Below are 72,089 nucleotides of genomic sequence, written 5' to 3'. Positions count from 1 at the left end.
TTTCTGATTAATCGAATCGCGGCAACTGCAAGGACTGAAACAGAGCAACGGTTACAACCGGAAATCAACACAGCTTCAAATGAATCGGCAAAATCAAATCAGAATCTCGGATCGGAACTCAACAACAACTCCCAACGGTTCAAGAACCCATTTCAAATCCACTCCAGTTTGGAAACCAAAACCAAAGAACAATTTAGTTTTCAGTAGGCATCTCGAGTTTGAGATAAAAACGAAGCGAAGATCAACTCAAAATCAGAAATATAAAGTCAGAATCGGACGACAAAACTACCACTTTTCTTCGATCAATTTTCTGCCCAGATTTTCTCTTTTTTTCTTTTCGTCTGTTCTTGTGTGTGTGCTTCTGTTTCCAGCGTGAGGGAGGTGGAGTGAGGTCTAGTGACTGTTGTTGTTGAAGCGGGCGAGTCGATGGGGTGGGGGTCGTCTATTGTGTCAAAGGCGGGTCTAAAGTCTTAAGCTCCTAGGGGTCTCTCATGGTTGAAGCTCAAGGTCAAATGGTTATTGGCGTGTTGAGAAGATGAAATCAGGGGGGTCGGGTTCGAAGCAGATGATCCGGGGGGAGGGGGGGTCCTCTTTTGAGAAGCTGCGCAGCTCCTCTGTCTTTCAGCCAAAAGCTGCGCTTAATCCTTTTCAGTGTATCAGCGTTGCCCTCCAAATTTTTTGGGCGTATGTATTTTTTGCCTCCCCTATCAGTGTATATATCCCCTCTTTTTATAATGTGTATTTAGGGTATAAAGACGGGAAGGGCTAATGGGTCAAAGGTCTGGGCTGGTAGGTATAGGGTAATTGGGCCATTGTATTTGTTCTTTGGGGTGGCCCAATACACCAAGACTAAGTCAATTTCTTTTCCCATTTTTCTTTTCTTTTATTTAATTAATTAAAAACCTAAATTAAACCCTAAATTAATTCAAATTGTAAAATTAAACTAATTATTTAACTATAAAGTTTATAAAAATTAATTGATCCTAAATTTAAAGAGAAAAATTAATAATCCAAAATTTTAAAGCTAAGAATGTAAAAATGGGCCATTTTTGTGATTTTAATTTTTTAATAAAGCAACTACTAATAAATTAATCCTAAAATGTGAACAAATTCTGAATGCAATGCATGGTATTTTTTGGAATTTTTGTTTTTTGATTTTTTAATGGAAATTAAATATGCACAATAATGCAAATAATTAACAAAATTCTACGAAAATTCCTATAAATTGCAAAAAAAATTGGAAAAATTATTTTCTGATATTTTATGGGAGTAATTCATATAGGGCAAAAATCACGTGCTCACAGCTGCCCCTCTTTGCTCGGTAACACGAAGAGCTTTCGAGCAAAGATAAAGTGAGCAGATACGAGCGATTTTTGCCCATTTGAATACTCCGTGGGAAGCATTTTTGAAAGATTTGACCGCACCCTGCTTCCGAGGTTGCCTACATATCCTTGGCTATAAAGGAATCAGGTCAGTGTAGTTCAGAAATGAGTGAGATGATGGAGTACGCCGAGGTGAAGATCCGGTCGAGGTGGCGTTCCGCCGAGGTTCCGGTCCGCGGTCCTGTTATTAAAATCAAACATGAAAAGACTAGCTAAGNGTGTCCCGCGTAACATTGGCCCATCCCGTTGAATTTTTAGCGGGACGGGACGGGACGGAACGGGACCGGGACGGGTCGCGGGACGGGACGGGCCGGCCCGTCCCGTTGGACAGCCATAGGGGTGGCCAATACACCAAGACTAAGTTAATTTCTTTTCCCATTTTCCTTCTCTTTAATTTAATTAACTAAAAAAAGAAACCTAAATTAAACCCTAAATTAATTCGAATTGTAAAATTAAACTAATTATTTAACTATAAAGTTTATAAAAACTAATTGATCCTAAATTTAAAGAGAAAAATTAATAATCCAAAATTTTAAAGCTAAGAATGTAAAAATGGGCCATTTTTGTGATTTTTATTTTTTAATAAAGCAACTACTAATAAATTAATCCTAAAATGTGAACAAATTCTAAATGCAATTCATGGTATTTTTTGGTTTTTTTTTAATTTTTAATGGAAATTAAATATGCACAATAATGCAAATAATTAACAAAATTCTACGAAAATTCCTATAAATTGCAAAAAAAATTGGAAAAATTATTTTCTGATATTTTATGGGAGTAATTCATATAGGGCAAAAATCACGTGCTCACAATTGCTTCGCGGTGGTTATGATGATTATTTTGGTTTTAGACATCATATTGCGCATGGTTGTCGATTTTGGAGCATAGGGACTTGATGTGTTTTATGTGGACTAGCGTTTGTATGAGGTCGCGCATTGGAGCGAAGTTATGCGGATGTATGATCCTGCGAGTTAGATTCGTGTGTTTTATTTCTATGATGGGAGACGGGTTCTCAGTCTTGTGATGTGATGGTACTGGTGAGCTTGAGATACAACTCTTTCATTGGAGTCATTTTCATGATTTGAGTATGTTCGGACTGTTGCTTATTGGTACGCGTTTTGCGCAAGTTGTGGCTTAGGCCTGTATTGATGTGTCATGTCACCAGAGTAGCGTGTTGGGTTAGAGGAGATCGTTGGGATCATTAATGAATACGAACGGATTCGATTTCAGCATGTTGGAAGGATAATATCGAGCTTTGGCTTAGAAATTTGCTTTGGTATTTGCCAAAAGAGAAGTAGCTTCATGAATGGTTGATCTGGGAAATGGTTATGGCTTATTGCGTGTTTCATTATCATTGGCAGTATATGAAAGTGTTGGAATGAGACTTTACTTGATAAGAGGTTTTCTACCGGTATTCGGTTGTTGCGTACAACTGTTGTGAATGGAAGTTATCGCTACATTTGTTTGATTTATGTGGTATGTCATATAATTGCACCTGAGGTTGCAAGTATGAGTTAATACAGCTTGTTCGGAATTATTCAAAGTATAGATGTGAGATTCTGATCTTATAGATGATTTCAGAAGTGGAAATGTGGTTCTAAGGTTTAGGTGCTAGGTTGGATTGTGAAAGTTCAGTTACATTGTGTTATCGGACCTATATGAGATAGGGTGACGTGGGATCACCCCCGGGTATATGCATGGTAAGGTTATTCAGCGATTGGTTGGCTTTGGAACAACTCTGGGCACGTTCGAGGACGAACGTATGTTTAAGTGGGGGAGGATGTAACGAGCCGACCGGTCGTTTTGAGCTTTTGCACTTTGATCGCCAGTTCTCGGGCATGATTTGCCCTGTGTGGTGTATTATGACTTATGCAAATCGTTGGTTTTGGTTTCAGGATTAATCAAAATGAATTTGGAAGAACAATTCTTAGTTTAAAGCTTAAAATTTGAAAGGTTTGACCAAGATTTGACTTGTTTGTATATGATCTCGGATCGAAATTTTTATGATTTGGTTAGCTCCGTTAGGTGATTTGGGACTTAGGAGTGTGATCGGAATGCATTTTGGAAGTCCGTGGAAGGTTTAGGCTTGAATTAGCGAAATTGAGATTTCGGNCCATAAATAAGGATTATGAAGCTTTATGTCCACCAAGTGTTTGATAAAATGTCTAAGTGACCAAAACATGAGTATTATTGCTAATATGGAATCCGTTTGACTTGTATTTCTATAAATTAAAGTTGAAAGGGTTGGAGAATGTTGTATTACACTCAAGAGCAGGACGTTAAGGTATGTGAGGCTAACTCTCTATGTTTCGGAATGTTAATGATTCTCCTTACACTATATTTCTTTTACAACGTTACTAATTGCCTCAGAAATATAGTTAAGCTCAGTTCCTTGAATAGTTGCAGAACTTCAGTTCTCTAGTTTCATAACTCGTTCATGAATTTCATTCTGAACGTTGTGAGCTCAGTGTGTAATCATTATAGACTTGGGTTTGATGCCCATGAATCTCAATCTAGATTACACAGCATGTCATAAACAGTTGAAGTTTCAGTTTTAATAATCAGTTCATGGATACATGTCTCAATCTAGTCTGATTCAGTATTCTAGTATCATGTAACTTAGTATGATTCAGTATTTCAGCATCACACATTGCAGTATGATTCTCAGTTCCAGAATTTAAATCCCTAAATGTTGAACACCTGTATTTGGGCCGGTGAGCTTGAGGTACATCTCTTTCATTGGAGTCATTTTCATGATTTGAGTATGTTCGGACTGTTGCTTATTGGTGCGCGTTTTGCGCAAGTTGTGGCTTAGGCCTGTATTGATGTGTCATGTCACCAGAGTACCGTGTTGGATTAGAGGAGATCGTTGGGAACATTAATGAATACGAACGGATTATATTTCAGCATGTTGGAAGGATAATATCGAGCTTTGGCTCAGAAATTTGCTTTGGTATTTGCCAAAAGAGAAGTGGCTTCATGAATGGTTGATCTGGGAAATGGTTATGGCTTATTACGTGTTTCATTATCATTGGCAGTATATGAAAGTGTTGGAATGAGACTTTAGTTGATAAGAGGTTTTCTACCGGTATTCGGTTGTTGCGTACAACTGCTGTGAATGGAAGTTATCGCTACATGTGTTTGAGTTATGTGGTATATCATATAATTGCACCTGAGGTTGTAGGTATGGGTTAATACAGCTCGTTCGGACTTATTCAAAGTATAGATGTGAGATTCTGGTCTTATAGATGATTTCAGAAGTGGAAATGTGGTTCTAAGGTTTATGTGCTAGGTTGGATTGTGAAAGTTCAGTTACATTGTATTATCGGACCTATATGAGATAGAGTGACGTGGGATCACCCCCGGGTATATGCATGGTAAGGTTATTCAGCGATTGGTTGGCTTTTGGAATAACTCTGGGCACGTTCGAGGACGAACATATATTTAAGTGGGGGAGGATGTAACGACCCGATCGGTCGTTTTGAGTTTTTGCACTTTGATCGCCAGTTCCCGGGCATGATTTGCCCCGTGTGGTGTATTATGACTTATGTAAATCGTTGGTTTTGGTTTCAGGATTAATCAAAATGAATTTGGAAGAACAATTCTTAGTTTAAAGCTTAAAATTTGAAAGGTTTGACCAAGATTTGACTTGTTTGTATATGATCTCGGATCGAAATTTTTATGATTTGGTTAGCTCCGTTAGGTGATTTGGGACTTAGGAGCGTGATCGGAATGCATTTTGGAAGTCCGTGGAAGGTTTAGGCTTGAATTAGCGAAATTGAGATTTCGGCGTTCTCCGGTTGATAGGCGAGATTTTGATATAGGGGTCGGAATAGAATTCAGGAAGTTTCAGTAGCTTCGTTGTATCATTTATGACGTGTGTACAAAATTTCAGGTCATTCGGACGTGGTTTGGTTGGGTTTTTTTTTATCAAAAACGGAATTTGGAAGTTCTTGAAATTCTTAGGCTTGAATCCGATGCAAATTTGGTGTTTTAATGTTGTTTTGAGCGTTCCGAAGGTTGGAACAAGTTTGAATAATGTTATGGGATATGTTGGCGTGTTTGGTTGAGGTCTCGAGGGCCTCGGGTGTGTTTCGCGGTGGTTTCGGATCATTTCGGGCTGTTTTGCAATAGCTGAAGCTGGTATCTGGTATTGTTCTTCGCGTCCGCGAGGGTATCCTCGCGTTCGCGAAGAAGGATTTGGCTTTTGGGATTTTGTTCTTCGCGTTCGCCAAGAGAGCCTCGCGTTCGCGAAGAAGAAGAAATTCTGTTGCGCAGGTCTTACTTTGGAGGCTTGTATCTATCAATCTACAATGAATTTTGAGATGATTCAAAAACGAAAGTTGTAGCTCTTTGAATCTAGTTTCCAGAAACATATTATAATAGTTATTTGGACATCTGCAGCAAAAGTTATGGCCATTATACTAGATGCTGTCCGAGAAGAGTTTGAAAAATGATTTTTGGAAATTTTGTTCTACGCGAACGCGAGAGAAGGACCGCGAATGCGAAAAACAAATCCCTGGGCAGCAGAATAAAGTCCAAACTCGTCTCACTCTTCCATTTTTGGACCAAGGGAGCTCGGGTGAGGCGATTTTTTTTCGAGAGATTTTCAAGAAAAACATCGGGGTAAGTGTTCTTAGCTCAATTTTGGTTAGATTACCCGAATCCATTGTTATTTTTAACATGTAATTGGTGATTTTAAGTTGGAAAAGTTTGAAAACCCTCTTGGATATATTTGAGGATTTGAGGGTCGAAATGTTATCGGAAATTAGTAATTTTGGTATGATTAGACTCGTGGTTGAATGGATTGTCGGATTTTGTGAGTTTCGTCGGATTTCGAGACGTGGGCCCCACGGGAAATTTTGAGTTAAATTTCGGATTTTGTTGGAAAATTAGTATTTTCATATGGAATTAATTCCAATAATTAGTATTGACTGAATTGAATTAACTGTGACTAGATTCGGGTCGATTGGAGGCCGATTCAAGGGGCAATGACATTTCAGAGTAGGATTTTGCTCGGATTGAGGTAAGTAATGATTGTAAATACTGTCCTGAGGGTTTGAAACCCCGGATTACACATCGTTGTGCTATGTTGAGGTGACTTACACGCTAGATGACGAGCGTGGGTAGAGCACCGCTGGGGATTGTGACTTAGTCCATCCCGAATGATTATTTTAAAGCGTATTTGATAGCTAATTGTTGGATATTATTATATTTTGGGTTGTATGCCATGTTTGGGGCCTTGTGCCGACTTGTTGAGACCCTTAGGAGCATTTTTACTATTTTTCCTCACTCTATTTGTTTGAAAGCATATCCTCAGTCATGTTTTACCTGTTATTGCTTAAATCTGGCCTTATCACTATATTCTTAAAAAAAATGTGAAAACTGTTTGGGTTGAGTTCCCTGTTTTACTGATGGTCCGAGTGATCGTGAGTTGATGACGGAGATAGACCGAGGGTCTAATTGTGAGATTGATAACTGAGATAGACTGAGAGCCTGATGGTGAGGGTAATGACTGAGAGAGGCCGAGGGCCTGACTGTGAGGATTATATATATCTATGGATCAGGCTGCACGCTGCAGCAATATATATGTATATATATGTATATGGATCGGGTTGCACGCCGCAGCGATACTTATATGGATCGGGCTGCACGCCGCAGCGATATGTTGGATCGGGCTGCACGCCGCAGCGATATAGCGCTTGGGCTGTAGGAGCCCCTCCGGAGTCTGCACACCCCCAGTGAGCGCCATCGACGAGATATATGGATCGGGCTGCACGCCGCAGCGATATATGGATCGGGCTGCACGCCGCAGCGGTTACTATATGGTACCTATTGAGCGTGACTGCTGAGTGTGAGCGCTGATTGGTAGGAGTTGAGTCATGAGGGACGGAGAGACTAGCCCGAGGGGCGATAGATACATACATGTACATGAGTGATGTTTGCCTGAGGGGCCTGATTATGAACTTATTGATTTTCACTTCTCTTTAGAGCGAGTTTCTACTGAATGTGTTGATTTAATGACTGTTTTTACTCATATTTATACTGAGCCTCTGTCGAAAATATTAGATAAATGTTTTAAAACAATTTTCACTCAAACTAGGGTTTATGAGATGTTCAAAATTTAATCACTGATTTGGCATTGGTTATTTTCCGCTGAGATTTTCAAGTTATGAAGTGTTTATGAATATTGTTTTGGCCGAGGGGCTATTTTACGGAATATGTTTTGCCCGAGGGGCCGATTATGGTTTTCATCTCTTTTATTACAAATGGTATTTAACCCCTACTGAAATTGCTGGAAGGTATTTTAAATGATTTTTACCAAAAAGCTAAATTTTAAATGAGACGATTGACTCGTATTCTGAATTGAAAGCCTGTTGTGCTTATTAAGTTTATCATAAATGTGGATTCATTGTTTCCTACTGCTCAGTCTTTATTTACTCTTATTACTTACTGGGTTGGAGTACTCACATTACTCCCTGCACCTCGTGTGCAGATTCAGGTATTTCGGAACCCGGTAGCGGGTGTTGATTGCTCAGACGCGGAGTCATCAGAGTTAGCAAGGTGGCTGCACGACGTTCGCAGCACCGTTTCCTTCCTTTCATTTCTATTACTGTATTTAGTACATATTTAGATTTTGTTGTACTCAGATCTTGATAGATGCTCATGACTAGTGACACCCCGATGTCAGGCTTGTATATTAATTTCGCATTGTTCTTTCAGACTTATATTATGAAATATTATTTAATTAAAGGCTTAAAAATAACTCTTAGTGATTAAAAGGTTAATGTGAGTGTTGTGTCGGCTGGCCTTGTCTTCACGAGAGGCGCCATCACGACTGGGCCGGTTTGGGGTCGTGACAGGCAAATAACCATAAATGACGCTTCAAGACAAACGATGTTCAGGTTCTGAAACGACCAAAACGGTTCGAGGGTATCAAAAAGACGCCGTCATATTGCTAGAATCTAAAGACCATACCAAAAGGGTAGGTGATCAGATTTCTCTTAGATATGTGACGACCATAAATCCGCCTACCAGGCCCGACAAGAGGCGACCCCGGTAGATGGAGGGACTAACTGTATTGGTCAAAATCTGATTGCTGCAGTCGGCTTGACCAAGATCCCATCTAAGCAACAAGATGGTGAAGGACGACACGGTTTGCTCCGTAACCCCATACTTACAATGCCCGCCGTGACAGAGAACGACGCTCAGGGAACGACGAATGCGGACGTCGTGCGAGTTTGTATTGACCTATAGTGAGAATTTCATAACTATATATAGGGGAGGAGTCTCTCAAGAAAGGGGGGCTTTTTTCTCTCTCTGGTCTCTCCTCTGTAATTTTCTTAGAAAAGAGGGGCTTTCCCATAGAAGATAAGAATGAATGATCTTCATCGATTAATGAATGAGGAAATATGAAATATCAATGAGAATGACCTGGAGGTTATTAGCCTTGACTAAGATTTGCTCCTTCATCTTCTTTGATTGATTTGTTCAAAAAGGTTTTAATATCTTTTGAGTCAAACAGAAAGTTTGATACTAACAGAGTAACAGTAAATAAATTAAGTACCAAGAGCCCTTGTCCAGTATAAAGCAAGCTGGTTATACATTCAATGAAAGCATAGATTTTTGAGGCCTGATCCACGGAATGTTGAATGAAAAAAAAACCTTTTTATAGTGGGTGTTAACGCTAGGTTGGAGTGTGGCGACAGACGCTGGAGTCCAAATGTTTCAAGTTGAGTAGGTCAAAAACTGAATACTTGGAGACCAAGTTCAGTGTCGAGAGGCATGAAGAAGAAGTGGAATTAAAGATTGATACTCAAGTCATCTTTTTGGGATAGTTTCAAGTATCTTGAGTCTATAATCCAAGGCGACGGGGAGATTGACGAGGAGGTTACTCATCGTAGTGGAGCGGGTTGGATGATATGGAGGCTAGATTCGGGAGTTTTATGCGACAAGAATGTGCCGCCTAGACTTGAGGGCAAATTCTATAGGGTAGTGGTTAGACCGGCTATGTTATATAGGGCTGAGTGTTGGCCCGTCAAGAAGTTACATGTCCAGAAGATGAGCGTAGTTGATATGAGGATGTTGAGATGGATGTGTGGACATACCAGGAAAGACAATATTAGGAATTAAGTTATTACGGACAAGGTGGGAGTGGCATTCGTGGAGGACAAGTTGTGGGAATCAAGACTGCGATGGTTTGGGCATGTGAGGAGGAGAGACATAGATGCCCCGGTCAGGAGGTGTGAGAGGTTGAACATGGCGGGCCTGAGGAAAGCCAGGGGTAGGCCAAAAAAAATATTGGGGAGAGGTGATTAAGCAGGACATATTGGTGCTTCACCTAACTGAGGACATGACTAGCGATAGGAAGGTATGGAGGTCGAGGATTAAGGTGGTGGGTTGACAGGTAGATGTGACTTTCTCCTAGGTTTACCAGTAGTACTAGTAGTATTCTCGTGGTTGGTTGAGAGATACTTTCTTTTAGATTGTTTACTTAGCTACCACGTCCATTGTTGTTTTTGTTTAAAAAACTGCTACTGGAAATTGTTGCTCCTCGACTGTTACTATTTTATGCTACATTTTGTTCCTTTTTTCCTTCCCTTTTTCCTTATTGTCCCCTCTTTCTTCTTCTCCATCCCTTTTTTTCCTTGCCACATTTTCTCGAGCCGAGGGTCTATTGGAAACAACCTCTCTACCTCTTCAGGTAGGGATAAGGTTTGCGTACACACTACCCTCCCCAGACCCCACATGTGAGATTATACTGGATTTGTTGTGGTTGTTGTTGTATCTTTGTAATGATTTTTTTTTCTTTTTTTTTTTTTTTTTTTTTTTGCTTTTTTTGCTTATTGAGAACATTGCTTTGTTTTTGTGTTACTTTACTTTTCTTCACAAGGCATCTCTAAATTTTGCACTAATTTCTATTTTGACAGTTTATCGTATTGAATAACATGTTTTGGTTTCCGATCACTATAATTAATTGGTGTAAATTTAACGGATCGTAGCATATTATTTACTACTAGTGCCCTCTTTTTTATGTTACTAACTTACCTGCTTTTGTTTCTTAATGAACCTATCAATATACTACGGAGTACTAGTTTTCTTCCATGGTAAGCATATAAAAATTAGGTTCACATTTTTGTGGTATTAGTTTGAGTAAATTTCTTGGATAGTCACCCAACTTATAAGAATATTTTATCAAAGTTATTTTTGTTTCTTTTAAGATCAGACAATAAAGTCACTTAACTATTTTATTTTGACTCACAAAATAAATATCATACATTTGGCATGTCATGTCACATTAAAATTTCATTTTCTAATAATAAACCTATTTAACCTATGATCCCATTTTGTAATAATTTTATGTAATGACTTCTTTCTGTAAATCTATATATGACTACTTCATATATCGCAGGCAAGTCAAAGTATGTAACAGTAACCAATTAGTAATAATATTTCCTTTATTTACAACAAAGAAAATTATCATATGCTAAAATATTTTATTTTGAACACTCTTTCAATATATTTTATTCTATGAAGATAATATTGATTTGAGCGCTAGACTTTGACGTCTCAATGTACTAGAATTATCACGTCAGTATCCGTCTTCCATTGTATGATTGTATCTGTTTGTGTGAGGAGGACGTTCTGCAACACTAGCGTTTGGCCATAGATTCCCGAATATGTTTTGAAAAATTTGATTTGAATGAAATCTGGTTTGAAGATGATTGGATATCAGTTTTCAAACATATTTACTTTTTTATTTTTTTGAAAAACGTGAAACAGGACTTATACCTACAAGTTCTAAAAACTATCACAAATACCCAACAATACCTTCATCAATAAAATTCATTATCATATCACAAAACATAATCCTGAACATAAATAAATTTGGTACAAATTATCGTTTTTATAATGAACTATATAATACACTATCAGATGACCGAGAAGACGAAGCATCATTGTTAAATAATAAATAGTGGTTTTTTTTTTTTATAAAATACAGAAGTTTGGGGCAATTTTTAAAAATGTAATAGTAATATTTTGGGCCAAAACTAGTTTGGCTTTTGGGAATTTTCCAAAATATTAATAAAATTTATGAACAAAAATGCATTTGCCAAAAAAAAAATTTGACAAAATCTATGCCCAGATGGGTCCTTAGTTTTCTGGTTCGACCCGTTAAAGAGTTTATGTCGTTCGGTAGGGAATAGTCCAATCTCAGCAGTGGTGCAATATGAAAGAGTCAGTATAAAGTTGTCTTTAATAAGGAGCGCTTTATCATTATATGGAACTTTCCGGGGAGAATTCGGATTTAATCGGAGCTCAATAGTGACGAGACTCAAATATGTGTAGCTTTTTTGAGTCAAAATTCAATAGTTAAGTGATTTTATTATTTCAAATAAATAAAAATGATTCTGATAGAATATTCCTATAAGATAGGTGGCTATATGGAAAATTTTACTTTGTGTCTCATACAACTGACACTAGTTGTATGAAGTAACCTTTTTGTCTCACAGTTTTATCAACTCAAATTTCTGTGGACCTAAAAGTGTAAATTGGGGTCCACAAATTTATAAGACAAAAATAACCTGGTACAACTCACACAAAATAAAACTTCTCGCGGCCATATAAAGAATTTACTCGTATTAGAGCGAGGAGACGATTCAAACCCTTTTGGACCCAAAATTAATATCATGGCTTCTTCCGGCGACTCCAGCCAAGATTCTTCCGGCGACTCCAGCCTAGATTCCGCCTGCGACTCCAGCCAAGATTCTTCCGGCGACTCCAGCCAAAATGACGGCTTTACAACTAGTAGTAGTAGTAATTTGATAAATCATCGATCTTTGAAGAAACAAAAGTTGAGCGTGACCAAAACCCTAGATCGTATTAGTCAGTTGCCGGACTCACTGCTAGCTCAAATTCTCTCTCTTTTGCCTACGACAAAGGATGCATTCAAAACCTGTATTCTTTCTAAAAGGTGGCGCTACCTCTGGGCTTCAGTTGATAACCTCAATTTCACTCGTACAAGTTACCGGAAAACAAGCGATTTCGTATCCTTTATTGACTATGTGATAGCTCATTTTGTTTCTTCCAAAATAAAAAGATTAAAGCTCGACTGCAGTCACCTGTCTCGGTACAAATCGCATATGAGCCAGTGGCTTAGTTTTGCTGTTGAAAAAAAAGTGGAAGATTTTGTGTACTGGTCAAATTCGAATAGAAACGGTTGCACATTGCCTGAATCTTTCTACACCTGTTCCTCGTTGGTAACATTACATTTGACATTTTATTGCTTTGATTCTGGAGCCGTCATAAAGTGGAATTCTTTAAAGAGCATAAAGTTGGAGTATTTGGTGTTATCCGATGAGGATATTGCAAACTTACTGTCAGGCTGTCCTGCTTTAGAAACGATGGAATTTGATTCAGTTGGAGGATTTCTTCGAGTGGAAATTAATTCTTTAAATTTGAAGAGACTGTATTTGAAAGGTTTTACGTTTCCTAGTGATGGACGTGATCCAACCTTGGAAATTGTTGCCCCATATCTTCATCATTTAGAGATTTCAGGAGTTCATCTCAAATGTAGGCTTGTAGATGTTTCCTCCTTGGTTACTGCTATTCTTACTTTCCATACTCACTGTATCAAAGATGGCCAAGCTCTTCTTGAAGAAGATGCTGATGACGAGGAAGACAATTGTCGTGATTCACATCAATTTTTTGGGATCCTCGTCCGAGATTATCTTCAAAAGTTGAGATGTGCATCTGAGCTAACAATAGGAAATTGGTTTATAGAGGTTTGTTTCTAACTCGGAAGTCCTTATTTTCTCTGATTGATATTTAGTAGACTTTTGCAGAATGTAGAACATTATATAATTAAGAACTTTTGCATAAACTTCACTAATGCAACATGATCAATTACAGAAACTCGTGGGCCTTTTTGCAATCTGTTTGTCAACTTTTAGAATTTTATCGTGCCTCCAAAAGATACATCTAGAAACCAGAATATTTTGTACATTGATAAAGCTTGAAGTGTTTAGATGGTTCTTTTTTTAAGCAGAGTGGTAGATAAAAGAATATTTTAGATGGTTTGATTCGTCCCAGCGTTGTGTCTCTGCGGTGGAGAACTTTCTTTTTGTTGTTGTTGCTTTCTCCAGTCTTTACTAGTTCCATTGGAATTACTGCACCAGGTTATGTGCATGTTGCAGTTCAAAGGGGTGCATATTCCTGAAGTAAAATGCAAATATCTAACATTAGAGGAGTTGCATCTGGAAAAGTTTAATTTGTTTGGAGTAGCTGGCCTTTTGCGAGCCTTTCGTCATGTGGAGACACTCAACATAGACTTTGCTACTGCTAAGGTAACTTCCTGGAATTTCCTCTCTTTATTGTATGGGTTTTGCTAACCTACTACATGAGAGTGGTAGGTAGGTACCCTCCCCATTTTTATTTTTCTATGCTGTTGCTATTTCTTCAAGCAATGAGGGAAGCGGTCCAGTGGTCAATCATAGTGCGCTGACAGGCTTGAGTTCAAATCTCGCTGGGGGCAGTCCCTTTCTGTCTTTATTCAATTAAAAAGAGGTTGGGGGGGGGGGGGGGGGTTCCCGATTCATTGGTGAAGAGTAAAGGATTGAATGGCCTGGCTTACAGAACAGGACTTATTTAGTATATAGACTTTTTTGTGGAGAAGACCAAAAAGTTCCTTAGGTAGTTAGATAATGAAGTGGCAGTAAGAACCGTAACGGTATTTTAGAGAAATAAAAAATGGGGAGGGTGTTAACCTACTACAGTAGGTCAGAACACATCTTTAATTATCAGTGAGAAGCTTCGTTTTTGTCACTGTAAAGCTACACTTTAATACGTTCGTTGTTGTTGCTTGCTTCGTGGCAAATGAGCTCCAGAACGAAAAGGATTGTTGCACTATCAGTCTTTGCTTGGGTTACCTAAGCCATAATTTTTTTATCACAGGAATAGCCATCTGAATCATTTCCCAGTACCATATTATTGGTTTGATTCAGATCTTTTTTGTACCAGACCTTTCTACTGTGAAATATTTTTTTGTCAGCTTTCTGCAATTTTATTCGGCTCGCCTGCATTTTGTGTTGATTATATTCTCTGTCTCCAGTTTAATATTGCCCGTTGCAACTTTGGGTTAAGATATTCAGCCAAAGGAGAATCTATTGATTTGCAGAGCTGGACTTCAAGCTTTGAGTTTCCCAACCTCAAGAATGTTAAGATTGTTATCTCCTTAACATACTTGAAGGATCATTTAGAATGCTGCTTTGACAAGCTTTTCAAACTTTCAGAATTTCTGTTAAAGAATGCAAAGGTTTTGGAGAAGTTGGTTATCATATCAAAGAGAAGAGAGTGGGAGAGCTGTTGGGCGTCCCAATACTTAATTCGACTGGCTGAGAAATTGTTAACTTGCCCTAGATCCTCTGCCAACTCTGTAATTATGGTTCTCCAGGAGTGAGCTTTCTGTTATTAGATTGCTACTTGCAAGTAGATTAAAAAAAGGTATACTAGAAAAGAAAGAATGCAAGTAGATTTCTGTTCAGTTTACCAGTAATGTTACCTTATATTTAGTTTTTGTAATTACTGGTGATGAAAATCTTGAACTTGTCTATGTAACTACTAACTGTTTGTTCCTGTTATCTTAACCTTATGAAGTACCTAATGTTTACGGTTGCTAAGTTTATCGTACAATAGTGATTGAGGTCATATTGTACATCTGCTTGATTCAGCTGGAAGTTTCATTTATCAGGCACAAATTTTTTGTCGGTTGAAATTTGAAATAGCTTACTCTAGGGGTCGTAAAAATTTGTGGAACGACCTTGATAAAAGAATTACTGGTATCTTTTATCCCCTTGTTTTGGTAAATTAAGTTTTGAATAATCTGTATAAGATTGAAACAATTTATTTGAAAAGATATTACATTAATAAATATGTTTATAAAGGCAGATTAGTGGTCTGATACAATAATGTATTAAAGTGTCAAAAAATTTTGTTGAGAAAATCTCACTTTATACCCATTAATTCCAAACTATTTACCCTTTAATGCCCAGACCCAAACTATTTACTACTCCTACCCATACTCCCCAAACTATTTACCCGCTAGTTATGTCTCACACCACTAGAATCTTATCGTACGTTCTGCATAGGTGAGTGTGAAGAGCGTCAGAGTCCTCTCTGTCCTTTAATTCTTTTATTATTTGTTGACAAGTCAGTTTCGATTTATCAGCTTCTCTCAATTACTATAAAGTTTCCATCACATCTTCTCTGTCTCACTAGTAACCGAGTTCCCCAAAACCAATTTCTTCTATTCATCTTTAATTTCAGGTATAAAAAGTGAAATAACTCACACCATTACTACTACTACTACGTACAAATTCTGTGCATTTTGACAAAACTACTAGGAGTTTTGCATTTATCAATCATGGGAAACAATATCTTCTCCTTCTAAATCGCCCCATCTGATAACAAGTTTATATGTTATAGTAAAGTTTTAAGGAAGAAAATAATTTTTTTGAAGATTTATTGTTTGATTCGATGTGGTGCTATAAAATATTGCTTATAGTATCTTCGAGTAAGCTTCCCAAATTTAAATTTTTGTGTATATTTGAATATCCACCATTGTTGGGCTTGAAGTTCAATTTTATTTTTGAAGATTTCTTATTTGATTCAAAGTGGGTGCCGTTAAATATTGCTTGTAGTACCTTCTGGAAGTTCATACTGAAATTTGATAGCATTTGGACCTGATTTGAGGTGATTGAGATCGAAATTTTTAGTTGAAAATCGAAGAAGAACACAGCTACAGTATACCGCTACGGTATACAATATGTTGTAGGAGTATATAGCTATACTGCAACAGTACACTATTATAGTTTACAAAACAGTATACCGCTACGGTATACTAATATACTATAGGAGTATATAGTTATACTGCAACAGTATACTATTATAGTATACAATATATTGTTATGGTATACTGTAATAATATGCAAGATACTGTAACAATATGCTGTAATAGTATACAATATACTATAATAGTATACTTATTACCCGTAAATTCACCTACCTTTTCCCTTTTAATTTGTTTTAAGATTTTACCCAGCGTGAGGGGCAAATTGAAAATGCAAAAAAAAAATTACAGTATGCTATATGATGTGACGGTATACTCTTACAATTAGATCCTTTTAGAATTTTTTAAAGTTTTTATTGACAACTGATATTATTTTAGTTTAATAATTGAATTAATTTTTTTTTAAATCATTGCGTACAATTGTATACCTTGTTGGTATAGCTATATACTATACTAGTATCATATGTTAGTTAATATTTTTTTGGTTGTATTAGCTACATTTAAATGGTACACAATTTGATTTTTCTTTAGTAATAATATAAAAAAAAGAATAATAAAATATAGTGAAAACAGTAAATGAAATTAGATTATGAAGAGAAAAAGAATATAAAAAAAAGAAGTTAAATGAAATTAGAAAAGGAAAAGAGGAAAAAATAAGAAGAAAACGAGAAAAAAGAAAAGGAGAAAAGGAAAAAAAAGAAAAAAGAAAAGAAAATAAGCATAGAAATAAAAAAGAATTGGAGAATAAAGAAAAAATTCTCCACAAAACCTACTATGGGTAGGAAATATAATTAATTTATGGGTAGAAAAGCAAATGAGTAGACAAGGATAAATAATTTTGTTTTTGTGGGTAACTGTGTCAAAACCCCAAAATTGTTGAAGCACTTAAGACTCTTCTACCACTGTGCGCATGCTTTAGAAAGTATCAAAGAACATAATGAACAAAGAAAAAGAACAACTATGACATTTAATATATAGATCTTAGACAGCACAAAGAATGGATCTTTTGGTCATTTAATGGCCTTATGTTCCCTACTAATAATCTGATTACTAATGTCACAATTCCTTTGGTGTTAAATAGATTAAGAAGTTCTGTTCATTGAATGCTTTTGGTCAAATAATAGACGGATCTCTAAGCTTAGCACTATTTTTTATTTAAACAATTTATCTTGGCGTTCAGCTTATTTAACATTTTGTATTCTACCACTATAATTATTTGCTTTTACATTTTACTAATTGTAGCATATTATTTACTGCTAGTGCCTCTTATTTATCTTGCTAATTTACCTACTTTTGTTTCTTAAGTATGTACTACTCCCTCCGTTTTAATTTATTAATTTATTTAATTAGTCACGAAGTTTAAGAAAAAAAAAGATTTTTAAACTTATGAAGTAAAATGATGCACATATATTTTGTGTGACTATAAATCAGTGCATAAAGATAAATTGTTTACAAATATAAAAAGGAATCATTATTTTTTATGCGGACCTTTAAAAAATAGGTTCACCCTTCACGTAAAGGGAAGGAGTATGGAGTAATAATTTTGTCTACACAGTAAGTAGATAAAAATTAAAACCTTATTTTGTACGTACTTCATTTCTCTTGGAATAATTCGCATCAGTCCTAATTCCAAAAATGATGTATTTCGGAAAAAGAGCTTATATTCGGGTCAGATTGTCAAATGTATTTATTTACAAAAGAAACCCTTAAAGTGTTTGCTTCAACTGACGATTCCAATTTCCCAATCCGTTTGGTACCAAAACCATGACTTCCGGCGAATCCAGCAGAGACGACGAGTTTAGAAGTAGTAATTTGACAATTACTCCACCGTCGAAGAAACAGAAAGAGACTGAAGTTGAAGAAACCCTAGACCGACTCAGTGAGTTGCCGGAGTCGCTCCTAGTTCAAATTCTCTCTCTTTTGCCGACAAAGGATGCATTCGCAACATGTATAGGTGGCGCTATCTCTCTACTTTAGTTGATAAGTTCAGTTTCAATTGTAGAGATTACCTTAAAGCAGAAAACCCGGTATCCTTTGCTGACTATGTATTAGCCCATTCCCTTTCTCCCAAAATAAAAAAAATTGGAGCTCGACTGCAGTGACACGTATGTAAACTGGTCAGATAGTAGTATCCTGGATGAACACCTGTCGCAAATCAGTCGATGTCTTAGTTTTGCTGTTGAGAAAAAAGTGGAAAATGTTGTTTTCTGGTCTGATGATGATAGCACTTGCACTTGGCCTGAATCTTTCGGTACATGTTCGTCGTTGATAAATTTAGATTTTATATTTTGTTGCTTTAGTCGTGATGCGGTCATAGCGTGGAAGTCTTTAAAGAGCCTAAAGTTGGAGTTTTTTCTGTTATCTGAGGACCATATTGTGAACTTACTGTCTGGATGTCCTTCTTTGGAAACTTTAGAATTATCTTTGGTTGCGGGTTTTAGTCGCCTAGAAATTAATTCCTTCAAATTAAAGACACTGAATTTGAAAGGTTATTGGATTGCTAATGATAGAAGTGATCATTCCTTGGAAATTATTGCTCCGTATCTTCAGCATTTGGAGATTTCAGGAGATCTTTATGATCTCAAGTGCAGGCTAGTAGATGTGTCCTCCTTGTTAAATGCCTGCCTCACTTTCAACCTTAAGTGTATCAAAGACATCAAGTTTGAACTTCTTGAACATTTTAATATAGAGGAAGACAGTTGTCGTGATTATCATCAACTTCTTAGGACCCTCGTACAAGATAATCTTCAAAAGGTGAGTTGTGCAACGGAGCTAACAATCGGGACTTGGTTCACAGAGGTTTGTTTTTAACTCAAAAGTCCTTATTTTCTCTGATTGTTTTGTACAAACCGGGATATTAGTACATTGATGTAGCATAGAGTGTTTAGACGGTTCGATTCACTCTGATGTGGACTGTGGAGTACATTCTTTTTGTTGTTATTGCTTTTTTTCATTCTTTACTACTTTGGTTGGGATTGCTGCACCAGGTCCTGTGCATGTTCCAGTTCAAAGGGTTGCTAATTCCAGTATCAAAATGCAAACATCTGACCCTAGAGTTGCATATGAAAAAGTTTAACTTGTATGGAGTAGTTGGCTTTTTGCGAGCCTCACCTTTTGTGGAGACACTCAACATAGACATGGATACTACTGATGTAACTTCTTGGAACTTTTTCTCTCCTTTTCACATCTATTCATCCTATGATGTTTTAACAACCCCCCCCCCCCTCCCCCCGCAGGAGGTTCCTGAAGGTTAATACAATTATATCCTTTCATTGAAAAGCTTCACATTATTATCGTTAGTGGTGTTGCTTTCATTGTAGCAAATGAGCTCCGAAAGGAAACCGATTCGTGTGCTCACTGTTTACTTGTTTTACATACGCCATGAATCTTTATGTTAGGAAAGCCATCATAATCATTTTCCAAGTACCATTAAGATTTGTTGATTCTGAAAATTTTCCGTACTAGACACTTCTATTGTGAAATCGTTTGTTTTTATATTTGTGCATTTTCATTAGGCTGACCTGCATTTGGTACTGATTATATTATTTGTCTCCAGTCAGATGAATCCCTCTGCAAGTATGAGTTAAAATATTTGGCCAGAGGAGATAATATTGATTTGCAGAGTTGGATTTCCAGCTTTGTGTTTCCCAACCTCAAGAAAGTTAAGATTGTCATCTCCTCCGGGGTGTGTTTGAAAAATCATTTCAACTGGGGCTTTGACAAGCTGTTTAAACTCTCAGAATTTCTGTTGAAGAGAGCAACGGTTTTGGAAAAGTTTGTTCTCATGTCAAAAAGAAGAAAGTGCAAGAGGTGTTCGATTGGCTGAGAAATTGTTAGGTTGCCCAAGATCCTCCACCAATTTCCTGGTTATCTTCCAGGAGTGAACTTTGCATAACTTGGCTGCTAGTAGTTCTCTGTCAAGATATGAGAAATGTTGTTTTATATTGAGTTTTTGATAAACTGGTCATGCAGTCATAAATCTTTAACTTGTTTATGTAACTAATTGCTATTCTAACCCTTATGGCATACCAAATGATATGGTAGCTTGTTGTGCATGTGCATTGAGATTTTCTTGCAACTCTTTTTTTTAAGGTAACAAATCCAATATAGTAATAAATCATCAGCACAAAGATTGTGCTGGAGCCAAAATTACTTCAAGAAAGGCTAAGACAAAAACCAAAAATTCCTTGTTCTTCTGAAGGAGTCTGAGACTTCTATGATTGAACCTTGGTCATCTATATATTCTGCTTTACACCAAAAACTAGAAAGAAGAATGCAGTTCAGTTTGATCTTTTGTGCTTATATCTTCAAAGAACCTTGAAGTCCTCTCCTTCCAGACTGTCCATTCTCCAAAATAGCTACTCTTTTGGAGGTTGTCATGGAAAAACTGTATCCACACCCGACATTTATATAGTATGCATTTACTTAACTATGGTTAATTAGTGTGTATATATATATATATATATATTCAGTTTTTACTTCAATTTATCACTTAACCATGGTATGCAAGTGATTTGGTGTTAACTTTTGTCGTGGGTAAATATTTTCCATGAATTATTGTCGTTAGGTTCATCACATTATCACTGATAAAAATTAGATTAACTGTGCTAGTTTTAAACTTGTCATAGTATTTCAATTTTGTCGTCAAACTATGTCACGTAAAAGTCAAGATAGAGGAGTAATACAATAATTTTTCCTTTATACGGAAGAAAAAGAAAGATATGAAAGCAGGGTTATAATTCTATTGAAGTAAGTCCAAAAATTTCAAGTCGTGTATCAAAGGGACTAACATTGCGCTAAAATTTCAACTTGAAGCCAATAGAAAAATGAGATTCCAAAAGCTTTTCGGCTGTTCTGAATTTTCTAAGCAAAAGCCTACAGCTTTGAGGTTGGGAATTTAATGTTAAACTAATCCATTTGTTATAGATGGATTATTTTAAACCACGAGCAAGATGAGAACTGATTTTTTTTTTAAAAAAAGGTAATATTAGCAGTAATGGTTTTGGTAAAAATGATACGTCGCCTAAATTTAAAATGAAAATGGAAGACCATTATTGAGGTTTATTACCTAATTGTTTGAATTTCCACAAAAGTTGATAGCTTAACTGCAGTAAAATCTATAGCACTAACCACCTTTCGTTTGAATTACTTCAAAATATTATTAAACGGAACACGCTATCGAAATATTTTACTCCAGCTTTTGTTTCTGTTAGTGTTTTTAGTCCTCGTTGAACTTTGAGATCCCTAAAAATGGAAAAGGAACCGATTTTATGAAGCACATTTGCAAAACATCTTCTCGCCTAATTGCTTTTTTAATCTATCTCGGCAATACGCAATGCCATTTCCAAACAAAATATTTACACAATACTTGTAACTTAACGCATATATTTCACCTTATGTTACTACTGTATATATATATATATATACATACTTATCTCTTGAAAAAATTGAATGAAGCCAATTCATCTAAGCAACAATATGACATTTGATTTGATAATGTTTAGCAACAATATGACATTTGATTTGATAATGTTTAGGACTTGTATCATAATACGTTTTGCATTCAATATGTAGTGGTTGCCTCATATTCTATAAAATACTCAACCTGGAAATGTTTTTTAAAACTCTGCTTCATATTTTTTATGCTTTTACACGTAATGTTAAGTTTGGATTCATCAATATGGTCAGCAGGTTAGATGAACAAATTACCAACTCACGAAGGGGTTATTATAATTACTGGACAATATATTCTGCCCTTACAAGTTACAATCTCTCCTGCTTGTAATTAAAATGGCAGCTCTTAGTAGATGTCTTTCTCTTTTCTATAAAGTGTATCCCAATTTGTTCTATTTGTGGCTTCTTCAAGTGCTAAGGTTCATGATACTGGCTATTATTGTTTTCTGGAACTCATGTAGATACGCGATCGTGAATTACAAGTATATGGAAGTTTTGAACAAGAAGAGTTGTAAATTTGTGTTTAGAAGAAAGAAGCTTGTGGGGTTCATTGGTCAAGATTGTGCAATATGCTTATCAGAATTTGAGAATGGAGACAAGGGGAGAAAGCTGGAAACTTGTAAGCATATATTCCATGAAAACTACTTGGAGAAATGGCTATCAATGCACAAGGATAGAAAAGCAACTTGTCCACTTTGTAGGACTGTGATTATATCAGAGGAAATAGTGGAAGAGTATCGAAAAGTACTAGAAGATGAAGGAAAAAGCTCTTCTCTTGCTATCTGGCTTGAACAGAGGATATTGCCATCACAAGTTCTTCCAATTTTTGGGTTTTCCTTCTGAGGTAGCTTTTACAATTGATGATGCTTAAATAACAGAGCACATGCCAAACAGATATTTCACAAACATTCATCATTAGGGTCATCACATTATCAACAACAACAACAACAACAACAAACCCAGTATGATCCCAACAGGTGGGGTCTGGGGAGGGTAGTCTGTACGCAGACCTTACCCCTACCTAATGCAGGTAGAGAGGCTGTTTCCAATAAACCCTCGGCTCAGGAAGGGCAGAAGAAAAAGAGGAAAGCAAGGAAGGAAGAAAGATGGAAGATAAAAGAAAAAGGGAGAGATAAAGGATAAGTGGTACCAAATAATAGTAACAGGGAATACAATACCTGAGGCGAACAAAACCACATAACATAATAAAAATCTAAGAATATGAAGGGACATGCATGCACTAAGACTATCGGTGAACAACTATAAACTACCTACTAACCTTCTACCTTAATCCTCGACCTCCACACCCTCCTATTAAGAAATTAGGAAATTAGATTCAATGTGATAGTTGTTTGGCCCTGCAGCCTTTGCATGTTCTTTCTCTATACACCATTTCTTTTCAGAAACGGTAAATGCCATTATGCCAAGTCCTGTGATCATTGCAGATAAGCCGCCTATCACAGTTTCCACATCTCTATTCTATACTATACTAGCAGTTCGTCTCACTATTCGCAGATTCCGATAAATTACAGTTCCATTTGTACAGAGTTTTTTTTTCCTCCAAGAAAAGAGCTAAAAGTGTCACAATCGTAGACCTTGATGCTATTGAGAAAGCAGGGTATCAGAACACAACATTTTATGCCCGCTAATTATCATAAAATATGTGGCTTATCTATCTGCTCATGTTAGTTGGTGCAGGGAAACAAAAGTTGCAAGAAAATCTCAATGTGCATGTACAACATCAAAAATGCAACAAAAAAATGCTTCACGAGAAACCAAGATACCATACATTTTTTTTAAATCAGGAACCAAGATACCATAACATTAGGTATGCCAGAAGGCTAAGTCCAAAAGCAAAATAAGTAATTAGTTACATGGAGAAGTTAAAGTTTCATGATTGCACGAGCAGCTTATCAAAAATTTAAAATAAGGCGACTGGCAACATTACTTATATCCTGAGACAAGAAACTACTAGCAGTCTTGGAAAACTCACTCCTGGAAAATAATCAGAGAATTGGAGGAGGCTCGTGGGCAGCCTAACAATTGCCCAGCCAATTGATAGAAATATGCAGAAATACAGTACATTGAACATCTCTTGCACTCTCTTGTCTTTGATATGACAATGAACTTCTCCAAGACAGTTGCATTCTTTAACACAAATTCTGAAAGTTTGAAAAGCTGGTCATAGCCCTGTTCGGTATGATCCTTCAAACACACCCTGGAGGAGTTGACAATCTTAACATTCTTGAGGTTGGGAAACACAAAGCATGAAATCCAACTCTGCAAATCAACATTATCTGCTTTGGCCAAATAGCTTAACTCAAAGTGGCACTGGGAACCATCAAACTGGAGACAGAATATAATCAGGACCAAATGCAGGTCAGCCCAATAGAAATTGCACAAAAGTGAACAAAAAAATGATATCACAGTATAAGTGTGTGGTGATAAATTTCAGAACCAACAAATCTTGATGATAGTTTGAAAATGTTAAGATGGCTGTTCCCAGATGTAAAAAGAAGAGAAAAAGTTTTAGGAAGTTACATAAGAAGTATCCATATCAATGTTGAGCGTCTCCACATAAGGCGACGCTCGCAAAGGAACAGCTGCTCCATAAAAATTAAACTTTTCCATACGCAACTCCAGCGTTAGATATTTGCATTTCAATTCTGGAATAGGCACCCCTTTGAACTGCAATATGCACATGACCTGGTGCAGTAATCCCAATGAAACTAGTAAAGAATAGAGAAAGCAATAACAACAAAATGAAAGTACTTCACAACAGAGAGATGGTGCTTTGACAAATACAACCGTCAAACACTCAAAGCGACATCAATGCACAACAATCCTCGTTTCTAGACAATCTTTTGCATGTATAAAAGAAATACTCGACTTGGAAAAGCTGACACAAGGATTTGCATTGGTGAAATTTGTGCAAAGGGTTCTTAATTGTATAATGTTTACTTCTGCAACTGTCCCATAAAAATCAATCCGAGAAAATAAGGACTTCTGAGTTATTTTTAGAAAGGTAACATAATTTTAATTACTTGACAGCACCAAGTGAGTGCTGAATTACACATGTACAACTGAGCAAAACCATCCCTGTTTAGCTACACAGGGTACTAATGAAGTCTAATATCTGATCTACATATCCTTTACAATGTCAATTTTAGACCAAAAATACAAAAAATACAAACAAGTATATTTCAGGACCTTTGAGTTAAAAACATACCTCTGTGAACCAAGTTCCAATTGTTAGATCAGTTGCACAACTCAACTTTTGAAGATTATCATGGACGAAGGTCCTAAGTACTCGATGATAGTCGCGACAACTATCTTCCTCCTCCTCATCAGATTCTTCGCCCAAGATGTTTTTGATACATGTAATGTTGAAAGTAAGCTTAGCATTAACGACAGAGGACACATCTACAAGCCTACACTTGAGATCATAAAGATCTCCTGAAATTTCCAAATGCTGAAGATAAGGGGCAATAATTTCCAAGGAATGATCCTTTTCATCACTAGGAACCCAATATTCTTTAAACTTCAGTCTCTTTAAATTTGAAGACTTAATTTCCAGGCGACTGAATCCCTCAACCCGATATAATTCCATAGTTTCCAAAGCAGGACAGCCTGACAGTAAGTTCACAAGATGGTCGTTCTCTAACACCACGGAATCCTCCAACTTTATGCTCTTTAGAGACTTCCACGCTACGACCACGTTACTATCAAAGCAACAACTGAAAAAAACTAAAGTTATTAACGACGAACAGCTACAGAAAGATTTAGGCAACTCTAAAGTGCGCTCCTCCTCACTTGACGAGAATACAACATTTTCCACTTTTTTCTCAACAGCAAAAGTAAGACATTCATTCAGTTGACGACGACTAGGTTGCAAGTAGTCGCAGTTGAGCTCAAGTGTTTTAATTTTGGGAGAAATGGAATGAGCTAATACGTAGTCAACAAAGGATACTAAATGTCGTTTTTTCCGGAAATCTCTAGGAGTGAAAATGAGGTTATCAAGTGAAGTGCAGAGATATCGCCACCTTTTCTAGAGAATACATGTTTTGAATGCATCCCTTGTCGTCGGCAGAAGAGAGAGAATTTGAACAAGGAGCGGGTCCGGCAACTCACTAAGTCGTCTTCGTCTTTGGAGCAGTTGCTTGAAGCCATGATTTGGGATGGTCTCCTCACGCCGCACTTTGGGTTATTTGCTTCGCTATTAGATTAGATGCAACTAGCTTAATAAACGAGATTATTTTTGGTCCTTCATATATATTTCTCAACATAAATGGTCCTTAGTATTTGCTAAAGTGGACACATTTAGTACAAGACCCTACAACTAAATACGTACTTGTTTACCTTTTTTTTTTTTTTTGAAAAGGTAACATATTTGTATTAAGTATAAAATTGGTTACACTATATCAGTGTAACCATCCAGTAATTTCAATGAAATTACCAGAGGGGAGAACTACATCAGTAAGACTCACAATTGGTCTAAAACATCAAAAATACATTCACACTCTTCTAGATACTCCTGTTTACACCAAAAATAAAAAAGCAATAAATAGCTCATCTTCAACTTTGGTATTGAACTATGGTTGTCCTCGAAGCATCTTTGATTCCTTTCTTTCCATATTGTCCACCGTATGCAAGCCGGGACAATCTTCCATCTCTCCTTCTGACCGGAATGATCCCATCTCTTTTCCAACTAGTTAGAACCTCTTTGATTCTCCCTGGCATAACCCACCGGATCCTCCTCGGGTTGATGAATATCTTCCATAATTGGTTCGTAATTCTGCAGTGTAAAAAGAGATGGTTGATTGTCTCCTCCTGAGCTTTGCATAAGTGACATCTGGACCCCAGTTGATATCCTCTCTTGAGTAGATTATCTTGTGTCAGAACTGCTTCTCTAGCTAATAGCCAAGTGAAACATGCCACTTTGTATGGAATTTTTACTTTCCAGATCATCTTCCACGGCCAAAATCCAATTTGATTATTAGATTGGTTAAACTCTTTATAAGCAGATTTGACAGAAAACTTGCCTTCTTTCCCCCCTTGCCAGAACACCTTATCCTCAGAGCTGGAAGTCCCTTTGAATTGTTCTAAGATGCTATAAAAATCTGTCAGCCTTTGTATTTCCCAGTCGTTTAGGAGTCTCCTGAAAGTAAGATTCCACCCTTGACCTGTCCACAGTTCTCCAACAAGTGAGCCTTGCTGTTGGTTCAGATTGTAAATGTCTGGAAATAGCTGCTTCAAGGTTCTCTGTCCAAGCCATTTGTCTTCCCAAAAAGAAGTTTTCATACCATTGCCCACTTTGAAGCTGGACCTATTGCTGAATTTTGGCCATAGATTCCTGATGGACCTCCACAGGCTAACCCCATAAGGGCTATTCACAGATTTGGTTGTCCAGCTGCCTTCCTTCCCATACCTTACCTCAATTACATTTTTCCACAAGGAATGTTCTGTTGTGGCGAACCTCCATAGCCACTTCATCATCAGACCATGATTTTGTTTTTTCAGATGCCTAACCCCCATCCCTCCTTCCTTCTTGCCTGTTGTAAGGACATCCCATCTGACCAAATGGATTTTGTTCTTCTCACTGACACCTTGCCATATGAAGTTTCTTCTCAGGACATCAAGTCTTTTTGCTACACTTGCAGGCATAGGAAAAAGTGACATCATGTAAGTTGGCATAGCATCCAATACACTATTAACTAGTGTAAGTCTTCCTCCCAGGGATAAATATTGACTCTTCCAGCAAACTAATTTCTTTTCACACTTCTCAACTACATCATTCCAGATCCCTTTAGATTTGCTTTTCGCTCCAAGAGGCATTCCAAGATAGGCTGTTGGCAAGGTTCCTACTCTTCCTCCCAGAATATTCACCAAGCTATGAATCTCCATTACTTCATTAACTGGATAGATGAAGCTCTTATTCCAGTTAATGCGTAATCCAGAAATAGCTTCAAAAAAGATGAATATCACTCTCAAAATAAGCACCTGGTCTCTATCAGCATCACAAAACACCAAAGTATATGCAGGTGAGTAACCTCCACTGACACTGGATCTCTATAATTTACCCTGAAACCCCTAATCTTATTGTTAGCTTTGGCAGATTTAAACATGCTGTTTAAACCTTCCATTGCCAGAATAAATAAAAAAGGGGATATAAGATCCCCCTGCCTCAGACCTCTCTGTAAAGAGAAAAAACCAGCTGGAGAACCATTTATCAGAATTGAGAATTTAACAGTGTTGATGCAAAACTTAATCCACCTGATCCATCTCTCATCAAAGCCCATCTTTATTAATACTCCCAGCAAGAAATCCCAATGCAGATGGTCATAAGCCTTTTCTATGTCTAGCTTACACAGAATGCCAGGTTCCTTGCTCTTCATTCTAACATCAACACACTCGTTTGCAATTAGGATAGCATCCATGATTTGCCTACCTTTGATAAAGGCCATCTGTTGAGTGTCCACCAATTTGCCAATGACTTTTTTTGATTCTTTCTGCCATGATCTTTGAAATTATTTTGTAGAAACTTCCTATCAGGCTAATGGGCCTGAAGTCTTTCAGTTCTTTATCTCCCACCTTCTTTGGAATCAAAGCCACCAAAGTGGCATTGAAGCTCTTTTCAATGGTCCCATTTGCATGGAAGTTTTGGACAGCAGCAATCACATCTGAGCCTATCACTTTGAGTATAGAAAGCCATGGTATATCCATCTGGACCCGGGGCTTTGTTGATGATGAAGACTAATGCATTGCGCCTCTTGCCATCTATTTTCATAAATAACTGGAAAGCTTCCTTCTCACACCCTTCGAATTCCATCCCAAATTCTTTGCTCAATCTGATAATATTCTGATGCACCCAAATTGGAGCGTTAAACTCCGGGTCCTCCTCTTCTTCATTGATTAGAGAGTTTAAAGGAGGAACACCTTCTATGCCCCAATCCCCCGAGAAATTCCCCTCCCCAATCTGCATGTCTGAATTGTCTTGATCGTCTGTCACTGGTTGTTCCATTTCGTTGATGAGAACCATGGCACTGTCACTGGCTGCCTTGGTCGAAGGTTCTGCCTTTTCAATTCCTTCGTGATTGTCGATAGAGTGTTTCTCTATTACCACGTCTGTTTTCTTTTCTTTAGTTGAGATGGCTTGGATCTCTATAAGAAATGGGTCTTTAGTTATTTCATAATGGGCTAACTGGTTTGGGCCTTTGCAACATAACTTAAGAGAAGGGTATGCCTGTCTTGGGCCCAAACTAACAGATTGTTTGGGGCCCAAAATTTCCATTGCTGGCCTGGGTATTAGGTCACACGTGCCCTAATTTTACAACCCTCCCCTCCTTTCGATGAGCCCACGTGACCTTCCTGATTAGCCGCCAATTTGAACCCCTTTTCCAGTAGGTCTCCACTATTAACCGAAGGACATTGACTTCCTCTATTACCCAATAGACTATTGTCTTCATCTTCTTCTTCCATCGAAAGCGCCACCACCACCGTCGCCGGTAACTCACACCAGATGGGAATTTTGAACAAATAGCCATCACTTTCTAGAAGTATCTCCCTTGGAACCTTACTCCCATCCCCCATCACTTTTATCCTAGCCCATCGGAGGTGGTTTTTGAGCATTGTTTCCTCCTCCGTTTCAATCCATCCCCCACACTGATCTCCTATGGTTTTGAGCAATTTTTCCGACCAAAGATTAACCGGCAATCCCAACAGCCTAATCCACACCCAGTCCCTCTTCACCTCCTCCGGCCAGCAGCCGGTGGTAGGGTTCCACCAACCTAGGCTGATTTTTGCTTTCTTCCATTGCCACTCTCCATTGAGCACATGCTCTGCTTCTATCCTTGATGGGAATTCGAAGAGGTATTGAGAGTCATTCATCTCATGTACATTTATGCTGATGGAAGACTTCCAAGTGTTACATGCCCATTTTCTAATGTCGTTCAAAGGTGGAGTTTCCTCTGGTGATATCAGAACTTTGCCTACTAAGCATCTACTCAAGACATCTTTATCCGTTATCTCTGAACCTCGGTGTTGTGATTTTGGACCTACTGATTTTGATAGGAGAGGATTTTGTCCCTTCTGATGACCATCTGTTGGTTCTGATTGCTTCTTTAAAAGATAACTCCAGACGGGGGAAGTTACAATCTGGACCTTCTTGTCCTTCTCAGGTACATTTATGAGTCTTAGGATCTTCTGGGCTATGTCACCCCACCCAGCATTTACTGTGATTTCCGGTGTAATAATAATTGAACTGTTATCCCCTTGTACCGCAATAAAACTGATGTACCTACCATATTCATTATATTTAAGGCTGCAATAATATTCTGTGTAGTGATCTTTGATAGACCATCTCCTTATTGCCCTGTTGTGTTCCTTAGAGGCCACCTTAAATACATCTGTCACCCATTTCATCACTTTAATGCTAACAGTTGTTGTCCTCATTAATTTCCTGCTGCGTTCAACCATTCGAACCATACTTCTGATCTAGTTCTATTTTTTGTGATATCAAAAGATTTGAATCCCACGTAATATATCATGTTGCTGTCCATGTCTTAAGGGGAAAAATATGAGTGAAGAAGGGAATGTAGAAAGGAGTTCCGGTGGATATTGCACCGGAAAAAGCTACTCTACAGACCTAGGAAGTATCATTCGCTCATCCTAACTTTCATCTTTTCCTTCTTGTTTACTTTTCATTGTTAGATTACTGAAGAAAGAAATAAGGGGCAAGTTAGAAATACAAATTATAATTGAATAACCTGCAATATTTCGTTAAATTTACAACCAATTAATTGTAAAGCGTAATAATATACTAATAGACACTCGAAGTTGGCAATAACGGAGAGTTAGACCTTGAAATTAAGGTAGTTAACATAGAGATACCCCTAGTAAACATAAATTTTTTACTCGAATGTGTAAAACCCTTTTGTTGTCTTTTTGCCTTTCAAAACTAATGGACCCTACCTTTCATTCTCCTCCATCTTCTTCCCCCTTCCACCGGCCACCACTGCTTTGGTATTTTATCGATATAAAGCATTTAAACAGAGTAACAGACCAATCAAGAGGCGAACCAGGGTTTGAAGGGTGGGGAGCACCAACCCGTGATATGGACCAAGTAGATGGGTTCATCATTGCTTAGATAACTATTAATTTTGATGACATAAATTTTTACAATATAATAACTCAGTGAGCAAAAAATAATTAGTTTCATTATCACAAAAAAGAAAAGATCATCAAATTACAATTGTACTCGAGGAGTTTTCATACTTTGAATCGATCTATAATAACGTCATTGCTTACAGTTGCAAATACCTTACGCTCTATATTGCAAACTAAATAACCAATCAAAAATTCTTCACTTATACTTTTACGTAGATCATTTTTTACGAGCTTCATTGAGGAGAATACTCTTTCGACGCTTGTAGTGGCAACAGGTAGAATCAAAGTCAGCTTCACAAGTAAATAAACATGACACCACGTTTGATCCAGTTTTGTCTTTGCCATCACTATAGCAAGATCCAGTCAAAAATAAACGGTCTTAGTTGAGGCCTCAAATCACATCAAACAACGCTAAAAACACGAATCACACTCCCAATTCAAGCCTAATGAAACTAAGAAATTCTAACTTCCACATTCGATGTTGAAACCTATCAAATCAATTCCGATTGACCTCAAATTTTGCACACAAGTCATAATTGATATTACGAACCTACTCCCACTTCCGAAATCGGTATCCAACCCCGATATCAAAAAGTCCACTCTCAGCCAAACTTTCCAAAAACCTTCAAATTTTCAACTTTCGCCAAATGACCCCGAAATGACCTGCGGACCTCCAAATCCACTTCCGGACGCGCTCCCAATACCAAAATCACCATACGAAGCTATTCTCAGACTCGGAATCCCAAACGGACATCGATAACATTGAAATGCACTTTAACCCATATTTATAAAATTCTTTCAAAATGGCAACTTTCCACAATAGACGCTGAAACGCTCCGGGGTCATCTAAAACCCGATCCGAACATACGCCCAAGTCCAAAATCATCATACGAACCTGTTGGAACCTTGAAATCTCGATTCCGAGGTCATTTACTCAAAAATCAAACCTTAGTAAATTCTTCCAACTTAAAGCTTCCGAAATGAGAGTTTTCTTTCCAAACCAACTCCGAAATTCCTGAAATTCAATTTCGACCATGCGTACAAGTCATAATACCTGAAGTGAAGCTACTCATGGCCTCAAACCGCCCAACGATGCGCTAGAGCTCATAACGGCCGGTCGGGTCGTTACAAAATAAATATATATTTGGTCATTGCATATATCACTCATAATCAAAATACAATCTCATAATACAATCTGATCACAAATTTATCCATTTTGATGTTAAAGAATAGAGCTTTAGGTAAGTTTTTTTAACTGACTTTTCCGGAACAAAATTATATAGTTGAAATAAAAACCTATTGTATCTAAAGAAAAGATAACACGAAATACACAGTTGATACTCCATTATTTTGGCTAATTTTTTTTATTTAGTTAAGATAATGGATTTCCATCCAATTTCTTTACAAATGTAGTGTGAAAAAGAAATTCACAGTTGGAATAAATAGAAATTATATCCATATAAGATATTTTAAAAAAAATTAAAATTTGGGTAAAATATGCATTGTATACTAAGATGAAATAATAACAAATATACAATTATAACAAATAAATCATTGCATATATATTAACAATTGAAAAATATCCCACCGTGAAGCTAATTTATCGGTTTTTATTTTTTTATTTTTTTATTTTTTTATTTTTATTTACATTCATCGCGCCTGAAATAAGATATAAAAAATCAAATAGCTAAGGTCAGTGGTGTCAAGTTTAGAGTGCCACAAGATTAGAATGGTTCTAAGGTATTCTGTCTTTTTTATTTTCAGCCCCTTCATTGCTTACTCGCGTCAAATCTAATGCCGAAGCTGGAATTTGAAAAGAAAAAAAAACAAGGGAACCACAGTGTTAGGTGACAACGATTCCGATCCCTTTTGGACCCTAAATCATGGCTTCCAGCTTCAGAAGTAGTAGTAGTAATTTGAGAAATCCTCCTTCTTCGAAGAAACAGAACGCCCTAGACCGTATCTGTCACTTCCTGACTCACTCCTCATTCATATTCTCTCTCTTCTTCCAACAAAGGATGCATTCAGAACATGTATTCTCTCTAAAAGGTGTCAGTATCTCCGGACTTCTGTTTATAACTTCAATTTTACTTGCTATAGTTTCAGCGAAGTAGAAAGCTTCGGATCCTTTGTTGACTATGTATTAGCTCATTCTGTTTCTTTAATTTTTGTTGTTGTTGTTGTTGATAAGAATAACTCACTTGCAGTTGCGGAGTACATTGATGAACATCTATGTACTACAAGAAGACTGAGACTTTTGGCTGCGACCCTCCAAACTATATGGAACAACAATCTGATATTAATGAAAGGAATGAGAGCCATCTTCTTTGACTGGCTGATTGAGGTACACTACAAGTTTAAACTGATGGAGGAGACCTTGTATTTGACTGTGGGTCTCATAGATAGGTTCCTGGCAGTTCAGTTAGTGATTAAGGAAAAACTTCAGCTTGTTGGAATAACAACTATGCTTCTTGTCTGCAAGTATGAAGAGGTCTCTATTCCTGTGATGGAGGATTTAATTTTGATCTCTGACAACAATCAATTACACCGGAAAAGAAGTGTTTGAGATGGAAAAGATGATGATTAATACCTTACAATTCCACCTAAGTGTGCCTACAGCATATGTGCTTATGAGCCGACTTAATACCGGTCAGTCTAATAAGAAGGTGGAGCTCATGCCTTTCTTCTTGATAGAACTATGTCTGGTTGAGTATGAAATGCACCATCAGAGCTAGCAGCTGCATCATTCTTTAGTGTGTAATGTACTCTTGGTGTGTCTAAGGAGTGGAGTACAACCTATAGCAGGCGCGACGCTAAAGAAGAGATTTTCCTGTCAGTACAGTTCCAAAAATTATCAACGTCCAAGACTATGAAAGTGCAGAGGTTCAGAGGAAAAAAGCACATAAAAGAAAAACCACCAAGGGATCCAATTCACATCAACGATGTATAATACTGAATCTCATATTTCCTTTCACTGAAAGAAGCATGCTTCTTGAATGGTTAAGCGCAAAATAAAGGGTGAAATGGCCATGCTTGCACGGCTGCATTCCGCTGAATGCAAATGAGAAGGATGGAAAAACAGGAAGCTACAACCTTAGAGAAGTAGAAATCATTTTTAGTCACTACATCATTCAACCTCTATTGCGCTAGTTACACCTCCTTTCAGAATCAGGTGCAGCCTCTTCACCTAGGCTTTTCTTTTTCCAAAATAAAGTCTATCTCACTTATTAGCTTCTTAGCTAACAATAAGAGATTACGTCACAGAAATTATCATTTTTTTTAGATTGAACACAAATGATCAAATTTAACTAAACAATGAAGAGAAGATGGCAGAGCCTTGGAAAACACTCAGCTTATGCACAAGCACTATGGAAACAAAAAAATGATTTAAACCACCCTTACAGCTTGGCTACCCACACAAACTAAAACGTGGAAAAACTTCCAACCAGAACAACATGCAGGCATTCAAGACAACCAGGTGATCGGCATGAATATGATAATCCATGTATTAGCACCACTAAACATTTTAGAGAGGAAAGACATAAGAAAAATAATAAAGTGCAGTACCTCGTTTAATCGCGGTACAACACGCATGACCTCCGGACCTTTACTATCAATTCGAATGTTAGAACCAACGGCATCAGTCACATCAATGCTTTCTATGCCCTTTAGCTCCCAATTTCTGGCTTTAAAGGCAAAAGGTTTTGAGGTAAGGGCTCCAACTGGACAAATATCAATCACATTCCCTGAAAGTTCACTTGTCATAAGTTTTTCAACATAAGTTCCAATTTCTTCTCCACTACCACGACCCAACATTCCAAGGTCCTCTGTTCCAGCTACTTCTGTAGCAAATCTGACGCACCTGTTACACCAACAGCAAAAAATTAGAGGATACTGTGCAAGAGATATAAAATGCACAAGCAAGTCTTTACTAATCCTCATGTATCTAAAGCTCAAACCTAATAAATATTTGTTGCACTCAATCTCTCACAACTGCCCCAAAGTTTTCTTATAGCTATAGCACCAAAGAGGTCAAATTTAGCAGTTATCAATGGGAAGGAATAACTTAAAAGGGCATAACCACATTGGAGAAATGAAGAAACCAGTATAAATCATTCTGTTGTAGGACGGTATATATAGCAAAATATGAATGTAACATTCTACGAATTACGCAGATTATGAGAAAAAATGAAAAAGACAGACTGGCGTTTTCTGCTAGGATACTGGCACTATGCAAAAGTTCCTGTAGTTTTTTGAGAAAGACTGACACTAAGCAGAAGTTCCTATAACACATAAATGTTCACTAGAATTACCATATCCATCTTATTAGGCTACCTCCTTCATTTGTTTTTATTTTTTGGGTAAGATATTAGACTGACTCTTCTTCAAACCTTTCTTAATAGAAATCACATATATAAGGGAAAACCTGCAAGTTTTTTCATGAGATTTGGGAACCATAAATAAAATACAATATTGACGGTTACTTGTGTTACATCAACTCAAGATATGCGTACGATTCAGGATGCGGGTGAATGTAACTATCCAATATACATCTGTACCTTTTTGCTATTTTAATCTATTTTAAAACCTGCACAAAGTACCTAACTCAAGTCACACCCGCTTGACCCAGGTACATCATGGCACATGAAGGATCCATGTAGCATAGACTTGGCATCTCACAAATTTCAGAATAGTTTTTTTTTTTGGGGGGAAAGGGAAAAAGTGGACACTTTTCATAGTCCGACCACAGTGCCAGTCAAGAACACACTTACAACAATAGTTATCAAGTTTTGGTCCCATACGTCAAAGTTGATTTGAAACTTCACATCACAAAATAAATCGAACCGCTCACATTTTACGTTTGACAAATAACACTAGTAAAGGTAAGAATCAAACACAGACCTTGTACACTGGATGCACCGGGTCATCACAGTCTTCACCAATGGGCCCAAATTCTTGTCAACCACAGACCTCTTCATTTCAGTGAAACGCCCACGGTCTGAGCCAAAGGCCATAGACTGATCTTGGAGATCACATTCTCCTCCCTGATCACAAATTGGACAATCCAGTGGATGATTCATAAGCAAAAACTCCATGACTCCTTCACGAGCCTTTTTGGCAATAGGTGTATCTGTCTTGATCTTCATTCCTGTAAGAGTAATCTCCAGATAAATTTGCAATCCAAGGAACAGATGGAAAAGCAAACAATAATATGCCAATAATAGCTCAACACTAACTATGAATAGATCAGCCTTCGTGAGAATCATCAAATGGCTAGCGAACAACAACAACAGCAACAGGTCAAGATGTTACTAAGCTAAAGAAAACCATACCTATAGAAAAAAAATCAAAAAGTACCAGCTTTCTAAAATTCTTCAAAGGGGAAAATTGAAGAAAATAAAGGGCCATAGAAACTGTCTTGACCAAAACTCAATTAATATTTTTGGTACTGATCCAATGCAGGTAATATTACCACTCAAAACCCTCAGGGGTTGGCCTGGTGGCAATTGACTTGAGCCTTGGGGTTTGCTCCCTTTCAAGGTCTTAAGTTCGAAACCCACTAGGTGCAAACAATTTCTGAGGGTCATCGGACTGGGTAAAACCTGAATTAACCGTGGTGCACTTGCGGGAAACTCCTTGCCGAGGGCCTGTGCACCCCTGGGATTAGTCGGGGCTCTTAGAGATTCGAACACCCGGTGCAAATCAAAAAAAAAAAAAAATATTACCACTCAAGAGCATACAGGCTCAAAAGAACATATCACTAACCCATAATATATTGTTAGCTACAATTGTAAGCTAAAAAACTCTATTTTTGTCGTTTCTTTTTCCTGGGATCAAAAGACGTTCTTTTTCAGTTGACCCCTGGTACAACTATATAATTGCACATATGGTTACCTGCACTTCATGAGTTTGAGGCATATAAACAGCCTCTTTTGGAGAAATACAATGAGAAGATTGCATATGTACTTAATTGAGAGCACTTCTTTTAATATTTTTTTCTTTCTAAAAAAAGACTAATCCAATATTACCACTCAAGGAAACACACCCTCAACACCCAAAGATGTGACCTAGTGGTCAATAAAGTAGGCAAGAAACATGAGGTCTCAGATTCAGTTCCAAGTGGAGACAAAAAACACAAGGTGATTTCTTCCCATTCTATCCACCATTCCACCCATTCTATCCATTACTTGGTACTTGTTGTTGGTGGGAGGCAACAAGTATTTGGTGGAATTAGTTGAGGTACACACAAGCTGGCCCGGACACCATGGTTATCAGAAAAAAAACTCAAATGAACATATGATCACCATTATCAACCCATATTGTCTGCTTCGGTTAAGCACAAGATATTAAGCAGGAAATCTCTCTATTCATTTATTTCCTTATTTTCTCACATGTCCAAATAGAGCCAAATAGATATCGTGATAGCTGACCCAACAAATTAATGTATTATGTAAAAAAGACGTTTTTGAGAGCTTAAACAAGCATTTAAAGCATCAAATTGAGCATAGAAATCCAAAGGGATTTAAGTTATATACACTCACATTGTAATGATGAACTATAACATGTGATAGCAGATTAGTTATTATTTTTACAATTTTACCAGATTGCCAATTACCCCCTTTATCTGATGCACTTTCTTTTTAATTTGTTTCTCTCATTTATAATCACACAAATATCTATGGCTTGTTTAAGGATTGCTTACTTTCTTACTTAAGGTGTGTTCAGCCAAACATCATCACATAAAATGGGATAGAGGAAGTATTAAAAAGACGTTTTTAGAGCTTCAACAAGCATCAAATGGAGCATAAAAATCCAAATACAAATCGAGATCAATAAACTAATCAGTATTACCTGGAAGTGCAGGCATGGCACAAGAAGCAACAAGCAACAGGCTTAGGACCGGGAAAGTTGTCCAACAATTACACGACTCAAAATTTTTAAATAAAATATTAAAATGGAAAGCGTTTTACATCCAAAGGAACGCAGAAGATACACAATCTTTGGTCCAAAAAAATTACAAAGAGAGAGATCCACATGCCTTCCAAAGAGTTCCTCAAATTGATCTATAGACACCATTAATGCAGATGGCTCAGCCAACTTATTTACTGTCTTGAACCTAGCAACTGGAGCAACTATGTTGGCACGCCCAGGGTCTAGCCATGCATAAGAAGAGTTAGACAAGTAAATTAAAAGCAGATCAGCCATCTCGTAGACCAAGAAAAATGCAACTAAATGCATACTTCGTACTTGAACAACCGATCTCCCCTGAAAGGTTTAGCAGCCGTACACACGGATACCCGTCAATGGCCATGTACATTGACTTCTCAAGATCAGGAACTGACTGGAAAGAGTTCACTTGGTCTGACGCTGTTCAAATTAATAAAATGCAAATATGTATTATACAAAAGTATCACTAAGAAGCTAAAGAACGAAATTAAGACATGCATTCAAAGTGAAGAACATTGCACAGGAAAAGGCTTTCTGAAGTGAAGGGTAAAAATGACATAAAGTGCAGCTTGCTCGTTTCTTCCTTAATTAGCAAATGCAAACTCAAATATCCAACCAAAGCTGTGCTCCTTAGAATGATTAAAACTCCCAATATAATAATTTTTTCCGCATTGTTATGGATTTCCTCTGGAAAAAAAAATACCGAGATTCTTAAAACTCTTCTCATAATCTAGCTGCATTAACTTCCTTATTGTTAACTTAGTTACGCTCCAGTTTAACATAGGCTTCCAATTACCTGAGCAGATGATCTACGCAGTTATAGAAAATCTCAAGTACAAGAAATATCTCATGTTCTATGTCAGGAAAGAAATAAGAAAACAAAACAATTGTCCACCAGCTAAGGCAAAAATACTAAGTTATTTCTTCCCACTTGCCTAAGCCTTGGTGGGCAGAGGTATATGGTACTTGTGCTGGTAACAAACTAACAAGTACTCGACGAAATAGTTGAGGTGTGGGTAAATTTGCTCGGATACCAACAACAACAACTAAGTCTCAATCCCAATTCCCAAACAAGTTGGGGTTGGATATATGAATTCTCAGTGACCATGTTTCTCCATTTAAGCGGTTAGAGAGAACACAATTTTATTTACTTAATTATGTATTCGACACAAGGTAGGGGTAAGGTCTGCGTACACACTACCCTCACGGTGTGGGATATTACTGGGTATGTTGTTGTTGTTGTAATTATGTATTCAACGCGCCTTCCTCACATGTAGTCCTGATTCTCTTTGGCCAGGCATGAGGAAATTATTTTTGACCGGCCTGGACACCATCATCATAAAAACAAAAAACAAATGATTGTCCAAAAGCCATGCTCTTTGAATCCAATCTTTTAACATCTAAGCTCATACTAAGTTAACTTTCCACTATAGTTAAAATCCACATCTGCACTTCATTTAACATATGATCAATTTCCTTTTCTTTCTTAGCAATTTGATAACTCCATTAATAACAAAATTGATTAAATATCTATCAAATAGTAAAATTAACACCTCATTGTTGTCAAATAACATCTTAATTTCGGCATTGACCGAAAAACTAAGCTTGCACAAAAAACAAAAAAAACAAAGAGTGATCTGAGAAAGAGAGGCAATCTAAGCTACGTTAAAATCTATATCTGCACTTCATTTAAAATCAAAAAAAAAAATCAGCTTAGTGATTTTGTTAATTTGATTAATAACAAAAATTGATTAACATATCTATCAAAACAGTAACATTAACACCTCATTGTTAACTCAAGTTGCCGCGAAAAATAAAGAGAAAAAAAACTGAGTGACCTGAGATAGAGAGGAAAAACTGAGCAATGAAGCAGAGAAGAAAAACGAAGAGCTTTGTATCGTCCATGGCAGAAGTGAATTTGTTATAGTGAAGCTTCTAGAACACTAAACCCTAGACCATATGGACACGGTTTTTGTTCGGTTCAGAACTTGTGTTTTCTCTCCCTCCGGTTCACTGGTTATAATTTAGATGTTGACTAATCGGAGAGTTGAAATGTTCCGGTGATCGGAGATCGGAGATCGTCGACGGCGACCAGGAGCAGGAGTTCTACTGCTACTGAATTTTGAAATTTCCATATATGGACGATAAGGGAAAAATAGTACAAAAAAAGGTTTGAGAAAATGACAAAATGTAGTCCCTTAAGTTTTAGGTATGTTTAAAATAGTCTCTTGAAGTTTCTCCTGAGATATTTTGGTCCTTTAAGTAACAAACTCTAATATTAACAGGAACAATTAGAAAATTTTAACTAGAAATCAACAATTAACTCCTTAACATCCAAGAAATTGTAACATCATAAACTGCACCAGACATCAACAATAGCAAAAGAAAAGAAAAAAAAAAAAATATATATATATATATATATATGAATTCACGTTAAATATTTTCTTTTTGAGCAAAAACTCTTCATCCCTCAGTTGATTTGTTTGTGCAAATCTTTTTTCGAAACCTCATAAAAAGTTTCTTCAAAATATGTTTATTTAAGATATTTTCACAATTTATTTTTTGAAGAATTAATTTGACTGCAATTTTCAAATGATTTTACTCTTTTTCAAAAATATTACTATTCAATTGGCTCATTGTGTGATTTTATATGATAATATTTTATTGTAAATAAATTTTAAAACATAATATTTAAAGATAGTACTGTGAGCACCTAATTTTTGCCCCGCATGGAAATTACTCCTAGAAAAAAGACCAAAAATAATTTCAATGAATTTTAGGAGTTTTTCTTTATTTAGTTGTATTTCATTCATGTTTAATATTTTAAAAGAATAAGAAAAATCATAAAAAAATTATCACATTTTTCATTTCATGTCATCTTAGGTTTAATTTGCATTTTTAAAAATTAATTACTCTTCAATTGTTAGATTAATACATGAAAATCACAAAAAATGTACATTAGCTTTAATCAATTAGTTTAATAGGTCATTTCTGCAAAAATCAATTTAAAATCGGTGACCTTCCTATTTTTGGAAAAAAAACCCTAAGACCTAGAAATCAGATCCCTACCAAAAAAAAAAGAAGACCTAAGACCATCTCCAACCCTAACATCAAATTTCACACCAAAATGGTGTAACACCAAATTTACTTCGACCATTACACCATTTTTTACACCAAAAAAGAATATTTCTTCTCTCTCTTCTATATTATATTATTATCTTCTATTTAAATTTCATTTTTTATTTCCTTCAAACTAATTCTATCTTTTTTCTTTTTTCAATATTCATCATATATAATTCACATTCACCACTTATATAATCATTTATTACAAAATTATTTTAAAGGATAAATCTACTAAAAGTGAAATCATTGATAAAGGATAATTAAATAAATATTACATCATAGTCAAATTTAATTTAAGTACCTCATAAATATTCAATTTTCGCCTCTATTCTCCCATAAATGCTCGATTAATGCATTACGAAGTGCGAAATGCGCATCTTTATCCTTAATTTTTTTGTGTCGAGCTAAAAATTGTTCAAATCGGTGATCTTCATCTACTGCCATTTCTACCGTAGGAGCTGGACATCCACGTGCATCATCAATTGGTGCATTAAGATCACGCTCGTCCTCAATTATCATGTTGTGCAGTATAATGTATTTTTATTTTGATGTATTGTTAATTTTCTATTTTAAATTTTAATTTTCACTTTTCAATTTTAGCAACATTAGATATCTTACATTTATATTTTTTATTTTTTAATAATGGTTATATTTCTTTTTATACAATTATAATAATAATAAAATTAACTTGTAATTTATATATATATATATATATATATATATATATATATATATANTATATATCAAAAAATGGGATATAAAATTGAAATTATAAAGATCTTAATATAAAATTTAATTATATACATAATATATGATAAATTAAAAGTTCAAAAAAATAAAAAGATGAATAAAATAATAATAAACCAAATTTGGTGTTGATGAATAGTGTTGGTTCATGCACTATAATGGTACAAGATTTGGTGTTCCATCGGAGAAAAAACAACAAATTTTACACCAAATCTAGCTGTTACCCTCCATCTCCAATTTCCGACCTCCCCATTCTAACCAGACTCTCATTCAGAAAAGACGGAAGAAGGCGATCTGAAAATACAGTCCCATTTTCATGCCTCTCATACTCTACTTATCCTCACTTAGCCAAAGAATCTGAAAGTTTTCTCAGAAGAAACATAGAAGTGTTCAAAAACTCGAAAAAATTTCATTAAGATTGGAAAATACTAAGAAACTTCAACAAAAAAAAAGGAAAGGAAATAGGAGTGCAAGAGATATTCTACAAGCATTCAGTTTCTCCCCTTGGCTTAGCGTTTCTGGGTCTGTTTAAGCATTGTTGGTGGAATTGCTGTGGAGTGCTGCTTGATAAGGTACTTTTCCTTAATTTGGATTATGTAATTTGATTTGGGTTCAACTATATCTTCTAAAAATAATTACATGGAGCTACAGGTTCTTCTCCGTTGAGTTAGTGTTAGTCATCACTGATTTATATGGCCATGTTATCTTACTTCCTGTAGAATAGATAAATTTCATCTACCTGCACCCTTCTCAACCTGCCGAACAGTTACATTTCTTCATAAACTCGAAATGCTAACACAACAAAGTTTATGTTAAGAGGCGATGATGGTAATTTAATTAGTCTAGCTGACCCTGCTTGCTTTAGATTTAATTGTTGTTGTAGATTTGGAATTGTTGTTTTGTTGCTTCTGTAATATTAACCTACCTGTACACGTCAAAAGCTATTGTGTTGGTTGTTTCCTTTTTAACACCAAGGGAAAATAAATTTACTTTATTCAAGTCTTGGATTTGCATTATTTGTTCACTCATATCAAGTTTAACGTGACTTTTTTTTTAGTTGAACTAGAGTTGAGTAATTGGTACCAGCTAGCCATATAATGAAGGTTTGCCACCATTATATTCCTAGTATACTCTAAGCGCGTATTACTAAATAAATTATCGCGATTATTGTAAGATTGGAGAAGAGAATCGAGCTCCAGACCTCCTTCAATGGAGGTTTCTGGAGCTTCTAGAAGAGACTCGAGGAGAGAGAGAGAGATGCTGAAAGATATAATAAAATGTAAAATGAATCTCAACCAACTGTACATTGTATTGTTCAATATATATATATACACGTGATGCTAACTATTGCTGATTCTGCATACAATTGTACAAAGATAAAATAAATAGTTAGTATCTCAATACCCCCCTCAAGTTGGATGTGAGGAAATCACGCCCAACTTTCCAGGAACAGAGCAGTGTTTGATCCCAGTGAGAGCTTTGGTAAGCACATCTGCCAGTTGTTGTCCAGTGCCAATGTGGTGCAGAGAGAGGAGTCCTTCCTGGAGTTTAGTGCGCACAAAGTGACAGTCTACTTCAATGTGCTTAGTCCGTTCATGAAACACAGGGTTCCTAGCAATATGTAGTGCAGATAGGCTGTCACAATGCACAGGTACTGGTAAACAGATAGGCACAGTAAGTTATTCAAGTAGTCTTGATAGCCAAACAAGTTCCCCAACCACCTTTCTAAGAGCTCTGTATTCTGCCTTTGCTGAAGAGAGGGATATGGTCTCTTGTTTCTTGGATTTCCAACTGATGGGGCTGCCTCCTAAGAACACAACATACCCAGATACTGATCTTCTAGAATCTGGGCAAGCTGCCCAGTCAGAATCACAGTGGGCAACTAGTGAAAGATCATCTGAACTACTGAAGTATAGTCCTAGGGTAGGATCCTTCTTTAAGTATCTCAGCATGTGGTAGGCTGCCTGTAAGTGAGGCTCTCTAGGATCTTGCATGAACTGGCTGAGATGTTGGACCCCATATGCTATGTCTAATCTAGTGTTTGTGAGGAAGTTTAGCTTTCCAACTAGTTTTCTATAAAAGGTAGGATCAGACAATGAAGCCCCTTCTTTTGCTTTCAACTTTATTGTTGGATCCAAGGGAGATGTCAATGCTGGGGAGTGAAGACATTCATATTCCCTCAGTAGGTCCAAAACAAATTTTCTCTATGGAATAATCATACCATATGGTTTATACAAAACCTCTAATCCCAGGAAATAGTGCAGCTGACCTAAATCTTTAATTCTGAACTTGTCATGAAGGAAAGCCTTGAGCTGATTGATTTCTTTTGAGTCAGTCCCTGTAAGCAGCACATCATCTACATACACTGCTACAAAAACAATAGAAGAACCCTGCTTTCCGTGGAACAAAGAGTAATCATACATAGAGTGTGTATCCTCCCTTGAATACAAGACTTTAGTCAATTTATCATACCACTGCCTGCTTGCCTGTTTTGGTCCATAAAGGGACTTGTTCAGCTTGCAGACTAAGTCTGGAGACTGCACCTCAGGGCCTGGAGGAGCTTGCATGTACACCTCCTCATGCAGATCTCCGTGGAGAAATGCATTATTCACATCCAGTTGAGAAATTTGCCATTTCTTCTTTGCTGTTATGGCAATGAGTGACCTGACAATAGTCATCTTGACCACAGGAGAGAAGGTCTCTGTGTAGTCTACCCCAGCTTGTTGGGTGTACCCTTTACCACTAACCTTACCTTGTATCTCTCTACACTGCCATCTGCCCTATGCTTGACTTTATATACCCATCTACATCCAATAGCTTGTTTTCCCTTGGGTAAGGGGACTAAGTCCCATGTGTTATTAGCATACAAGGCTTCAAATTCCTGTGTCATGGCACTCTGCCAAGCAGGGTACATAGCTGCCTCTTCATATGAAGTTGGTTCTCTATCACTACAAATGTTCTTTACAATGTGCTGACTATTAGGATGTAGGGCATCAGAAGTAATGTAGTGATTATTTTGGGAGAACATGGCATGTAAAGAGAAGTCAGAATTAGATTTTAGGTTTGGTATATTGTAAATATAATCATTCAGATGTGAAGGCAATTTATGCTCCCTATGGGACCTTCTGGAAACTAGTGGTCCTTCTAGAGACTGTTAGGGGACACTAGTATCCTGAAAATGTTCTACTGGAAGTTGTGTTTCATACGAGGAAGAAATAGGTGAAGAAGAGTTTGGTAATGTATCCGAACTTGTCAGGTCAGTGTTCTCCTGATCACTGAAGTTGTGGGAGACACAAACATCAGTGTGATCAGATGGATTATCAGTGAATGGTGTATTAGGAAAAGCAGGTGGAATGTTGCTTATAGTAGAATTGAAAGTGAATGGGAAAATTGATTCATAGAAAGAAACATCTCTAGAGACATGTATTTTCTTAGTAGCTAGACTTAGTACCTTGTACCCCTTAGTTCCAAAAGGATATCCTACAAAAATATGGGGAGTAGTTCTTGGTTCAAGTTTGTCTCTTAGGGGCTTTGGTACATTGGGATAGCACAAGCATCCAAAACTTTTTAATTGAGAATAATTGGTTTTTTTTTTTTATATAGAAATTCAAAAGGACACTTGTTCTTTAGTGGAGTAGTTGGGAGTCTCTTGATGAGGAAGGTTGCTGTGAGTATGCACTCCCCCCACTACTTCAGAGGTAACTTGGATTGAAAGAGCAGTGCCCTAGCCACTTCAAGGAGGTACTTATATTTCCTTTCCACCACTCCATTTTGTTGTGGTGTGTAGGGACATGTCTTTTGGTGGTTTATTCCCTTTACTTGAAAAAAGGAGGTTGCTTCATTGTTGGTGAACTCCAGACCATTGTCAGATCTCATACATTTGATGGTGGTTTGGAACTGGTTTTCCACCATGCTTACAAAAGCTTTTATTACTTGTAGAGCATTGCTTTTGCAACTCAAAAGGTGTGTCCAAGTAGATCTGCTATAGTCATCTACTAGGGTAAGGAAGTATTTGAAATTGTTGTGGGTGGCTACATGATAAGGACCCCATAGGTCCACATGGAGTATTTCAAAGATTTTTGTGGTTTCGGTTGTTCTTTTGGGAAAAGGTAGTCTGAATTGTCTAGCCATAGGGCAAATATTGCACATAAAGGGTTGTTTAGCAGAAAAGGTTGCAGGGATAGTGGAAATTCCTTTCATTTTACTAAAGGGTACATGACCAAGTCTCAAGTGCCACAACAGATCCACATTATCACTAAGAGATATACCAGAATACAAACCAACAACACTGTCTTTATTATTGTTGCAAGTGGAACTATTTACAATAGGAAAGGGATTGTCGGATTGAGAAAGACAGTGTAAAATATTTATATCATCAGTATGAATAGAAAGACAAGGAAATTCACAATTCTTTTCAGGTGTAAGACTACCTTTCTTCAGATACTTGGAGCAGAGGAAGTACATCCCATCATACAACTTACCAATCTCCAGAGGCCTCTTCAGTGAAGGGGCCTGTAGCAGACATGAAGTGTCAGAGAATGATGCAATGCATCTAAGATTTATTGCTAGGGAACTGATAGATACTAGGTTAAATTTGAAAGATGGGATGAACAAAACTCTATACAGGACAATCTTAGGTGTTAGGATCACATCTCCAATTTCAGTTACTTTGACCTTGTAACCATTTGGAAGCTTAACTAACAAAGGATATGGCAAGTTTATTATGTTTTGTAGATGAGTTTTGTCAAAAGTCATATGGCGTGAAGCCCCGGAATCTAATATCCACAAGTCAACTCTTGCACTAAAACATTTGCATGAAGGATTATCAAAGTCAATTGAAGAGGTGCAAGCAATCATACCTGCAAAATTTACTGATGCTCCACTAGACATATTAGCGTTGGTTGGATTGTCTCCAGTGTTTCCCATCTGAAAATGCTACAACAAGTTGACAATCTGCCCATATTGTTCCTTTGAAAGGCTCATGCCTTGAGTTTCTTCTTGATTGCTCAATCCTTCTCATGTTTCCACATTTGTGACTGCATTAACCATGGCATTCCTTCCTTTGTTAAACCTTGTATTGTTGTTATATCCCTGAGAACTCTGCCTGTACTGATGTGGTCCTTGATTGAATCCTCGTGGGTACCCACGCAGCTTGTAGCACTTGTCCTTAGTGTGACCTTGTCGTTTGCAGTAGTCACAAAAAGGTCGGGGTCTACTACCTCCACTTCGATTTCCAATCCCAGTTGAGTAATTTGTTTTGAAGTTTCTTTCTCTGAGGTTGACATTCAGTGTTATGGAAGCAATACTTAGTTGATTTCTTGGCTTGAACTCCCTCTGTTTCTCCTCCTGTATCAGGAGAGCAAAAGCATGTGCCATTGACGGCAAAGGGGTTCATCATGAGTATACTTCCTCGAACCACCGTATAGACTTCATTGAGTCCCATTAAAAATTGTATCAGTCTTCTGTCTTGTTCTGCCTTATGCATACTTTCCTTCGTCCCACAGGTACATACACAACTACGGTGAGTCTTCACACTGAGAGTGTTCAATTCTTCCCAAAGTTTCTTCATTTTCGTGTAGTAGCCGGTGATATCAAGTACTCCTTGACTCAAGTCATTAATCTCCTTCTGAATTTGATAGAGTTTAGCTCCGTTCGTTTGATCATATCGGTCCTCCAATTCCTTCCACAGTCACATATTCAACACTGTCAGCGATGTCCTTTGACAGAGAATTTAAGATCCATGAAGTGACCATATCGTCACACCTTTCCCATTGACGAAAATGTGGAGACGTCACATTAGGTCTTTTACTATCTCCATTGATAAACCCTAACTTGTTTTTCACTGAAAGGGCCCTAAGCACACTTCTTCTCCAAGAACGGTACCCAATTGCGTCGAACGGAGCTGGGACTAGTGAGGAACCAGGGCCATCTGAAGGATGTATATAGAGAGGACTACCGACGTCGATTACCGTCTGAGTTGCCGCCGGTGTAGTCGTTTCGTCAGTCTGCTCCGTGATTGCCATAGGAATTTTGCGAAATCAGTCGAATTGAACCTCACGTAGTTGAGATTTTGCCTATTTGTCAAACAAATTGTCACTGTGCGTATCCGATCTTAGGTTTCCCCCAAATTCTGACCGATGAGAGAAAAGAGAACCCTAGATTGCTTAGTGATCAGAGAATAGTAGGCGAGAGAGGGCGTGGTCGTCGATCGAACCTCCGCTCTGATACCATGTTAAGATTGGAGAAGAGAATCGAGCTCCAGACCTCCTTCAATGGAGGTTTCTGGAGCTTCTAGAAGAGACTCGAGGAGAGAGAGAGAGATGCTGAAAGATCTGATAAAATGTAAAATGAATCTCAACTAACTGTACATTGTATTGTTCAGTATATATATATATATATATATATATACATGTGATACTAACTAATGCTAACTATTGCTGATTCAGCATACAATTGTACAAAGATAAAATAAATAGTTAGTATCTCAATAATTATGTACACGTACGCGTGACATAGTTACGATACCAAAAATAAACCGAGGAATGCAGTCACGCAACTTCGGCCAAACAATCTGAATAATAATAAAATGTTTTTAATTGTGTACACGTTCGCGTGACACGATTACGATTTCCGAAATGAATATTCGTAGAAATGCTTTAGGCGTGATTTTTAAATTACTATCGTGATTACGGTTCTTTCAAATAAATTCAAAGTATGTGTTCGCGCAACTTTGACCAAACTTTTCTTTTAATAAACTAGGTGTTAGGAATTGAGTATACGCACGCGTAACTCATCTTAAGTGTATTCTTTGAAATACGGATTATCAAGTGATTAATAGCGGCAAAAGGTAAAATAAACATAGGTCCTAAAATGAGTAATTAGATAAAATAAGCCAAGTATAAATTGCTAAGCGGCCGTGCTAAAACCACGGAGCCCAGGAAGGCCTAACACCTTCTCCCGGGTTAACAGAATTCCTTACATAGTCTTTCTGGTTTCGCAGACTTCAAACAAAGTCAGAAATTTCCTCGATTTGGGATTCAGAGGCGGATCTAGGATTTGAACCTTATGGGTTCCCAGCATTTGGGCAAAAGTGATACTTTAATCAAGTGAGAAAGTTTTTTAATGTTGGCTGGAAAATGCCTATGGATGCTGTTTGGCGAAAAAAAAAGTGACTTTAAGAAGTGTTCAAAGGATTCGAACCCCTGCCAAATATTCAGGAACATAGCTTAAGCTGGTTCCTTCGTTTGCCACTGGACCAACACCTGATTTTGCTTATGGGTTCCAAACTAAAAATACTTAACATTTAATAAATTTATCAGTACAAATACAAGGCTCGAGTAAAAGTTACTGGGTTCCCGAGAACCCACACTCGATACTATGGATCCGCCCCTGTTGGAATTTAAAATAAATCGGTGACTTGAGACACCATAAATTATCTCAAGCGGCAACTCTGAAAATCTAATAAATAATCTCATTTCGATTAATGTCACTTAAATTGGAAAAACTCCCTATCCCCTCGTGTAAAAAAAAGGAGGTGTAACAAGTAAGTACAAATGTTTATTTGATTATTCGGTTGAGTATTAATAATAGTGAAGGAAAATACTGAGTAATTAATTTTTAAAGGAAACTGAATGCTATTATTTTTTTCAATAAATGCGTACTTATACTCTATTTTAGTCGAAAATGCTCATACACCACTTGATAAGTTTTTTTATTCTCTTTTGGATGAAAAATTAAATGAACTTAGACCAACATGACATAAATATGAAAAGTTACTAAATTGAAAATTCATATTGAAGTATAAAATATGGAGCATACAAAGTCACTCCATATTGTATCATATTTTCTCTTTACTCAAAGCCAAAGCAGAAACAGGAAACCCCAATTCGAATTTACGAATCAGAGAATTGAATCCCACAAGATAAAAGCGCGACAATCTATTAGCCCTAACGTAGATTCCGGTATTTGCAAGTAAGTATTTCTTTTAATCTAAGCACTGAATTTCAGCTCAATGAAGTTGAATACTTTTTCTTTTCTGTTATATTTCCTTACTAAAAGGGTTAATATTTAGTTTTGTTGCCCAATTGAGCAGGGATTTTACTGAAAATCTGTTGCATTTATGCACTTTTTTGTTTTACTTAGATGAAAAGTAGCAAAAGGTGTTTATTTTAATTCTTTTTACCTTTTTGGTTTCTGAGTAGCTGAACTAAATCTTGCTGTATTTACAATTAGAAAGGTTTAGCTGAAATTTTTCAGGCCGTTTATACAATTGTTATTTTCCAAATGAGAATTAGCAGAAGTTATATATATATATATATATTTACAATTGGAGTTCTTTTTTTTTGTTTTGTTTGTTTTTTGGTGAGAACTTTGAAACTTGCTGGCCAGTTATATACAAATATATTTTTCTCAGATGAAAGTTGGAAAAAACGGGTGCTTTGTTATTGATTTAATTTGTTTTTTGAATTTTATTCTGACTGGATTTTTAGTGTTGTATTAACACAGAATATTGCAATGGACAAGAGAGCATTATACCGGGCAAAGTTGAAGGAACAAAAGCAGAAGCGAATTGATTCCCCTCTTGTAAGGTATTATTATATAAAAGGGAGTCGATAAAGTATATTTTTTTGTTATTTTCATTTCATGATTTTAAGTTATGGCTAGTAAATGACTAAAGTCCTGTTGAGTTTGTCTTAATTGGTTGTGGGGTGGGTATTTGGTCTCCTTATATTGTCTTGGGAAATCTTCACCTCATGAGCTAGCTTTTGGGGTCAGTGTTGTCAAAGGCGAAAAACTCTGAAAAGCGCTCTAGGTCTATTGGGCTTTAAGCACAATTTAAGCCTGCGCTAAGAAGGTGCAATAAAGAAGAAAATAATATATATATATATATATATATATATATATATATATATATATATATAATTTAAGAAAAAAGTGAGAAATTTCATTCATAATATTTTCCTTAACAACTAATACACTTATTTGCCAATTATATTTGTTGTTTAGCATCAATTGATTCAAGATAAAACTCATTGGCATTGAATGCGCACACCTTAGTTCCTTCCTTACACTGAAGCGCAACTTAAGCGACTCGAAATGCCCTTCCCGATATTTTCTAAGCTTCAGGGATTAAGCGTGCCTTAAATGAGCCATTGACATTGTCTGATTGGGTTGAGTTAGGTCCAAGGTCCATTTTCTTATTTTCATTCCTAAAAAGAAGGTGCAATTTCTTATTGTGTTCCTGATAGGGCCCAGGGCTTTGTTCTAGTGGTAAGGGAGCAACAAGTGATATGTGGGTTAGGCACACATCACAGGTTGGATTACTGATAAGAACCTGTATTTAAGTGGAGAAGGATAGAGGTGCGAGTCCATTACTTACTAAGTTTCGAATTGTGCGCCAATAGCCCTTGGGTATATCTCGTTTATAGAAAAATGACTAAAGTTCCTGCTATATGACCTTTAAAAAGTCCATGTATGAAAACAAGCTTTCTGAAATGTTTTTGCCATCCAAAGATAGATTGAGCATCTGGAAACTCAATGCTATTTATAGTTATAGCAAGATCTTGGCTTCTGAATACATTAGATTGGTACCCAGAAATATAGTGTGTTTAAAAATGTTAGTAGAGATAGATGAAATATAGAAGGAATGTGCTAGGTACTCATATTCTGGGGCACAATGTCCAGATATGGTGTACGCTAGAATGAAATTGGTCCCAAGTATAGTTATGAGTTGTAAATATTGCGGTTTACATGAAATAAATTGATAATTCCCAAAAAAAAAAAAGGATCTTGGCTTCTAAAATTTAGCCTAAATGATTTCATCTATAATTGCAGTTGCTGTCATCCTTGTTTAATTGCTAAATCAGCATCTGCGTGTGTTCTTCATTTTGATGCGGAACTATTTTTCTTTTTTAAAGTGGGAAGTTTTTAACTGCATTCGGATGTGATATAAATGTGCTATTTGTTGTATTTGATATTTTAAGTGATTGGACATGATTGCGATCCATACTAACACAGTTTTGTATTTACAGTCCTAGTTAAAGGTGCATTGTCTATTGTAGAGTTGTAGGCACTAGCTTTTTCTGATTCTCACTCCCAAATCCTGTCTACTGTATAGCACAGGTACAATGAGCACGATCAGCCTGTATGTAGAGTGTGTGACATTGTTCTGAAATCTGAATCACAGTGGCCTGGACATCAAGCGTCTCGTAAACATCATGAGGTAAGATCTTAACTTTTTGCATACTGGAATTTGGTCTTAACTTTTTGCATTCTTGAATTTGGTGCATGTTAGTCCAAGCTCAGTAAAATAGTCACGATGTGGTCATTCGCACTTCTTTAAGAAAAAGGTGCTTTCGATCATGCTAAGATGAACACATTAAGCCATTTGTTTATTAACATGACCATATCCTTTCGCCTTTTGTTTTTAGCTTGAGGTATGTTTTTGTTCGAGTATAAGCATCAGGTAAAGTAGGTTCCACACGACCATGCCAGACTTGTCAGCTTTGAAGTCATCAGTTTGCTTCTTTTTCTAACAAGGGGATCTTTGTCCTTCATAATTCTCAATTAGCCATATGGCTAGTTTACGTTTTCATCAAGAACTCATAGTTTTGGGATGGTCTAAAATTACTTTTGCTTTGCGATTGTAGAAGTTGCTCTGGGTTCATTGAAAATAAAAAAGGCATTTCAAGTGGCATGGCGGTAGGGGAAGCAAAAGGAATAGGAATTGATAGGAACAATGTGTTGTGAATCTAATGCAGGAAGGTTGATCGGGGAGGAATTATAATGCCTTTTTGGGGTCAGGGGGCTTACTATAGTTGACAACAACAACAACAACCTAGTAAAATCCCACAAGTGGGGTCTGGGGAGGGTAGTGTGTACACAGACCTTACTCCTATCGTGAGGGCGTAGAGAGGTTGTTTCCGAAAGATCCTCGGTTCAAGTAGACGTCAGTACTACCAACAAAGACCAAATGAATAATAACAACATCGTAAAGACCAAAAAACAGATGAAACGCAAAAGCGATAGCCAGTAAAAAGACCGGGCACTATGAAAAACGGAAGAGAAGTGAGATACAACATTAACCACTAGCAGTCTAAGACAAAAATCCTATCAGACTAGCCACATAGGTACGAAGTAGAAATATTTGAATTTAAAAATATTTGAATGTTTAGCTAAACGGGAAGAACTCATAAGGGCTGGGTTCAACTAATTTGTACGAGTTTTCTGCTGGTCATCTAAGCTTATCATGCATGTGTTATGTAACCTTTGGTGTGCTTTCTAAGGACTTCCTTAGTTCTTGCTATTCATCTCTTGTTTTCTCCTTTAGATATCACATGTGAGGTCTGTGCTGTACTCTTCCCTGCTTAGACAGATTCTTATGTTTTGTACAGGCCATAAATAATCTCAAAGCTAATGCTGCTGCAGTGAAAAGCCCAAACACTGTAAGAAGCGAGCCTCCAAAGGAGTTGCCTAAACCCAAGTCTGAACTTCATGAGGGCGTAAGCCGTAAAGAACTTGAAGCTTCTGTTGGATTGTCCAAGCGTGCATCATCTATGCTTCCTCCCAATTTTTTTGATAATCAAGAGACAAAGAGGCCAAAAATTGGTAAGGTGCTTCAGTGGGAATTTACCTTTTCTTAAAAGGTTTCTGTATAGAAAATTTAAACAGTGATTGAAGCATGACACTGTCTTCAATGCATTCCGTGATATTGAAAAAAACAAGACATTCTAAGATTTTGCAACTGTTAATCATAAAATCCATGCACATTGGCTGTATGGTGAGTCTTTGTTGGGTCCATTTTGTGTATATTTTGTTTAATATCTGCTTTAAAGGAAGAACGTATTTACAATGAGAGAAGGAGAGAAAAGGTGGAACGATAGGTAGAGAAATCAGTAATTTTGCTGCTTTTTGGCGTGCCTGATTCTGCTTCTCTGTACTTTGTATGGAAGACTTAGATATACAATGATATCTCTGATTTGATATATACTTTGTAATGAGGACTTGGTATCCCCTACTCTACAAATATTTATTCTACAGTAATGAAGATATGGTATTGCAATATAAAAGTTTATCTTGCTCTCATTTTCATGGATGCCTTATCTATATATTTGTGTTTCAGAGAAAGATTCGGCTAGGTTGGGAGACCACGTATCAAACAGACATGCTCCAGTTTCAGATCAAACTGAAGAGGAGGAACCGTCTTTGTCAAGGTCTAGCATGCATGGCTTATCTTCTTTCAAGAATGCTGACACTAGAAGCACAGAAAATCAGCGATCTGGTGAAAATGGGCCAATGTCAAAACTGAGTTCTAGTTCAGACGCTAAGCAGGTCAAAGGAGCTCTCCCTGCAGGTTTCTTTGATAACAAAGATGCCGACTTACGTGCTCGTGGTATTACACCAGTCAAACCAGATGTCAAGTAAGATTTGATAACTTGATATCACTTGCTAAGCAGCCTAGTTTCTTACTCTTTGATTGTTGTGTCTTCAACTGTTTTCCTTTTTTTAATACCTTCGACCTCAGATGGGATCTTTCATGTCTTGTCCTGCTGTCTCTTTAACCTGAGCAGAAAGCCAATTGCTACTCTATATGAATAGAATATCCAAATGAGTAGCCTGAACCAGAAAGTAAATTGCTACCCTAGATGAATAGAATATCCAGGGGAGAAGCACCACGTTATGCTGGCGATATAGATGCAGGATATTGTCGGATGCGCTCTCTTTCAGAGTCATAAGAGCTATAAGGCTCATGTTTCTTCCATTTATTCCTCCAACTTTCGAAATAGTATTCATGTTCTCCTGAATTGCAGGCTACAGCACCACTACCTCCAGCTTCATCAAGATTACTTCCAATTAGTTGCTGTAACAGTCATGGTTCAGTGGTGCAGTTGAACTGCTTCCCGGTGCGCTTTATTCTGTGGACAGTCTGGAAATGTATAGTGGTCATGGTTGTGTCATGCAATAGCTGAAGCTAATTATTAAGTCTTTGATTTTACTGCTTTGAATGTAATCAAAATATAGCTGTTGCATCAGAAAGTAAATTTATTCTTTCTGTTTTTTCATCAGCTCATTCACATTTTGGAGTAGATAAATCATCTTACTTTTTATATGACTACTGTGTTCTTTCAGTGGCATAACTGATCTAGTCTCAGTCCTTGTGAAACAATAATAAAGCACACCTCCCCCCCCCCCCCCCCCCCCAAACTATGTTTACTCCTCCAGACAAAGTTGACCTTGACTCTAATGACTTCATTGCAGGGATGAGTACAAAGAATTTGAGAAGTTAATCCAAGAAGACTTAAAAGAGGTTGACAACCGTTTAGAAGAAGAAGAGGTCATCTTTTATTACAAAATAGTTGTTGAGCCTTCTGTGAATTTTTTCTCCTATTAACCCATTTATCGACCCACTTTGCCATTTATATTGCAGGTTGATGCTGCAGAAATGATTGAAGAGGAAGTATCTGTTGAACAGAGGTCAGTTTCTCAAATTATGAAATGATTTTCTCATTTTTGAAAATTTTGCTATATTTTGTGTACATGGTCCAAAGTTAATAAACTTTTGTCTTGCATGACTTCAGGGGCTATCGGGAAAGACTGGAGATGTTGAGGAAGAAGATGGAACTTAAGGCTGCTAAGTCTTCGTTAGGCAGCAAAGAAAATAAGGTTGCAGATAAGGAGTCCAGTGATGACGAATCATCAAGTGATGGTGACAGTGACGAGAATCTTACCGTGGACTGGAGGGCTAAACATTTGTGAAGGTGCTTATGCTGGTAGGACACATTCTCGCTAGTCTCTCCCTCACCGTCATATTCTGACCGTGTGTCTCTGGAGTAGTTTTGTTTCTCCCATGCTAAATATTTGTCCTTTTGGTTGTAGGTAACAAGGTTTTCTGAATCACTTGTCCCTTGAACTGAAGATTTTTTTGTTCAACACAGTGAATGCAGGATGAGCATTGAGTTTCTGTGCTGCAATTTCCATGAGCTGATAGGGAACTATGACTTTTCTTTGACCTGCAAACTAGGATTTTTCCTGCTCCTGCAAGTAAATAGGAACAATGAGGCAAATTCATTTGGGTACTCTGTTGTCAAAGAGTAAGGTGGTGGTTGAGAAAAGAGCTGTACTTAGGTTACATTTAGGCTTGAATGATGAACTTGAGGCAACTCCTTTTGAAGATGGACATAGTTAAAGTTGGCACCAGAGTTGTCCTTTTGGATGCCACTGTGCTAAACAAGCCGAGAATGGAACAGAAAAGTATAGTCATGCTGTGTTGTGAAAGAAATTTTCTGTACTCTGTTATAGGGTTTCTTAAATTGTGCCTGCAAGTTACTGTCATTGTTATGCAATGGCGAAGCGGTAGCCAAAAAATTTGCAGCCAAAAGATTAGAACTAGCAGTTATTCAATCAGCTAATACTAAGGGGCTTGCTCTTTTAGTTTTAGACACAGTTTGGTAATATCTTTATCTCATTTAGATTTTGTTTAATCATGAACTAATTCCTGTTCGAAATTAAGCTTTGTTCAAAAGAATTGAATTCGGATTACTCGAGTCTTGGTACTAACAATTTGAACAATATTGCGTGTTTTGATTGGGCACAGGTGCGATACGTTAATTTTACTTATATACTATACGGATGTTGGAAAAGGTTTAAAAATACCCTTTATCTACCCATTGGGCTAAAGATACCTCTCTATTCACCTTTTTGGTTCACTTATGCCCTTTGACCGTTAGGTCAATGCTGAATTAAAAATAATTATTATTCTTTTTGTAAAACTTAAAAAAAAAGATATTACAAAATATTTTTATTTGTTTAAACTAATGCACCAATAGTTCACTAATTTAGTAAAGTCTTCTTCTTCTTTTTTTCTTTTTTTTTTCAGTTTTTACAAAAACACAATTCAATTTTTACAAAAAATAATAATTTTTTTTCATTTTTTTCAGTTTTTTAAAGCATTTTTTTGTAAAAAATTGAAAAAAATTTGTAAAAATAGAAAAAAAATGTTTTTTAAAAAATATTTTCGTTTTGAAAAATATTTTTTTCTTTCATATTTNAAAAACGTAAGTAAAAACGTAAAAATAAAATAGTAAATAAGTTCTTAAAAAAAGTTAGTAAAAAGAATTTGAAAAAAATTAATTTTAACTAAAAACGTAAAATATTTTGTTTAGAAAATTATTTTTCTAAGTTTTTACAAAACGAAAATATTTTATTAAAACAACATTTCTTTCATATGAAACCAATTCTACTTGAATTGCGTCTCTTCTATTTGGCCAATATTTTTGTATCTGTATTCGAAAAACTTAAGATCCTCATCTATACTTAGCGCTATGATAGATGTCGTCGACGAACATTTTATACCGATTCCAGCTTTATTTTCATAAAGACATGACATAGAGATCTCTTCATTCATATTTTCAGGTACCTGAATCTCTCCTGAGATTTTATGAATTGTTATGTCATGTGATCTTCTAGATCACTTGCCTCCTTTATTATGATCATTTTGATCATTTGTTCGTCTTCTTTATTAAGAAGTTTATTTGAAACCGATATGTCTATACACTTTAAGCGTACCATAAACTTTGTCCTTATAGGACTTAATATGAGCATTTCCAATGAGAATATAGTTACTTTCTATGGGTCACCAAATGCGTCTGGCATGCTTTGCAATATATTGCAAATGAATTATCTTTTTATGAACTTCAAGTTCATATTATTTTATTCGAGGATCCAGATGTAAAAATGAGAATTCATTCCGCGTAACTTTTTCTCAAATGTTATCATCTCTCCCCATCATGTTAGAAAAACTAACTTGCTTCATCATCTTTGTGCGTTATGGTGTTAATCAAAATATACATCGCACATCAATAATAATAAGATAGAATTATTTGGTTTCTGACCCCGAACCACTTGTGAAGGGAGAAAATAATATACTTTGGTATATAATGTATATCAAATTGATATAGATAACTTTGTTCTCATAAGCAATTGTTTAGCTATTAAGTGGAGGCACTCAATAAATCATCTTACTAAACCAATGTGATGTAAACCAACTTATCAAGATAAACTATCTTGAATAGGAAATCTGAAAATTATGCTCGAAATTAAATTATGAGCAAGTTACCTCGCACCAACGGCCAGGTTGCGGGTTAATAATAATTGCACAAGTAACCATCTCATAGATGCATCTTATGTGGTATACATGGCGGGTGAATGAGCCCATATTCAACTTTGATATTTCCAGCATTCATGGTATTCAATCCCAATTTTAGTTGGTCAATTAATTAATGAGAACAAGCATTATAAGAGAATTCGTAAAGAACTTTCTAGTTCTTTAATATTTACCCATGTGAATTCTTGTTTATTTTTGCACATATCATGCTTAAATTAATATGGCTAAACCAATTATGCCAACTGAATAAATTATCAATATTGATAAACTTCGAATTTACACCATGACGTGTGCAATTATCAATAAACTTCAAATTTATTATGATATGGGTTTTTATATCAATAAATATCCACTTCATTGTTGTATTCTTTTGTTTATGTAGTACAAATTGGAGAATAAAGCGGGTAGCTTTTCATATACATATTATCCCGCTACAAGTCGTAGTAATAGAAGATATTAAATCTTTCCTTTATTTATAGTCTCAACTGGTAAAGGCCTGAGGACAAAGTCCTTCAGGTCGTCAGTTTGAGCCCCCGCAGGGCCACTGGAGGCATTACAAACCGGCCGCGTCTCCAGGGCCCCGTGGAACTAACCGTGCACCCGCCTTGAAACAGCGGGACCCGGTGGGTACAGCTAGTCGGGTTCGCAAAGCGATGCCCGAAAAAAAAAGTTTCTTTGAGACTTACTACAACACAATACCTTATTGATAATCAATTTTATTCCTCCAAAATATTAATAATTAGCTCTTTCAGAGCTCTCAATTAATTTTGTACTACTACATATTCATCAACATCATATGGTGAATATCTCTTTTAAAGATAAAGTTATACCATTATAGTCATGGTCAAAATCATATGCAAGATCTGTTTCTTACATTACTGTTATTCTTTAATAATTACATTATCAAAATATTTTGGCATACAATAGGTATGTGACCAATGACCATTCATGCCATAATAATGACATAATAATGACATTGTTTTCTTATATCATCTCAAATCTCCTTCTAGAGTTGAGTGTGGTATATTCACTACCACTAGCACGTTCATATTCTTCTAAGAATGAATATGCATTCATAAATCAGATGTTTTCACATTCATATCATGAATGGACCATCATCTGTATGTGCTTTACGAAATCTTATGTCAAATCTACAAACATTAACTTCACAGAGTGAATGCTTATTTTGAGAATCCTTATTATTCTCATTACCACGATAATGACGATTATAATTTCGTCTATTGCCACGTCCACATCCATTGATACCTTCACGGTAATAATTTTTTGTCTTCTTTCAGACTTATCACATATTGCTATCACATTCTCTTAAGGGAATGAGAATGGATTAAATTCAGTGGGACGGGTTTTCAGTTCTTTGCCCAGAATCATACATGAATTTGATCATGGCGAGGCATAAAAATTGTACCACTTCAGGTGGTTATAATTTCTTATAAACTCCATTAGAGTTATAATCAAAATTTATCATCTTTGCTTGTATTTAAAATTAAATTATAAAATATCAAGAATTTAAACGAGAAAAGTAAAGTAAAATACTCACCTTAAATCCAGAATTTAATCATGAAAGAGTTCATGGAACAATTGACAATCATTATGCTCAATCCCAAAGCTTCTACTCAATTGGTTAGAATCTCGTGTTGATAATGTGTTATGAAACAGTAAAAGTAGAAGAACAATATTGCAGAGAAAGAGAGAGAGGGGAAATTTTTATTGAATTTTGGGATGAATTACAATGGAATAGAACCCTCTATTTATAGGGAGAGGGTGACTTAGCCACCAAGCAATAAACCCTAAAATCTCTCTAAATATTGACATTCACCATAAATAAAATTCTATTTATAATTTTTTTTATTGAGCGGAAAAAAAGAAGAACTTCACTATAGTGAGTTGGAATCTTGAGCTTTAATGATCCACCAAAAGGTCGAAGGTGAATATCTTATGTTTTATTATTTTTAAACTTAACTAAAAATATATAAATACATTTATACATAAATTGTATTTTAAGCATATAAATTTATTCGGTTCGGTTTGGTATTTTATGAAAAAAGACCTAATCCAATTATTTGGGATAGTTATAACTTTACATAAAAACCTGTGATTATATATACTTAAAAAAAAAATTAAAAATTGGTTCGATATTGATCGGTTCGATCAATATATTATAGTCGATTGTCAAAGAACTATTAACACCCCTACGTATGGCTAACAAATGCTAAAGTTTCAACTTGGAACCAATAGAAAAATGGGATTGCAAGGGCAATTTATTTATTTTGGTACATAAATGGTAAAAGTTTTCTGGTGTATTCAAAATGATTTATTCTGAATTTGTCTAGCGCAAGTGGCTACAAAAGGGTAATATTTTACAGTTTTGGGCCAAATTCAGATGCGTGTCAATTTGACTCCAACAATCTCTCCAAAAGACTCCTTATTTATCCAGTATAATAAAACAAATTGGCTAGACGTTCAATTTAAAGAAAAATGTAGCTTTGAAGCCTAATCCAGGAAAGAGAATTTCTTCCTCTGTACAAGACAATTTTTTTATTTTCTTCTTTATTGAAAACATTTATTATATTTTTTTGTTAATGTTATGATTTTCATTTAGGATACTCCTACTTGTTTAGGTCCATGAACACCTTATCTTGGTTTTCTATCATTACAATTAATTGGTTGTAAATTTAACTATTGTTGATTATTTTTATTTACTTCGACCTTCTTCCCCTTAACTTAACTTAATAAAACTTCGGTAATGGAACATGGTAGTAAATTTAAGTCAAAGATGGTGTGATTTGGAACAACAACACAGTAAGGTTCGTGTACACACTACCCTCTTCAGATTTCACGGTGTGGAATAATACTGGCTATGTTATTGTTGTTGTTGTATGGTGTGATTTGGAAGACCTGAGCTCCTCCCAAAGTAGCCTGTTTTGGGTAGAAATGGCGTGGGTACACTGGGTAACCACTTTTTAATGTGGTATTTAGTTTTTATCCAACATTTTTAATATTGAACAAAAATAGCCACTACTCTATTAAAATTAATATGAAAAGATGATTTACCTTTTCTGGTGTCTTTAACTTTACGAGTGTTGTGTAAATATTAAAGACAAAATATCCTTAATATTTACACAACAGTTAAGGACATCATGTCCTAAAGTTTAACAAGAGAAGGTGCAAATACACGACACTTTGTCCTTAATATTTACACAGCACTCATGAAGTTAAGGACACAATGTCTTTAATATTTACACAATATTCATGAAGTTAAGGACACTATGAGTGTGTTTGGCATGAAGGAAAACATTTTCCAGAAAATATTTTCCAATTTTCCCATGTTTGGTTGGCTTAAATATTTTGGAAAATATTTTTCTTATTAACTCATTTTCCTCCAATTGGAGGAAAATGTTTTCCTTATCAAGAGAAGGGAAAATATTTTTCAAAACTCCTTCTCAACCTTCCCCACCCCACCCTCACCAACCCACCACACACACACACCCAAACCTACGCCCACGCCTACCCACCCCACCTCCTCTCTCCAAAATATTTTTTTTTTAAATTTCAAAATTTTTTTCTGTCACCACCTACCTTGCTACCACCCCCCCCCCCAGAAAAAAACATTTTTTTTTATATATTTTCAATTTTAGTTTTTTCATCTTTCGGTTTACAGGTTCGAAATTTTATAAGTTCCAAAGTTATGAGTTCGGAGGTTTATGTGTTTGGAAGTTTACAGGTTTAGAAATTGTAAAGTTTACGGATTCGAAAGTTCGCGGTTTTAAAAGTTTAGCGGTTCGAAAGTTTATGAAATTTGTGGGTTCGGAAGGTTGTTGGTTCGAAAGTTTATGGTTTCATGTTTATTGTATCTAAATTATTTATGAATACTCTTGACAAGTTATTTTCCTTAATTTATGTACCAAACACCGAAAAATGAATAAGATTACTACTTGTTTTCCAAAAAAATATTTTCTTTCTGTTATACCAAACACACCCTATGTTGTTAACATTTACACTGAACACATGAAGTTAAGGACACCATGTCCTTAATATTTATACTGCACATATGAAGTTAAGGACATGATATCCTAAAGTTTAACAACAGAAGGTGCAAATACAGGATACTTTGTCCTTAATATTTACACAACACTCGTGAAATTAAGGAAATATCTACACTGCCCACATGAAGTTAAGGACACTCCTTAACATTTATACTACACATATGAAGTTAAGGACATGATGTCCTAAAGTTCAACAGAAGGTGCAAATACAAGACACTTTGCCCTTAATATTTATATAGCACTCGTGAAGTTAAGGGCACCATGTACTTAACATTTGTTGGCCCAAGTAATAGTGTAGTTTTGAAGACTAACAAAAGAACTCAGACATGGACCAGGTCCATCTTGTGAAGCACATTCATGATCAACCCAAACATGTGAGATGCATGTGAAGGAGATAAATCTAACTTATTAGAAGTAATATCTCCTGATTTGATTGAAAAGGTTGCATATTGGATAAGGAGAGAAAGACTCCTTACATGAAGAGAACACAGTTTAGGAAGAGGATAGTGTTAGAGTATGAGATCAACTAGAACTCTTTTACCATAGAAGAGTAGCATCTGTATCCCAGTCAATCTCTAATTACTAACCCATTAAATATCAGTGTTGTTCTCTTTTACAGGTAATGCATATAAGCAGAAGTTACAGGTAATCCAAGTGTCTATCTTTTATTCTAGTTCAATTGTAGTAGGTGATTTTACATTGTACCTTTCAGCTTTTATAGAAGCAATTGTATTAGGTACTTAGAGTGTTCATGTTAGAGTTAACTTGAAGTTGTCTCAACAGTTGAGGCTGTGTGCCACAGCGGGATTAAAGTTAATCCTATGTTTACAAAAGAGTTTTTGTAAATGCAGTTTTTGGCTCAGTGATTTTAGTGGAAGTTTGGGAAAATTTTACTGAGTAGTAGGTCGTATTTTTTCACCTTTTGAGCCAGGTGTTTTTCACGTAAAAATCTCTGTGTTTTTTATTTTCTTTACTTATTATTCCGCAAACAGTAGTAGTTGGAACATATAGAAGAAGCATGCCCTTCTATAATCAAGTTAAGCGAAAATTGGGTACCACACAAATCACCCCCCCCCCTCCCCGTGTGGTATTGAAGTATAAAACATCAATTGGTATCAGAGCGGGTTATCCTTGAAGAGGTTAACACCTTAGGAAAAGATCAAGATGAGTGCACCACCTGGAACTGGGAAAGGCAATCAACCGCTAGGCCCCCACTCTTTAATGGTTAGTACTATTCTTGGTGGAAGAACAAGATGAGAGACCACATCATAGGAGAAGACTATGAACTCTGTGACATAGTCACTGATAGTCCACTGGCTACTACAAAGAAGAATGCTGAAGGAGTGGACGTGCCAAAGACAAGAGCTGACAACAACGTTGAAGATTTGAAAGAATAGGAAAAGAATGCCAAGGCCAAGAAATATCTTGTGTCTGGACTAGGTCCAGACGAGTACAACATGATTCAAAGTTGTACCACTGCTAAGAGATATGGGACACTTTACAAGTGGCTCATGAAGGAACTCCTCAAGTAAAGAGATCAAGAGGAACACTGCTATATTCTCAATATGAGAATTTCACTATGAAGGAAGGAGAAACTATCCAGGAGATATACACAAGGTTCACAACACTAACAAATGAACTTAAATCTCTTGGGAGAATTATCCTTGAAGAAGACAAGGTTGAGAAAATCTTGACAAGGGTCTTACCAGTAACTTGGGAAAGCAAAATCACTCCTATTCAGGAATCAAAGAACATTGCTACTCTCAAGTTGGATGAACTGATTGGAAATCTCACTGCCTATGAACTGAGAAGGCAAACCATGAAAATGGATGCACCCAAGAAGGAAATGAGTCTGGCTCTCAGAATAGCTGAAGGTACAGATCTAGAGGATGATGAAATGGCCATGATCACAAGGGATTTCAAAAAGTACCTGATGAGAGGAAATGGTTCTTCAAGAGGTACAACCTTCAACAAACCAAAGGCTCCTGAGAAACAGACCAACGAGGGCTGCTACAAATGTGGCAAGACTGACCACATGATCAAGAATTGTCCTCAGTGGGTAATTGAATGGAAGAAGGAAACGGGTGAACGAAGGAACAGGAAGAAGGAACAGGTTCAACCCAAAAGGAACAAAGGATCAACAAAGGCTATGGTTGCTGCTTGGGAAGAAACATCAGATGAGGATTCAGAAGATGAAGCTGGAGATGAATAAGCACTTATGGCCATCGGAGAATCAGATGATGAACAAGAGGTCCAAGTGAAGGAAAGTAGCCAAATATGGTACATGGATAGTGGCTGATCAAAACATATGACTGGAAGCAAGAACCAGTTCCTTTCACTTGAGGACTTAAAAGGAGGTAATGTCTCCTTTGGAAATGGGAAGAAAGGTGAGATTATTAGGGTTGGAAAGGTAGGTAAGACAGACTCACATTCCATTGAGAATGTCTACTTGATAGATGGCTTGAAATATAGCCTAATCAGTGTATCACAACTGTGTGACAGAGGTAACCTTGTAGCATTTACCTCCACCAAATGCTTTGTGATTAATCTTACCACTGACAAGATTGTTTTGTAGGGGAAAAGAGTTAACAATATTTACATCGTAGATTTGTCCACTCTTTTAGAAAATGAATTCACTTGCTTGAGTGTGTTGGACAATGATCCCCTCATGTGGCACAAAAGACTTGGTCATGCAAGTCTGAATCAACTCAACAAATTAGTCTCCAAGGACCTGGTGATAGGGTTACCTAACATCAAGTTCAAGGAAGAAAAAGTTTGTGAGGCTTGTGCAAGGGGGAAGCAGGTAAGATCATCTTTTAAAAGCAAGAAACTGGTAAGCACAACTAGGACGATGGAACTGGTTCATATTGATCTTTGTGGTCCAATGAGAATATTGAGCAGATGTGGTAAGAAATATATGATGGTACTTTTTGATGATTATTCTAGGTTTACCTGGATACTGTTTTTAACATCTAAGGATGAAGCATTTGACATATTTACTACCTTTGTTAGAAATGATCAGAAACAACTAGGTAATCGACTTGCATCAATCAGGTCTGATCATAGAACTGAATTTGAAAATGTTAAGTTTGCTGAATTTTGTGATGAGCATGGTATAGATCATAATTTTTCTGCCCCTAGGACTCCTCAACAAAATGGAGTAGTTGAAAGAAAGAATAGGACTCTTGAAGATATGGCTAGGACTATGCTTCTTTCTAGTAAACTACCCCATAGCTTTTGGGCAGAGGCTGTAAATATTGCATGTTACATCGTTAATAGATGCATGAATAGAACTCTTGTAGAGAAGACTCCCTATGAGTTACTTAAAGAGAGAAAACCAAATATATCCCATCTTAGGGCATTTAGATGCAAGTGCTTTGTGCACAATAATGGAAATGACTCCCTTTGATCCCATAAGTGATGAGGGAGTATTCTTGGGATATTCTTCACATAGCAAAGCTTATAAAGTGTACAACAAAAGAACTTTGTGTGTAGAAGAAAGTGTACATGTAGTTTTTGATGAAACTAACATTCTTTCTGAGAGACAGGAACATGAAGATGAAGCTATTGGGCTGGTAAAAGAATTGAGTGAAGTCTTAGCTCAAGCTAAAGATGCACCAAAAGAAAGAACAGGTTATGGAACAAGTTCTTCCATCCAGGGCAACCTGACAGGGGGAACTGAACAAAGAAGAACTGAAACCAATCCCCTAAAAGAACTTGTTCATGACCCTGTTCCTCAGCAACAGAACATGGGTGAAACATCAAGCAAAAATAAGTTGGTTGTGAAACCTCACAAGTATCAAAGTTCTCATCCCATTGAAAATATAATCATTGATCCAACATCTGGAGTTAAAACTAGATCACAATTAAAGAATCTGTGTGCTTTTGATGCTTTCCTATCTCTTATTGAACCTAAAAATGTTGCCAAGGCTTTGCAGGATGCAGATTGGGTAAATGCAATGCAAGATGAACTCAATCAGTTTGAGAGAAGTGAAGTTTGGCATCTAGTTCCAAGACCCAAGGACATATCAGTAATTGGCACTAAATAGGTCTTCAGAAACAAGCTTGATGAAGATGGAACAGTTACAAGGAACAAGGCAAGACTGGTGGTCCAAGGTTATAGCCAAGAGGAGGGCATAGATTATGATGAGACCTTTGCTCCAGTTGCAAGACTGGAGGAAATAAGACTCCTCATAGCCTTTGCAGAACACATGGAATTCACTCTTCATCAAATGGATGTCAAAAGTGCCTTCCTGAATGGCTACCTAAAAGAAGAAGTGTTTGTCAAACAACCTCCAGGGTTTGAGAACAAGGAGTGTCCGGAACATGTGTACAAATTAGACAAGGCTCTCTATGGACTCAAGCAGGCTCCTAGAGCATGGTATGAACGACTGTCCAAATTCCTGCTTGAACATGGCTACAAAAAGGGTAAAATTGACAGTACTCTATTCCCGAGGGAAAAAGGTAAGGATCTTCTTGTAGTACAAATATATGTTGGATGACATAATTTTTGGGGCAACCACTGACAAACTAAGTAAGGATTTTGCCAAATTAATAGGGAGTGAGTTTGAAATGAGTATGATGGGTGAGCTTAACTTTTTCTTAGGCTTACAGATCAAACAAAACCCAAATGGAACCATGATCCATCAGCAGAAATATGCAAAAGAGTTGATTAAAAAGTTTAAAATAGATGAATCAAAGGAAATAGACACACCCATTGCAACAACTACTAAATTAGACATAGATGAACCAGGTTCATCTGTTGATCAGAAGTTGTATAGGGGTATGATTGGTTCAGTTTTGTATCTTACTGCTAGCAGACCTGACATAGTTTTCAATGTAGGGCTTTGTGCTCGTTTTCAGGAAAATCCTAAGGAATCTCACTTGACTGTTGTCAAAAGGATACTGAGATATTTGAAAGGCACTACTGATCTTTGTCTTTGGTACCGTAAAGGTAGTAATTTCAATCTAATAGGGTATGTTGATGCTGACTATGCAGGTTTCCTTGTGGATAGGAAGAGCACCTCAGGTATGACTCATTTTCTTGGTTCATGTCTTGTATCATGGGCCACTAAAAAGCAGAATTCAATGGCTTTATCCACTATTGAGGCTGAATATGTTGTTGCTGCCTCTTGTTGCGCTCAATTGCTATGGATCAAACAACAGTTGATAGATTTTGGCATTGAAGTTGGTTGCGTTCCTATCTTCTGTGATAACACTAGTGCTATAAGTATGACAAAGAACTCAGTTCATCATAAGAGGACTAAGCACATAGATGTTAGACATCATTTCTTAAGAGATAACTATGAGAAAGGATTGATTACCATAGAATTTTATGCTACTGATAAACAAATTGCTGACATCTTTACTAAAGCACTGAGTAGAGAAAGCTTTGAAAGGAACAGGTTGGAATTAGGGATGATTAAGATCACCTGATGGGACCAGCTCAGAATGCACAATGAAAAAAAGTTGAAAAAAAAAATTGGCTAGGAAATCTGAACTTGTGTAAATATCTAGATTAAATTTTACTCAGCTTCATACTGTAAATAGTATACTAAATGTGACATGTGTTAATATGACTCACTGATCTCTTACAAAGTTTTCTCTATTGTGGTAAATTGAGGCATGGTCAAGAGAATTCTAAATGTAGAACCTGGTTCATTAGTATTGGTTCATCTGAATGCCAAGGTATGTTTTCTATACTCTGCACAATTAGAAATATAAATATTTAAATCATGAGCAGAAGTCCTACAATTGTTCAACTCCTTAGAAAATTCTATCCGTTTGTTTTTGAACCAGTTCCGTCTTCATTAGAATTCTAACCACAAAAATTGCCTAAAATCTAGGGAAGCTTAACCGTTCGTTCAACCTGCAATTTCAGGTTGATTAGACCTCTAATTTACTGCTAAAGCTACCGTTATCCATTAAATGAGTCTTCCTCTTTAAATACTCATTATTATTTCCTGGCATCCTCATAATTCAAAACCGTCAAAAAAAAAACCTTCTTCACTCTCAATTGCTTTATTCTCCAAAGGTTTAACTCACCGATTCTCTCTAGCAATAAGCTACAATGATGAACCCACAAGACAACACTGGAACTCCTCCACAGCCTACTCCCTCTGATTCATCTACCCCTCCTACACCTAGCACCACTCCCTAACCCAGGCGAAGGAGAGTAAAAATGCTTGCTCGCAAAACGGTGGCTTCTGGTGCTCTTTCAAAGAAATTGAATGAGAAATTAAAGGCAAGCCAGGCCCAAGATTCTGATTCTAACTCTGAGTCTGATTCGTTCAAATCTGCTAGTGAGGGGGAATGACCTGGGTCTTATGACTCTGATAAGGCTCAGAAATCCCCTTCTAAGGTAAGTTCTTCTTTGGCTGAATTTAGAAAATAGGTTTGTGTTGGTTGGACCTAAAAGGGATGTGGAACTACCTGAGTCAGGAGGGAGTGGAGGTAAAAAGAAATCTGAAAAAGAAAAAGAGAGAGAGGGTGAATGTGGTAACGTGAGGGGAAAAGGGAAAGAAGTGGTTGATCATTCACCCACTGCTGAAGTGTCTGTACCTGCTATTTGTGGTGTTGCACAAGAAAATGTTGAAGAAAGTGGCAAGAAGTTAGGGGGGAGCGGTTCAAGGGAGGCTATTGAGGGGCTAGTTAATCTAAGCTCACAGGGAGATGAACCTGGTTCATCAATTGAAGAGACCCTAGCAGACCTTCTGAAAAAGGTAGGTGCAAGTTACGATCCAAAGAAAAGGAGAACTCCCACACCAAAACCCTCCAGTGCTGCTAAACCTTCCAAGAAACGAAAGGCTTCCTCCCCAACAACTACTGAAACTCCCTTGCCAAAGGGAAGAGCAACAAGAAGCAGGGTCAAACAGAGTGAGAGAGACCTACAACAGGTTTTGGCTGAAAGTAAGAAGAAAAGGATGGATAAAGGAGAAGGTAAGGTTGCAGAATCCTCAGAAGTTGTTGATGTTGAGGAGATGGAACAGGTCCATCAGGAGAAAGTTACAACAGTGGAGGTTCAGACCCCCAAGCCCAAAAAGACCAAGACTTCTTCCAAGAAGTCTTCCTCTGTGTCTGAGGCTGCTGAACCTTCATTGGCCAAGATTACAATGTCTGCAGTAAAAAGTAAACAAGTTAGAGTTTCTGAAGATGAGGAATGGAGTGGTGAAGAAGAAAATGAGTCTGATGGTGAACAAGACAAGCTTTCCAAGTTTGGCAAAAGGAAAATTTGAAGGGAAGATTGCTGAAAGATTTGGTGGAACCAAGAATGGTTCGTTTGGTTGACACCTTAGCTGCTCAAGGCTGGAAGGACATGGTCCTTCAGATGGATGGGATATTGGCCAGAAATGAAATCATTGAATTCATGGAAAATGCTGAAGTCAAAGATGGCAGAGTTACAAGCAAAGTCAAAGGAGTTCAAGTGACATTTGATGCTGAGAAGCTGGGACAGATTCTAGATATCCCTGCTGAGGGATATGATGATTACACCAGGCAGAGATGGCCAAGTCTGGATTCCCTTCCATCTGCCCTTACAATCACTAGGAGATTTTGTGATGTTGAAGAAGTGAATGAGGCCAAGTTTGTGCACAAGAGTGAAATGAATCCACAACACAAAGTCATTTTTGAGTTTGTCAACAAGTGCCTAATGCTCAGGCAGGAGAGAAGGCATATTGCAAATTATATGGACTTAGTTCTGATGGAGTGCCTTGAAAGTGGAAGGCAAATTAACTAGTCTGCATTCATCATCAAGCTACTGGACAAGGTTATCAATGGCTCCAAGGCTCATGCTACCCCCTATGGCTTTATTCTGACTACAATTCTGGATAGGTGCAATGTGCCTCTGAAGAAATGGGAAATGGCCACAAGCAAGGATTACTTTGGCATTAATACTCTGCTTACTTGTGACTATTTAGTCAATGCCATCCCAAATGGTTCATCCAAGAAGACACCTATTAACAGTAAAGTCAGGGCTCTTGTTCAGGAAAGTGAAGCCAAGGATGCTGAGATAGCTAGGCTAAAGGCTCGTGTGGCAGAGGTGGAATCTGAGAGGGATGCTCTCAGGACTGAGCTTACCAAGGAAAAAGAGAAGACTGATGGAATTCTTCACAATATGGTGAATCTTCTCCAAGCCCAAAACCAACCCTCTAGCTCCTCCAAGCCTTAAGAGTTCTAGCCTTTATCTCCTGAACCTGTCTAGTACCTTCAGTGACCCGGATTAGGGATTTTTCTTTCTTTTTGCTCATGTTTTGAATATTTTTGCTTTCTGGTTGTGGATTGTGGTAGCAACATATCTTCTATCAATGATATCTACTGTTTTTGCTCTTGATTGAATGTTAATATTTCCTTGATAGTTTAAATATGTTTGCTTGATTACTGATGATTAATTCATGGTTGCACTTGCAGTTGCCCCGGTGTCCATGAGTACTTATTAAAATTTGGGACTCACACTTTGTGTATGCAACTTTTCGATGATGCCAAAAGGGGGAAGAGATATTGTGCTGAATAAGTGATATTTATAACCTAATTAACCTGGTCCTTGATGATAAGTAAATTTTCTAAACTTTGTATTGATGGTTAAGCTGAGTTCTTACAGGGTCCAAGTAAGTAAAAAAAACACAGAGTTTGTCATCATAAAAAAGGGGGAGTTTGTTGGCCCAAGTAAAGGTGTAGTTTTGAAGACTAACAAAAGAACTGAGACATGGACCAGGTCCATCTTGTGAAGCACAGTCATGATCAACCCAAACATGTGAGATGCACGTGAAGGAGATAAATCTAACTTATCAGAAGTAATATCTCCTGATCTGATCGAAAAGGTTGCATATTGGATAAGGAGAGAAAGACTCCTTATACGAAGAGAACACAGTTTAGGAAGAGGATAGTGTTAGAGTATGAGATCAACTAGAACTCTTCTACCATAGAAGAGTAGCATATGTATCCCAGTCAATCTCTAATTACTAACCCATTAAATATCAGTGTTGTTCTCTTTTACAGGTAATGCACATAAGCAGAAGTTAAACGTGAATTGAGAGCAAAATAGCAAGGCAATTTTGCAAGCAATTTATTTGTAATTCAAGCGTGCAATCCTGAAGCTACTTGAACAAGATAGAAGAACCAGTTCCAAGTGTTTATCTTTTATTCTAGTTCAATTGTAGTAGGTGATTTTACATTGTACCTTTTAACTTTTATAGAAGCAATTGTATTAGATACTTAAAGTGTTCAAGTTAGAGTTAACTTGAAGTTATCGCAATAGTTGAGGTTGTGTGCCACAACGGGATTAGAGTTAATCCTAGGTTTACAAGAGTTTTTGTAAATGCAGTTTTTGGCTCAGTGATTTTAGTGAAAGTTTGGGAAAATCCTACTGAGTAGTAGGTCGTGATTTTTTCACCTTTTGAGCCAGGTGTTTTCCACGTAAAAATCTCTGTGTTCTTTATTTTCTTTACTTATTACTTCGCAAACAGTAGTAGTTGGAACATATAGAAGAACCAGGTCCTTCTATAATCAAGTTAAGCGAAAATTGGGTACCACACAAATCACCCCCCTCCCCCCTTGTGTGGTATTGAAGTATAAAACATCAACATTTACATTGCACATATATGAAGTTAAGGACAAGATGTCCTAAAGTTTAAAACAAAAGGTGCTAATTCAGGACACTTTGTCCTTAATATTACACATCACTCATGAAGTTAAGGACACCATGTCTAGCACAAGGGTATTTTCGTCCAATCAAGTAAAAGTTTATTAAAGCACTGGCTAAAAAGTAAATCCATTTTAAATAATAGCTTAAGAGTAAATACAGATCTAATTAATAGCTAACTGTGCAACTCCCCTGATTTAGATGGCTTGTTCGGGGCCTGTCTCACTAATGATAACATGCAGAAAAGAAGGTAAAATCTATGTTGCAGATGCTTCCTATGTGAAGAGTCATCATCAGTTGTCACTCATGAAAAATTAGATTCACCACACTGGTCATAGTATATCAATTTTGTCACCTAATAGGTCAAAGAAAAGACTAGATTTGAGGGGCAACACAGGAAAACTTTCCATTCATTGGCGAAAAAGAAAAAGAGAGAAATATAAGCAATGCTGTAATAACATGGAATGTAAATTTTAAATACTTCTGAGCAGCAATTAGTATTTGGTCAAGCTATAAAAAGGTATTTCTAAATGTATTTTTCTCAAAATTGTTTTTCAAA

At 36.7% G+C, this 72,089-nt stretch overlaps 3 protein-coding genes across 15 annotated transcripts; 2 read left to right on the top strand and 1 right to left on the bottom strand.

The window, feature by feature from the left end:
* Window positions 1–12,010: 12,010 nt before the first annotated feature.
* Window positions 12,011–15,061, top strand: LOC109242934 (F-box protein At5g03100-like). Of its 3 annotated transcripts, none has more exons than XM_019409826.1 (3): window positions 12,012–13,168; window positions 13,580–13,729; window positions 14,494–15,061. In XM_019409826.1, exons 1-3 carry the CDS (start codon window positions 12,074–12,076, stop codon window positions 14,839–14,841), a joined length of 1,593 nt encoding a protein of 530 aa, XP_019265371.1. In that variant the 5' UTR covers window positions 12,012–12,073; the 3' UTR covers window positions 14,842–15,061. The 3 variants fall into 3 exon arrangements, with proteins under 3 accessions (XP_019265372.1, XP_019265371.1, XP_019265370.1); XM_019409825.1 differs by having other exon boundaries at window positions 13,562–13,729; XM_019409827.1 differs by lacking the exon at window positions 13,580–13,729 and having other exon boundaries at window positions 12,011–13,168.
* An 8,387-nt stretch (window positions 15,062–23,448) lies between these two features.
* LOC109242932 (NADH dehydrogenase [ubiquinone] iron-sulfur protein 1, mitochondrial-like) lies at window positions 23,449–39,907 on the bottom strand. Of its 8 annotated transcripts, none has more exons than XM_019409817.1 (7): window positions 39,636–39,907; window positions 38,091–38,217; window positions 37,702–38,003; window positions 35,752–35,998; window positions 34,417–34,711; window positions 24,226–24,390; window positions 23,465–24,030 (listed from the first exon to the last, which is right to left on the bottom strand). In XM_019409817.1, the coding sequence occupies exons 3-7, from the start codon at window positions 37,715–37,717 to the stop codon at window positions 23,674–23,676; spliced, it is 1,080 nt and encodes a 359-aa protein (XP_019265362.1). In that variant the 5' UTR covers window positions 37,718–38,003; window positions 38,091–38,217; window positions 39,636–39,907; the 3' UTR covers window positions 23,465–23,673. The 8 variants fall into 8 exon arrangements, with proteins under 8 accessions (XP_019265367.1, XP_019265365.1, XP_019265366.1 ...); XM_019409816.1 differs by having other exon boundaries at window positions 38,098–38,217; XM_019409818.1 differs by having other exon boundaries at window positions 37,889–38,003; window positions 38,098–38,217.
* A 2,186-nt stretch (window positions 39,908–42,093) lies between these two features.
* Window positions 42,094–56,205, top strand: LOC109242931 (zinc finger protein 830-like). 4 transcript variants are annotated; one of them, XM_019409815.1, is made up of 9 exons: window positions 42,094–42,239; window positions 50,173–50,255; window positions 51,790–51,889; window positions 53,061–53,274; window positions 53,789–54,086; window positions 54,925–55,000; window positions 55,094–55,140; window positions 55,245–55,436; window positions 55,543–56,205. In XM_019409815.1, exons 2-8 carry the CDS (start codon window positions 50,182–50,184, stop codon window positions 55,420–55,422), a joined length of 987 nt encoding a protein of 328 aa, XP_019265360.1. In that variant the 5' UTR covers window positions 42,094–42,239; window positions 50,173–50,181; the 3' UTR covers window positions 55,423–55,436; window positions 55,543–56,205. The 4 variants fall into 4 exon arrangements, with proteins under 4 accessions (XP_019265360.1, XP_019265358.1, XP_019265357.1 ...); XM_019409813.1 differs by lacking the exon at window positions 42,094–42,239 and adding an exon at window positions 49,460–49,638 and having other exon boundaries at window positions 50,157–50,255; window positions 55,602–56,205; XM_019409812.1 differs by lacking the exon at window positions 42,094–42,239 and adding an exon at window positions 49,460–49,638 and having other exon boundaries at window positions 50,157–50,255.
* Window positions 56,206–72,089: the final 15,884 nt, after the last annotated feature.

Source organism: Nicotiana attenuata, unplaced genomic scaffold (genome assembly GCF_001879085.1).
Source record: "Nicotiana attenuata strain UT unplaced genomic scaffold, NIATTr2, whole genome shotgun sequence".
In the NCBI taxonomy this organism is placed as follows: Eukaryota; Viridiplantae; Streptophyta; class Magnoliopsida; order Solanales; family Solanaceae; genus Nicotiana; species Nicotiana attenuata.
Note: the sequence above shows the minus strand (reverse complement) of the source record. Positions and strands in the feature narration are given on the sequence as shown.

Coding starts and splice junctions, on each gene's coding strand:
- LOC109242934 (XM_019409825.1), top strand. CDS start 12,074: ATGGCTTCTTCCGGCGACTCCAGCCAAGATTCTTCCGGCGACTCCAGC. Junction 13,169..13,561: donor TAGGAAATTGGTTTATAGAG/GTTTGTTTCTAA, acceptor TTACTGCACCAG/GTTATGTGCATGTTGCAGTT. Junction 13,730..14,493: donor TAGACTTTGCTACTGCTAAG/GTAACTTCCTGG, acceptor CTCTGTCTCCAG/TTTAATATTGCCCGTTGCAA.
- LOC109242932 (XM_019409817.1), bottom strand. Junction 34,712..35,751: donor CGGTGCATCCAGTGTACAAG/GTCTGTGTTTGA, acceptor TTGGTGTAACAG/GTGCGTCAGATTTGCTACAG. Junction 24,391..34,416: donor TTGTACCGCGATTAAACGAG/GTACTGCACTTT, acceptor TTACTGCACCAG/GTCATGTGCATATTGCAGTT.
- LOC109242931 (XM_019409813.1), top strand. CDS start 49,475: ATGGAGCATACAAAGTCACTCCATATTGTATCATATTTTCTCTTTACT. Junction 53,275..53,788: donor GACAAAGAGGCCAAAAATTG/GTAAGGTGCTTC, acceptor TTTGTGTTTCAG/AGAAAGATTCGGCTAGGTTG. Junction 55,001..55,093: donor ACCGTTTAGAAGAAGAAGAG/GTCATCTTTTAT, acceptor TTTATATTGCAG/GTTGATGCTGCAGAAATGAT.